The sequence below is a fragment of the Bacillus rossius genome, chromosome 1 (assembly GCF_032445375.1).
Source record: "Bacillus rossius redtenbacheri isolate Brsri chromosome 1, Brsri_v3, whole genome shotgun sequence".
Lineage (NCBI taxonomy): Eukaryota > Metazoa > Arthropoda > Insecta > Phasmatodea > Bacillidae > Bacillus > Bacillus rossius.
In genome coordinates this window covers 276,181,943-276,254,031 of record NC_086330.1, presented here as the reverse complement: position 1 = coordinate 276,254,031, position 72,089 = coordinate 276,181,943, and the positions used below count along the sequence as shown (strand labels likewise).

General features: G+C 36.1%; 3 protein-coding genes and 1 non-coding gene across 4 annotated transcripts; 2 read left to right on the top strand and 2 right to left on the bottom strand.

Annotated features, from left to right (window-relative positions):
* The first annotated feature begins 45,728 nt into the window (after nt 1–45,728).
* Trnaq-cug (transfer RNA glutamine (anticodon CUG)) lies at nt 45,729–45,800 on the top strand. The gene has a single exon. It is a non-coding gene; the product is annotated as a tRNA-Gln (tRNA).
* A 7,524-nt stretch (nt 45,801–53,324) lies between these two features.
* On the bottom strand, nt 53,325–56,647 carry LOC134527615 (uncharacterized). Its single transcript, XM_063360456.1, has 3 exons — nt 56,566–56,647; nt 55,292–56,004; nt 53,325–55,186 (listed from the first exon to the last, which is right to left on the bottom strand). The coding sequence occupies exons 2-3, from the start codon at nt 55,855–55,857 to the stop codon at nt 54,559–54,561; spliced, it is 1,194 nt and encodes a 397-aa protein (XP_063216526.1). The 5' UTR covers nt 55,858–56,004; nt 56,566–56,647; the 3' UTR covers nt 53,325–54,558.
* Nucleotides 56,264–61,644, bottom strand: LOC134527616 (uncharacterized). Its single transcript, XM_063360457.1, has 3 exons — nt 61,428–61,644; nt 57,711–58,227; nt 56,264–56,736 (listed from the first exon to the last, which is right to left on the bottom strand). The coding sequence occupies exons 1-3, from the start codon at nt 61,553–61,555 to the stop codon at nt 56,551–56,553; spliced, it is 831 nt and encodes a 276-aa protein (XP_063216527.1). The 5' UTR covers nt 61,556–61,644; the 3' UTR covers nt 56,264–56,550.
* Nucleotides 61,645–66,678: 5,034 nt separating this feature from the next.
* On the top strand, nt 66,679–68,702 carry LOC134527455 (uncharacterized). Its single transcript, XM_063360151.1, has 2 exons — nt 66,679–66,712; nt 67,840–68,702. Exons 1-2 carry the CDS (start codon nt 66,679–66,681, stop codon nt 68,700–68,702), a joined length of 897 nt encoding a protein of 298 aa, XP_063216221.1.
* Nucleotides 68,703–72,089: the final 3,387 nt, after the last annotated feature.

Below are 72,089 nucleotides of genomic sequence, written 5' to 3'. Positions count from 1 at the left end.
TTTTCAAAATCAAGTATAAATCGGCAATTTTTCTCATAATTTTAATGTAAATTGTGCAAAATTTTATCAAATAGTGCCACAATTATAATTCAAAAGTGAGAAAAGTATATATGAGTTATTTTTTTTTTTTTAAATCAGGTATGTAAACTTTAAATAGTTCCCACATGCTACATTAACTGAGGGGGAGGGGTGTAGACAGTTATTTTTTTTTAATGTCAAGTTTACAAAAAGTATATTCTAGTAGCAACAAAATTCAGATTTAAGGTTTAAGAAATTGTTATAAGGTTGCATATTTGTTAATAAAATGTAGACACATTTTTACTTCTACCTTAAATGTTAAGTACGTAAATCTTCATCAAGTGTTTTGCTTTAAGGGTTGCGAAAAGGCGATAGGCTGTTTTTACAAATTCATGTTGATAGAGCGATGCAGGTAGTTTTTCACAAAAGCATATTTGAACAGGATTTTTCCTTTAATTTTGAAAGTCATGTCTGCAAAATTTTATTAAGTATAACCAAAATTCCAATTTAAGGGAATGGGAAATCAAATGCAAATAGTCGTTTCTCTCTAATGTCAAGTGTGCGATATTTGCAAAGAAGTTACCAAATTCTACTTTAAGTAGTGTGCAAAAGGATCGAGGTGAATTTTTGAAATCTAATGGGGCAGTTGTTTATCAAAACTAGGTACAAAAATTTATTTTCCTCTTATTTTAAACGCCAAGTGTACAACATTCTAGCAAAATGTACTGAAGTTACGCTTTAACTAAAGTTATACTTTAACATGTGCGAAAGGGTAATACTGATAGCTTTCTTGAAATCACGCGTAAATAAATATTTGCATATTATTTTAAACTTAAAATGAGCAAAATTTTATCACACAATAACAATCTGCTGTAGGAGATGTAAAAAGGTGCTTAAGGTGGTTTTTTGAAATGTCATGTAGAATGTCATGTTGAAGAATGAATTAGTGGATAGTTTTAAATCAAATGTAAGTATAATTTCCCTGTTATTTTGAAAATCAAGTGGGCATAATGTCAGCAAGAAGTAGAAAAATTCTATTTTAAGGGGGCAGGAAAGGGTTTTGGAAGTTGTTTGGAAATATTGTGTAGAAATGCATGGGTGTGGTTTTTTTTTCTTCCGTAACTTTAAAGACAAGTGTACAAAATGTCAAAGATATGCCCATAGGTAAACCCGGGAAATTTCGTAGCAGTGGTAAGTAAGTTCGTGACGTTTTAACCGAACACTCCCGAAAAAAAACCAACTGCTCTTTCAGTTCGAAAGTTTGACGGTAGATAGCGCGGCATGTCTGTGTCCGGAATAACTATCGCGGGATACCCCAAAATCGTTCATTAGTGCACAGTGTTTTTTTTTTTTTTATGTTGAATTTTTGAGATGAGGCTATTGACGTGTGTTAGTGATTAGTTTTTGAAAAACAAACAAAACCGGCAGGTCGTCTTTTGGTAAATCATTGCATATATCTTAATATTTTTAAAACACCATTATATTTTTTTCACTAACCTAAAACTTTCATTTTCTTGGACCCATTCTCTAATACCACGGAAACTGAGACGGATTACGTAAACGTTAACGGATCTCTTTGAACATTTCACTATCACGCCTACTGCTTCCACAATACACAGAAACGTAATAAATGGCTACCAATGAGACTGCATTTTAAGGTTACGAAAAATTAATTTGTTTTAATATGCTTCGAAATCGTAGCATGATCGGAAATTACATAAAAATTAAAAGTAAACGACAAATTTATAATATAAAACTAGATATTCTACAATTTCAAACTATTTTTAACGTATTTAGAACATAAACAAAAATGGCTGTCACCTCAACCAAGTACTTGGTTTCTATTGATCGCACTGAGCAACGTAAACGTAAGAACTCAGCATTGCTGAGCGTACTATTGTGGACACTCCGTTCCGTGAGATCCGTCTCCATTTACGTGATCCGTCTCAGTTTCCATGACATTGTAGAACGGGCTTTAGCAAAACAAAGAATAATTTTAGCTTTCGTTGTATTTTTTAGTAATTTGGGACGATATTGTAAAAACTAATTCTGATTATTTTTATAGATGAACCAAAGGTAATAATTGTTGGTTATATTTTAAATATATGTTTTACTTAAATTTAGGGTATCGTGAAAAAACCAAGGTATCACGAATTTACCTCACGACATTTCAATATTTGTGTATGGTTTAATCACAAATGTATTAGTGACTAGCAAATTTGGTGTTTTAGTTATTTCTTTGCGATGATATTTAGTCAAAAATTTGTTCTTGTCGTATGATTCTAAACACTTACTGAATTTTAATCCAAACAATTAATCAAATAATTTTCCAAGTGACTATGAACAAAAAAATATTTTTGGTTATTTATGAGTCTACATGTTTGGATTTTTTTACACCTGCATTACTAGTTATATACTAAAGTTTAGTTAAGTTTTTGTACATCAGATGGCTACCAAATATCGACAGTACGATTAACAAGACCTCTACAAGGCTGCACAAATGGTCATAAATAGTTACTCTGTTTACAAGTCTTCGAAAGTATGCCACGTTCCTTGGTCCACTCTTAAAATTTCTATTACGAGGACCAGGATGAAGAAAACTTAGTAGACTGTTTACCAAAACTTGGGAAAGCTTGTGCTTTGTCAATTAAATTAGAACAAAGAATTTACGCTACGGGTTAGCAAAGAGCAATAAAAATTTAATAGGCTACAGCGTTACGCGATCATAAAGTTAGTGATGAGTGTAACTATAAATATGATAGAAAAGATAATTATCTTTGGCTGAGGTCGCATATAAAAAATATACACGCATGCGAGCTCTAAATTATGCCATTGCACAAGTATATTCATGTAGAAAGTATACAAGTATGCAAGTTTGCAAATATGCAAGTTTGCAAATATGCGAGTGTGCTAATATACTAGTGTGCAAGTATGCAAGTGTGCTATCATGCTGCGTCATTTCTACCTCCCCTCTGCCATCTCCTCCTCTGCCGGTTCCCCCACCATGTAACTAATTATACCCCTCAACCGATCGAAATTTTCGTAACGCTCGAAAATTGCAGCTCCATCAGCAAAGTAGTTTCACTTCAAAATTCCAAAAATATTGATTTGAAAATGGCAGCAAGAATCTTTGTTACGTCACGTGATACCGCGACAGGTTCCTGTCATTACTGAGGCAAGCTGTTTGCGAGCACAGTAGGGACTCGCGCATGGCTGCGCCCGCGTTACTGCGCAGTGAAGTTCAACCATTTTTGAAGTTACACGCAGGAAAGTATTCGGACGAGTGCGAGAGGATTTGTGAATCGTAAGTTCCCCCTCGAGGCGACGGGGGCCTGTGTTTTGTTATGTTCAGTGAAGGAGCGGAAGTGCGCACGCGCAGACCGGAAGTAGGAAGCCACAGCCAGATAGCCACGAGCGTGTCTCAGCTGGTCGCCGGCCCTGCTAAATCCCTGCCTCACTCTGCACTCTCGTCTGCAACCATGTTCGACAACATAGCTTGGCTTTCTATTTCTCCCGCAAACTAGTACAGACATCCTCAAAACCTTTTAATACTGTCAATGTTTATTATTAAACAAAGCCAGTTCAAAATTAAAACTTTTAACTAAAAATATTAAGATAATGCATTACCAGTGTGCTGTATGGAAAACTTAAAACCAATTTTTCGTTTCTACAAAATGTTTTTCAATTTTTAAAGTTTTCTACTTAAAATCACATTAACCATCTTTGCATGTTAAAATAAACGTATTTCGATTATTGTAATTTTTAGACACGAGATTTAATTTAAGAGATAAAGTAATTTTCATAATACATTTTAGTTATTTTACCTTTACAGCCACTTGAATCTCCCATGTATGTAATATTTTTTGCTATTTTAAAGATCCTTAGAGATGAAAACGCAAGAAATTTCCGTTTCCGTTGAGCACGATTCTGATTTGTGATTTCCTTCGTTTATATCGAGCATATTTTAGAACCAGTCTTATGATCCAAATATTTTATGTAAACTCCGGCGATAAAACTTGTCAAACAAACATGGCTACGATAACGACGTTTTTCAGTGAGGACATAACTCCCCAACATTTTTGACACACTTCCACTATAGGGAGGAGTTGGAAGCGAAGGTTTGACAGTGTGATGGAACTTTGAAATACTCCATGTCCAACACCTGTAGGTTTCTTGCGGGGAGCAAAGCCAGAAGACCCGGGTTCGAATACCATTACATCCATCCTGATATCAGTTTACCTTTGCTTCCCTGCGTTCTTGGAATGGTTCTTGCGATGGGAAAGTTTTATTAAAAAAATATTTTGAACTTATATTTGTTACAATATATGTCATAAGCAGGGATGGAAAAATATTCGCAGATACGACATCCAGGATAGACTCCACAGTTCTACATATACTCGGGAAAATGTCACCTACTCACTGGCGGATGTCTTGTGAGACGTCCCAACGTAGTTAGAGCGTTTGAGCGTTTCACGTTGGCCCAGAGTCATGCATATGAGTTGTGATCAAATGGAAGATGCAACACTAAGGTATAACTATTTGAATCCTAGCCTGTTGCGAAGTAAATCCGGGAAATTTTCAGGTCTCTTGTAATAAGAAACCTTAAATAACGAACAAAACAGATAAGAAATACAAAAACAAGATGAACATAAAAACAGAGAAAACAGCTTAAGTCAGCCGATTTCAAATAATAAATAACAAAACATAATCAGCACAGAAAATTCCGTGGAGGGAATTAAGAGTAAACAATTATATTATAACAGCACAGACGGCACAGTGGACTATCAACGACGAGACAGTAGCAACAAGGACAGTAAATAAAGAAAAAAAAAACAGCTTGGACAACACAGTGTCAAACAGATTTTTTCGACTTTATTTTCTTTCCTTGTTGCTACTGTATCGATGTTGTATCCCACTGCGACCACCTGGGTTGGAATTTTTTTTTATTTTTACAAATTTCTACCACTAAATATTTTTATGCTGCTTATATTTTTTTACATCAGCTGATATTAGCTTATTTATATGTTTGATGTAAATGTTTTTGGTAATGTTCATCTTTTTTGTTTAATATTTTTTGCATTGTAAGCAGCAATAGCTTACGCCCAAAATAAAATCTTGAATGACTGTCTCCCTGTCCCCCGAAATCGCTCCATACAAATGCTGAGATAGTTCTTCCACATAATGCCTGTCACGCTCCAGCCCCAGTGTCCTTGAAGACTGTTGTTGGGTACATTCTCAGTGGCGGCCGCAGAGGGTGGAGTAGAGGTAAAGTACTCCCTCCCCCAAGAAGTTGGAAATTTTTATTCCCAGTACCAATGACTGCAGTGTGTTATTGTCGGCGATGCAAAATGAGTCATTCCAACACCTGCTTTTTCAATTATGTTAAAAGCCACGTTGCCTACGGCTATTTCTGTGGGCCCATATGGCAGTGTGTTTAAGTGGCAATATCATTAGGATTTTAAATGAATACAGATGTTCGATTTTTAAACTTTTTCTCTATATTTTTAACTCCTCCCCCCTCTCCAAATAAATATTTTCCTACAACCACTACTACCAATATCGCTGTCGATTGAAAGCTAAGTCCTAGAAAACACAAGAGGCAAAGTGACGGACATATCATTGGAAATATGCCCGGCCTTCTGGTTCTGCGGTTGGAACTTCTAGTAATCTAGCGTTTCGATTCCCGGCGTTGTGAAAAATATTTTCCCCAGGTTCAGCACTGGGATCTGGGTTGTCCATTTCCCTGTTCACTGCGGAAGGCAGTTGTAAATCTGCGCCATTTCCCAGTCGTGATGGCTGGAGGTGCCAACCAACCTCCAGGCCGTTCACGCCATGTTTACGCCATGTTCACCATTGGCCAAACTAATTAGAAGCTTTAAGCGTCCCGTGGCGCTGCAGACAGCCGCGTCACGTGTGCACTCCGCGCGGCGCGTGGCGGCCTCGCTGGGCGCCGCTAGTAATTGCTCACAATATTTTGACGTCGCGATGCCACGTGCTGTAGACCCGCTGGGAGCCAAACGCGGCGTCTTTTCCAAACCGGCGCCCAACTGCGCCACGTCCCCTGGAAACACAACCCCGTTCCCCTTTCGCGCAGTCACGCGCGCGCCACTGATTATTGTTAATTCGCACGTCGCCTCTCCTGAGTCTTTTCACTGCTTTGCCCCTCCTGCCCCCTTACCCAAGGTGTTGAATGAATTAGGGCGAAAGTGGTCCGTTCATTCCATTAATTCCCAAACTAGGGGCTCTCCCCTCCACCTTAGGGGTGCGTTATTGTCTAAGAAGAATGATTTGAGAATCTGTAAATTTTTGTGACCGTTTGCTATTTTGGCATTCGAAGTTGTGCTGCGTCATGGTGGTAGTGTGTAAGGCGTTTCGCACCACATGGTAGCATGCATCTTTGGGTCTATCTCCGACTAGCCATCAACAGCCAATGGAGGATAATAGTCCAGTCAACGAAAGGATGTAATTAGAAGGAAATCGAAGGAACACAATTCTTGATTTAGGGATTTTGTTTGTAGTTGTTAGGAGGTAAACATACTAAACGTCCCCACCCCTAGATGGTGAGCGGGGGGCAGGGGGGTTACGTAGTAGGTGCCCCCTTTTTTTCGGATTTTCGCTTTTATCTCGAAAACTATTCATTCTAGCGAAAATACCATTCTATACAATATTAAAGCTGACAAAATATTTAACAACATCTATTCAATTCACTTTATCGCTATCTTACGTAGTTTCCGAGATATCTTCGCTCAAATGTCACTAATTTTGAAAAACAAAAAAATTCAAAACATTTTTTGTCTTGTTTGACTACCTAACGGTTTTATTTTTCGTCCTACGAATAAGTAGTAAGAAAAGAAATTGTAGAGCATAACCTTTCCTTTAAGAATTTATCATTTTACTATCCTATCTTTAATAGTTCAAACATATGAATTTTAAAATGTTTGTGTAAATTATAAGGGTTAGAAGAAAAACTTAACTTCAGTATTTTTTGTTACTCCGCTGCTCTAATTCTGTATAAAAGCTATTACATACGTATTTATGTGTATAAATATTATGAACTATATATAATTGTATGCATATATCAAGTATATAGTATATTTTCAGGTGTATATATTGTTTATCAAAAGTAATGTTGTTTGGGGTCACTGAATACTCTTTTTGGCACCCAGAATCTAATGAAACCACTTCGAGAGCTCCATCTATCACCCTTACCGAAATAAAATAACTATACATGATGAAAACTACCTGATAGTACTCAAAATTGGAAATTTATCGAGGATTGCTGAAACCTTTTTTTTTTTGTTTTTTAGGTGCCTTAATAATCATTTCCGTAGGTGATAATACTTGGTATTCAATGTATATAATATATAATGTACAGATAATATATGATTTACTCTAACTTACATTCACTCCACAAGACTTTGTGGTAGGATGATTCTAGATTCAACAACAATTTGTACATAACTTTATTTTTATTAACACATTAACTCATAAATGTTTTTGTAAAACTATGTTACATTTCAATTTAGAACATATTTACACATTTTATTACAATTATACAACTGTTACCAATTCCTGGCTCTCTTGGAGCGGGAGGGTCCTGGATCGTCATGGAAAATTAGTCTTGGGGTGGATTCTGCTTCGTTTTCTTCTTCATTGGTTGAGAAAGGGGATAAATTTCGAGGATGACTTGCAGAGGATCAATGTCGATTTCTTCATCCTAATTATCAAGACAGTTCCGCTGGCAGTTTTCGCGGACAGGGGAACACTTAGGAGTTACCTTTCTCCTCCGCATTTGGTGATGGCACAATCCTTTGTGCACCGACATAGAATCACTTTTAATAGTTATACCGGTGCGGCCTGCTATTCACTGTGCACTGGGGCTAGAAATTTGTCGGTGGTTAGGTACCACCCTTAAATCTGAAGAGGCAGCTCATGTCCCAACATGTCTGGATTTGGTGATATCTTCTCAGAGAATGTTGTTTCGCTGCCCCCTCAGTTGGTGGGAGCATGAGATGTCCGGTTTGATGTTGGCTGCCGATTTAACAAATGTTTGGTAACGGTAAGAATCTAAAGATTTTTCTTTAGGTATCTCCTCAAAATACACATTTTCCCAGCTTCTATACCTTCCTTGATTCTCAGACCCTTCCAGGGTCTGAGAAAACTGCAACAGCTCCCTGGACGTTTGGAGACTTCAAATAGAGTTTGATAAATCACACATCCTCTTTCGGAAGGCTGCTGAGGTGGTATCGCGCCCAGTGAAGGCATGTAGAAATTATATGTCTCGCAGTCCCTGGGTCTGAAGCTCCTGGGTGGAAAACAATGAAGATTTGTGTTTCCACGTCCTGGATTGATGAAAGTTATTTCATTGTCACCAGGTGACTTGGCCATCAACAGGACCATTAGGTCGACATTCTCACCAATAACAGCAACAACGGTGGTATGTAACAACTCCACAGCCATGACTACACTGAATATATCTGCATCGTTCTATGCTTAAAAGGTTTATGATTCCATGTGCCTGTAAAGTGACGTCCAGCATGTTAATCAGGCGAATTTTGCTGTAGACGTTTTCCTGCTTCACAGTTATGAATGTCTCCTGACTGATATATATGTCGGCTGACTTGCTAAGGCGGTACCGCATTTGCTGCTCAGTGACCATGGTACTTGATGACGAGCTCGTATACCCATCAAACATTACAGCGAAACTCCTTCCACGATAGTGACTGTTCACGAAATAAGCATACTTATCACAAATAGCCGATATTGTGGAACCTTTCTGCCAAATCACTTTGTGGAGAAGAAGTCCTTAATCCATACCAATGCCAAAGCGTGTCACACGTACATCTTTTATTGTTGTATTGAGCTCTTTGTAGAGAAAGTACCGTCCATTTCCTCATACCACCCTCATTGAAGAATGGATGAAGAACTTGACATCGATTCTCTGTAAGTCATCCAAGAATATTTATCACATATGTACCTGAATATATACTATATGCTTTACATATGCAATTAATTTCTTTGTGTGCTACTTAAATATAGTACATAATATTTATACATATAAATACGTATATATAGACTTTTATACAGAGTTAGAGTAGTGGAGTAACGAATAAAAGAAAAAAGTATTCTGTAAATTTTGGAATATACACAAAAAAGGTTAAAAATCCTGTAACGTTTGAAATGTTAAAGATAGGATAGTAAAATGATATATTAAAAGAATTTTTTTGCTACACAATTTATTTTCTTATTACTTATTCATTGGACGAAGAACAAAAAGTAAGTGGTCAAATACGACAAAAAATGTGAGGGGAAATATTTTTTTTTCAAAATTATTTTTATTTGAGCGTAGATATCTCGGAAACTATGAGAGGTAGCGATAAAGTGAATAAATCATATGTTGTGGAACATTTTGTCAGCTTTAATTATGTGTAGAGTGTTTATTTCGCTAGGACGCATATGTTCCAAGATAAAAGGGACCTTCTACGTGCCCCCCTGCTCCTCTCTTGTATTCTAGGAGTGGGGACTTTCAGTATGTTTACCTTACAACAAGTCCAAACAAAGTCCCAAAGTAAAAAAATTGTTTTCATTATATTTCCTTTTACACCACAATTTTTAGCATTCATTTACTGGACTATAAAGAATAATTTTCTTAAGCAGAAGTCAATTGCAGGAGATACCTTTGTTTGGCTGGCACTAGAGTCAATAGAAGGAAGCCCCTCATAGTTGGCTGCCTGAAGAATATCCCTAGCAATTATGTGTAGAGCCCTACAACCGTCTGGATCTCAGTGGACTCTACACTAAAGATACCTGCTGCAATGTAGAGTGAAACCTAGTTGCATACCTCCACTATGACGCGTTTTAACCTCGAATAACAAGTTAGTTTATCAGAAAAATGGCCACGATAACCTGAAATCTGCTTTCATCTACATAATGACATAGAATTGAATTTTCTTAACTTTTGTTACAAGTGTTAACATATAAATATGCACAATATCATTCAAAAACTGAAAGGGAAAATATTCAGTTGCTATACCTACCGCTCATCATCTTTCACTGACATTTGGTTAATTTTGTTATTAATGTGGTAGGAAATAATGTTAATGAAAGAAGGTAATCAGTGAATGAAAAATATCGCAGAGTCATTTCGCGATCTACTATTGGCACAGAGTCTGTACGGAAATCATTGGACCAATTAAAAATCCTTAATTAAATACGTTTTGAGTCATAGTATATCCCAATTGAGACGTTTCTCTAGAAAATATCCAATAAACTGTAGGGTGGGACGATTTTTTTTTAATTTTCAGTATCAAATTATAATGGCGCTCAATAGTTGCATATCTGCATTCTGATCAACGAGAAAATAATAATAAAAAAATCATGCATAGAATTTCCAGCGCACGAACGGACAATTTTGGGGAAAAATTACAAAAAAAAACCCAAAATTTAAACTTTAAACTTAAAATACACAGGCAACGTTTTTTGTCTTATAATATTGTCTAAGTTCTTAATTTTAAATGCCTGATGTAATAAAAATTGTATTTTAAAACCACGAGCTCTATTTTGATTACGCACATTAACGCTAAAAATTTCAAAATATTTGTAAAAATTAGGGGTTGTACAATTTTACAAATGGTGGTATTTTTAAATATAATTAACTATTTCTTGTAATAAAACGTAAATATGTATGATTTCATACACCGAACTTTGATAAGAGTCAATTTTATACACCTATTTGTCTATTTCACAATTATTTTATGAAACGTTCAAGAAAAATCAACTAGGAAGTGCCAACACTGTGTTGTAAATTATGTCGATTTAGACTGAGATGTATCGTTTATCTGACAAAATAATCTCCGAAGCCAAGCCTTCCAACATTATAGTGGACGAAAGTTTGCATTTTGTCCACTCTGTCATCTAACTGTAGTCCGAGTCATCAAAGGTTATTGAGTGAATCTTGAAAGTACTAACAGACATTTCCCCCTTCTTATTTTGAGTTATTGCCTTTCGTATCGTCCTGTAACCGCACTCTTGTAAGAGTTGACACTCGTCTACTATCATAGCCAAATACATCTTTCGGGGTGACAGAAGAACGCATTTCTCTCCATCAGAGGTTTGCACAATTGTGAAAAACAGGTCTTACGTTTGTTCTTTTCCAAAACAATTCTTATAAACGAAATCATGTTACTTGTGAACTACCTTGTAAACAAATATGTATTTCTGGTTCAACATTAAGATATTAATCTGTAAAATATGACCCTAAACATAGTTTTAAGATTACTAAAACAACGAGTCATTTCCAGATGACATTGATAAAACCATTGATCCTGTGATATAGATAAATACGTTCATCTGTCACCCAGACACATGTTTTGGCTATGATATTGTATGACATGTGTGAATTGTAGCTTGGTACTAGAAACTAGCTATACACCGTAATTTTTATTTGTAATTAGAAGAGAAATATTCAACTAAAGTTACAGATATTTGTAAATTTGCACATCTATTTGAAAATAACTGAATCACTACAAAATAGTGTTCGAAGTAATAATATATTGGGTTCGGATATTTACCCGGGCATTCATGCTTTGTGTTGTCCCAGTTTCTCCAATAGTTCAAGTTATTTGTATTATTTGCAAACCGTTCCCTGAATAGCTTTCCAGTATTAATTGTGCATGTAATAAGCATATAACCACAAATTAAAGTCAAATTGTTGAATATTCTCTTTATTTTTCCGCGGTTTGAAATAATTATGCTTGGTTGAAACATATATTAAAGTATAATATTATGCATTAATTTTCGTAGGAAATAATCAGTATTATTTCGAATATTGTATTTCAGATATGTAAAAATAACCATACCCATGTGTTTTACAAAGTTACAAATTTTTTCTTGTAGTATAAAATACTAATTCTTGACAACTGGTTTCCAAAGAAATATATGTAAAATTACAGAAAGTATATTTCTTGTACATTTGCTCAGAATTCTCTTTTTCGGAATGATTTCCATGATTTGAAAGGCAGAGAGTTTGCAAGGCTCTGTAGCCCGAGTACTTACGTCTCTGTTGCCCTGAGTAGCCAGAGGACGAATGGAGATGTGTCGCATGACCCGGAATGCTAATGAGCTGCCCCCTGGAAACAAAAACGTGACTTCACATCGCGAGCTCGCATTTCCACGGACCAAGGAGTTTCATCGTCATCATCATTTTCCGTGACTCGAGAGAAAATAAAATTCCGCCGAGTCGACTTCCTGCAATTAAACTAGCTCACGGGCAAGCGACTAAATCCCTCGGCGAATTGTTAAAGGGCCGTGCATCTGAATGTAATTTTGTGTGAATGTGGCAAAGTTTTTAGGTTCATCTTTGCCTGCACATTTTACTTTGTTCTTAGTTACGTGCTTCCGACTTTTGACAGTTGTAAGATATTAAATTAGTACAAGTAACATTTTTGTAAGTGTAACAGATATATTCAAGTAAAATAAAACATCTTTATCACTACAAAATAGTGTTCACAGTTATACTGGGTGCGGATTATTACTCAGGTATTCAATCTTTGTGTTGTCCCGGTACCTTCAACAGTGAAAGTTATTTGTAAACCGTTCTCTGAATAGCGTATTAACTGCGTAGATTAATAAGCATTATAAAAATAGAGTCCAACTTTTAAAAATTTTATTGTCGTTTCCATGGTGTAAAAAAAATTTGGTTCAATCAATAATCTATTAAAATATATAATAGACACCAATTTTAGTAATTAATACTCATTATTATCACGATTAAAAGTTTTATATATATGCAAAAGTAACCTTAGCCAAATGTTGTACAAAGTTAAAATATATTTCTTGTAGTATTAAAAACTACATATTTCTTGGCAAATGGTTTCCAAATGTAATTTTTTTTTCAAGTTGAGGAAATGTTTTTCTGTGTTGTTATAATTTTTGTACTTTATATGTTTCAAAATTATAATGTTTTATACATTCCGTTTATAAGATATTATCAGTCTTAACCATAGTCCTAGGTACTGAGTATTTTTATCACTTAGTTCAAAGCATTCGCTGTATAAGTTATGTGGGTATCTCGGGCCTATGATTCAACGACAAGAACTTTCACGAATTTTTATTTAATTTAAGAGTTTAAAGTGTTCACAATCAATTAATTACAGATTAAAATGACCGCCTACATAAAGTGTCGAATCGCGGGCGACGTCTCGCTAGTCAATAGCCAGGAAACAGTAGGATGGGACGAAAAAATATATTTTTTCATTATCGAATTTTAATATAGCTAAAAAGTTGCATATTTTCATACTGATCAACGAGAAAACAAGAAAAAAGAACTAACTATATGCTCTTCAGCGCGCAAATAGCCAAAGTTTGGGAAAAATTACCAAAATACAATATTTAAACTTTTAGCTTAAAATAGACAGGTAAAGTGTTTGACTTCAAAAATCTTCTAATGACTGATTAAAGAAAAACAAATTTAAAACCATTTATTTAATTCCAGTTCGCGCATTTGGGCTAAAAATTTCGAAATGTTGAAAATAATTCGGGGTTTTATCATTATCATAAACAGAAGCACTGTGGTATTTTAAATAATAAATATCTATTTTCGTAAGAAAACGTAAACGTGTTTGATTTCATACATACGACTTTGATACACGTCTCAGATCATCTCTCAGTTTCTGTATGCAACGACATGTCCGAACGATTAACTGCATTAACTGCGCAGTTCTGTCCGACGGAACCTCCGGTGTCTGTCCTCAGACACGGGACCTCAGCTCCCTCCGGCCAACTGACAGTCCCTCGGGTGATCGTGCAGTCCCGTCAGTTGCGTGGAACACATCGCACTGGCCGCGTCGACAGGCGAGATCCCCGTTTCATTTGCAGACACTCCCTGAGATGTGGGGTCTGGGGAGTGCCAACTACAGCGGTAAGTTCCAAACCAGCTGCTGCGTATGGTGCTCCAATGGGAAGGTTAAAAATGCAGAATGCTAGTTATCCAGTTTTCTTTTGTCACTCGTGTCACACACTTTCCACCAACAACATCCGTGAGAACTGACACAACTGAAGAAATAACTAGACAAAATGGACGAAAATATAATCCGTGGCTACAAACGCTCATTTCAGTTGATCGTTGGGTTTCATCTTCTAGATAAACTGAGCGTGTTTCAATTAAATAAATGTTTTCGCGGGAAATTATTGTGAACGAAACGTGTTCGCACAAAAATATATGAAATCTTCTGACAACGTGGAACGCATTTTTTCAAGATATTTGGTGTGTGGTGAATATTTGTTGAAGCTTTGTCTAAAATGGGTGTTTTAACACTGCTGTGTGTTAAAACCTCGTAACCGAACACCTACGAAGATGCCCAAGGCTAGTGCTTTCAACTGTTTCAGTACTTTTCAACTTAAAGCTCTTTATTTTAAGCTTTTATTAATTACTTTAATGGAACAAAATGTGTATTCCGCAATTTCACAGCCAATTATGTCACAGCCGAAAAAAGTTCTGGATTTGGCGTTTAAGAATGTTACATTGGCCAAAGGCACTATATTCATCGTTATTTGTCCAACTGATTATAGGAGGTGAGGAAGGGCAAATTTACTACTGAAGTATCTGACTTATTAGGTCATATCTTTGATTCTAATGATACGATTGTAAAAACAATATAAATGTGAGTATTTAATCACCCGCCAGAGGTGTGCAACATCTAATCTCGGTAACGAGCAAATTCATATGTTCTTATGTTGCTAATACACTTATAATGCGAAACTCGGACACGAAATTAAAAATAGAATTCTTTATTGTAATGCCAAGCGTGATAAACATTCACGCAAATTGTGTTTTTAACTAAATTTCTGGACGTGAATCACATGTACTTCCAGCACCCGCCGCTAAAGTTCGCTGCCGGAGCAGCTACGTCAACTATTAAATCATTTTATTAGCAGACAGATATTAAAAATTATGCAATAAAAAATTATCTGATAAAAGCAACAAAAAACAGCTTGAAAAATATTTAACACCGGGTTTGATCTGGTTTTCGACTATTAAATTTATTAAAATACTGCTCGTCTTGTTGAAATTCACTAAATTGTTAGTACTAAGAAGTTTCCCTTTGGATTTGTGAACTTTGGTTCGTACCATCCGCCACAGATGACAGCACCGTAGTTACACATTTTTGTTTCATATGACTTCCATTCACGAAATTACTTCTAGCAAATTCAGTCCACCGAGAGCTTATATGTTACACAATAAAAATAAGGGAGCAAGTTATATTCATAGATCCCCACACTGTTGGGCGAGATACTGGACTCTGGTTCATCGCCCCGTGCCTTTTTGACAAGCTGCTGTCAGCGCTGGAAGCAGCGCAGTCGCTCGCAGTGAGACTCGACCGTCACTGCTTTGCACATTCGGGTGACTGGGCGGTTAATCCGCATGCGAGTGTCACCCTTAGCGCTTCCTTGTTGTTAATACAAGTAGGCGGTACCCTTAAGTTTAACAATATGACCCAAAACATGGTATCATGGATTTAACAATTTTTATGTTACAAACAATTCCTAGTGAATGATTAACGAAACATTTACCTCGTTAGTTAGTTTTCGCTAACGAAAATAATTCTTTGGATTTGAATCCAGCCTCACTAGCACAAATATACTCCTGATAGGGGGCTCCTTAATTAACAAATATAACATATTACCGCTCGAAAAAATATTTTATGGTAACTCAAGTCATACGACTTGTCAAGCAAACGTGGATGCCCTAGTGGCGTTTTCGGTATCGTCACAACCAAACATAATTATTTGATGGACGCTACTTCACTGTTAGAAATTAAATAATAATTTACGGATATTTTTTCAAAGATGAATGCACTTAAAATAAATAAAAGAGTTCCTCGTAACTTCAGGTAAATTAATCTGATCACGAATTCCAATTTTTTTTTTCTTCTGTGTACATAAGGTACGTCACACACGTGAAAGAAAAATGATTGTTCTTACTGTAATGATAATTTTTTTTTAATATTTTGTTGATACACCGAAATTATTCTCGAGGATTCACGTTCGAGTAAGTGATCTCAGTACCTCTACATTTTGTTATAAATGAAATAAAAACATTTAGGTAAAATTACAGGTATTTGTAATTTTTTACATTTACATGAAAACAACTGTATCACGACAAAATAGTGTTCGCAGTAATATGAGTTCGGATTCTTACCCGAGCATTTACGCTTTGTGTTGTGTCAGTACCGCCAATAGTAAAAGTTAATGGCAAATTGTTCCCTAAATAGCTTTCAAGTAATAACTGTGCACATTAATAAGAACAAATAAACAAAAATGTCCAATTATTGAAAACTTTGTGCACCTTTTTATGATGAAAAAATTATGCTTGAATGAAACATCAATTAAAATACAAAAATATGCGCCCATTTTCGTAAGAAATACTTAGTATTATCTCGAATAATGTATTTCATATTTGCAAAAATAACTTAATCCTTTTGTTGTACAAAGTTACAATAGCTGAATTTGAATACTATCTTAATGGATCCCTTAGCTAACGGATTCACTAGAAATGCATCTAAGTGCGGCTATCTTTTCGTTGCTTTCGAATTCTCGCAAGGGATGCCGATGCATCCCTACGTGCGTCCACTAAAATCTAAGTTTCCTGGGATGCGACACTCGCATCCACTGATGCGTCCCTACAACAATTACCATCGTATCTTGTATTATTTTGTTTGTATATAAAATTACTTTAGTTTTTGGCATTAGATTTATTTCAGACGTTATTAGCATAAGGGGTAACTGAATTAGAGACAAGTAAAAACCTTAAAAATATTATTACCAAAAAGCCTTTAAGTACGCTTTTATTATTTTTATATGTTGAGATTCATGACATAATTTTATTATGATCACTGTCATTTATAACTGCCAAGTTACATTAATTTTTTTAAAATTGGCAGTTGTTATTTAAGTTTTGCTGAATACCGTAGATATTAGGGCTCAGAATGGCTTCTTGCATATTAGTACGACCAACAACTGTCAACAGGTGGCGCTAGCAGTAAAAGTATTCGGATACTATCCAACCATTATTAATGCGTTCTTAACATTGTAGCTGCATTTGGTAAGTTATGTAGGAATGTGTGTGTGCGTGCTATGGACGCAATCCTACGTATTTGGTAACAGCTGTTATTACTCTTGTAGTATCACAAACTACTTCTTGGCAACTGGAAGATCCCTGGTTAATTTGTAGCCAGTGCTGCTCGTAAATGTGAGGTGGGGCTTGTGAAGAGCGTGGGAGGTGCAGGAGGGAGTGACGGGCGCCGGCAAGGTGTCGCGCCTCCTGGGACGACGCTGGCGCCCGCGGGCAGAAGACGCGCGCACTTGGCGTCGTGGGAGACGGGCGTCCGCCTCCCGCGGGGCTGGCGCGGCTCCAGAGACGTCCTTCAGCTCGCCGTGAGTCCCTCGCGGCGGGAGGCCTCAAGGCCGCTCCACCTGGGCGCTCCCTGGCATCCACGCCGTCACAACTTACCGACTCTTCACCTCAATTGAACCAAGGTTCTTCGTAATTCATGATGACTGAATCTTCATAAAAAAAAAACTCCGTATTTCGACATTCTAGTTTTGTTTTGAAAGTAACACCACACTTGGAAGAAATTTCAGTTTTTTTTTTTTTTTGCAGAAGAATTAACATGGTTTGGAATGTTTTGATAATATGCCAAGATTATTGGTTAGATTTAGTTTTAAAGTAATGTGCCTTAGCAAATTTAGGAATATAATGGTAAATTATACGAAAATGTCTGGATAATATGTAACCAATGTTCTTAGTATTTTTAATGTGCAAATTTTTAACAGTGTTCACGCTGGAGACAAAACTGTCGTGCGGTCTAACGTTGGCAATGCGATCTCTTAAGAGACTTGAAGCGGTCGTATTTAAATATATTATCAACTAGCCGTAATAGTATATAATAGCCGTTCCTGCGCCAGGCTGTAGGCTGAGGAGCCAGGAGCCAATGTCTGCCATATTGGATTGTGACATCAATGCGGCCATCTTGGAATAGCTTGACCTTTGTTCTTGACCTTGATTTGGGGTCCATTTTGAATCTGCAATCTTGGTTTCCACCAATTTGGTTTCTATTACTTCCCAACATTTTGTTTTCTAGAACTTTCTGAAATTTTTAATTATGATGTCATCGTTTCAATCATAATAATGCTCGCCATCTTGAAAATTCGCATTTTTATTCTATAAAATCTGGAAATTTTAAAAATTCATAAACAAATTTAATTAAAATAATTTTAATAAAAAATCCGCGTGCTTAAATTAAGACATAACCATTGCACATTTCGCTACGGTCGCCATCTTGGATTCTAGAAACATAACACATTTTGTTATGACCGCCATCTTGGATATGCATGGTGTCCTCAGTGCACATTTAGTTATGGCTGTATCTTGGATTCTAGAATGTCGCAATTCTCTTAACGGCCAACGTCTTGAAAATCCGTAATTTTCTTTAGAATAATTTAATACATAAATAAATTTTATAAATATTAATTAATCACATTTTATTTAAATATTATCTATAAAACAAACTTTCGTCATGAAGCTCGGAGTCCTTTTTTCGAGACCGGCGAGGTCATTCGATTAAAATGGTAATGGATCCTTCCTCCATGGAAGCCACTGGCAGACAGGCCTCCCACTATTGACAAGTTATAGGCTAGATCACCAGCTCCTCCATCATGTTTTCTTTTGCTGGTAGCTGCCATCTTGTTTTCGTCTGCTAGATTTCACTGCAGCCAAGTTAGTTTAATTTTTACTCACTAGGGTGCAGTAATAATTTATTTTTTACCGTGGCACCCGCCAACTAAAAATTTGAGTGCCCTCTCTGATGTTAGTATTTATTTAGCTATAATTTCGGAAAGAATTTCCAAATTTTTTTTTAAAAAACATTCATTAATACACTGATTTATTCAATCAATTCCTGTCCTTGGTTCGATCCCTGGACTACGCAAAAAATATTTTAGACAAAAATACTTATTCAATAAATCCTGTTTAAAATCATAAAAGTGGCTTCTATACCAGCAACCAGTAAGCCTATGTGACCGCCATCTTGGAAATTTGTATTTATTGACCTAAAAATTTGGAAAAATTTCCAATGAATATCAAACAAATTACTTAGTATAATGATCGGTTCGATCGATATCAGTCTTTGATTTATATCTCGGTCAGTGATAAGTGTAACTAAAGGTTAAAATTAATTCTAAATCTGGTTTTCCAATATATTCATCGTGTTTATTAATAATTCATTCTAAGAAAAACAACTCTATACAAGATACCTGTCCGAAGAAATTAATATGGTGTCGCTGTTCCTACCATGAAAGTCTAATTTTACGATTCATGGAATGCCTTGCAACTAGTTCATGTACAATGATAGACGTCAAGGCCAAGTGTTTCGGACCAAAAGGCCCGGTCATGAACAATGCCAGATGTATATCCCAGACGTCTCCAAACCTCAAGACCTTCTTCGTTGATAGCTAATATAATATATTTCAAGCAGTCAAGACATAGTCTCCGAACTGTCCGACCTAAAGTATTGATAAAATCAATTACAAGCACTTATTCCAACGGCAGATATTTTATTCTTACTAAAGGACCAAGAAACTCTGAACATAGTTTTATCAAGACCAAGATGTTTTGAACCACTAAATATTGAGAGCTACTAGACAATGACGGATCCACGATGGCCACCAGGGTCAAGGCTATGTTATAGAAAAACCTGAAGAACGGACGAAAAAAGATTAATTCACAAACACACAGAATACAAGCCAACACCAGCTAATGTCACATGTAAAATGCATACACAGCACAGAGAATTTCGTGCAACGCATCGAAAAAAAGTGGCGACGTTCATGTTTGTGAATTCCTCTTCTTTGTCCGTTCTTCGTGTTTCTCTGTGGCATACAGTGTCAACCAACACTGGCGTAGATGTTTTGAATCAATTTGTAATCATACGGTTAATTGTTTTTCGTGTTAGTGATTAAAAAGTTTATTTAAGGGCGGTATTCCATGACGTTCGGGTAAGGTAGCGAATAAGCACTGCCTTTTTGGGATGCAACTGTAACCTAACTCGTGGGCCGTATTCCAGAACGTGTCCAAACCGAATCACAGTAAGGAAACAAATCGTCAACAGTTTTAATAAATATTTCCTGCGCCTGGCTAGAAAATGGTTTCAGCACATTATAATGGACGTTTCGTAAACATCGCTACAACGGTTACGCCAAAAATACTAAAGATAGCAGCACTATCGCACAAAGATAGAATCAGAACCGCCTTTTTAATTTTCTCAGGTATTTTTTAAGTTGCGAATATTTCTTGTTTTGACCATCAAAATAAGTATACAAATTGTATTCCAGGATAGTTTCCCTATTAAAAGGATTCATTTAATACACCTATACGCTTCGTACGTCCCCCCATGTTCACGAAAATGACTAATACAAATTAATGGCGTCATACTTGGGTCCGCCATCTGGACGAAATCAACGAAAAAGTGAGCTCTGCACATGAGCGGAATTTGGGTAACCGATAGGTAACGAGTGGGACACCTAAATCAGTTCCCTAAAAAGAAAGTACTGGTCGTGTACTATCGTGCACTAGGAATATAGTTATGGTACATCTGTAGCATATGCAACACCTAAACCCTCATATTTGTGTCTTGGAATACCGGCCTTAATGTATGAATTATAGGAAATACTATACATGCCCAAAATGGTGTCGGAGCGTGAGCCATATTATATTTGTGGTTTCTTTCTGCTATCATTTCTAATTTAATACTTTTATTCCAATTTAAATATTTAATTTTTTTTCAAAATATTCGTGGTCATAATTGTTTTGTTGATAACTTTAAACAGAGTGGCGGCCACTGTTCTTTTTTTTTTTTTTCAACTTGGGATTGGTGCAGTCTCAAAGGGTTTGCAAATAAATGTCGCTCATTAACTGTAAATTTGTTTTTTGTAAATGGAACAGAAATATTTATTTAAAATCACACATAATTGTAAATTGGTACATTTATATGAAAACAACTGAATCAGTATAAAAAAATGTTAGCACTAGTACGGGGTTCGGATTCTTACCCGCGCATTTAAGCTATGTGTTTTCCCAGTATCTCAAATATTTAAAGTTATTTTTAATCCGTTTCCTGAATAGCTTTTCAGTATTACACATTCATAAGCATAATAAAACCAAATGAAGACCAATTATTAATTATTCTAGTATCTTTTCCATTGTTTTAAGACAATTATGCTTGAATGAAAACATAAAATTATGCGCCATTTTGTTAATAAATACCTCGATGAACGTATTTCATATACGAGGCAATTACCATACCCATGTGTTGTACCGAATTCCAACATCTCTCTTGTGGTATTACAAAGTGGTTTCCACAGGAGATGTCTCGCTATGTTCGCAGGAGACGCCACTACTAGCTCAGCGCTGGAGAGACAGTGAGCTCGCTCCTCGGCTGGTAGCTGCACCTCCGGGGCCGAGGCGCGCCCGATATTGATCGGTGTTCGGGACGGAAGCCGACGACACTCGCTTGGGAGCCGCCCTCCGAGGCAGTAAGAACTAAACTGCCTATAATTCGTCCAGGGTTGCGGAGGGGTTAACAACGAGAACCTCGCCCCATAAACGCACCCGCCGTCGCCGAGGGTAGATTTTTGGGGTTACGCCTTGGAGGGGTTGGAAGAGGAGGGTGGCGGCGGGGGTCGGAGTTAAGTGCCCCGGTTAGACGGGACGGGAAGTTCAAAATCTGTTTTCTTTATGATTCTTGGATATTTACATCCGTTTTAAAACGGCGAGAAAGGGATGAGGCAGTTTGCAGCTGGTCTCCCACCCCTTCAAGCGGGAAAATCGAGACTGTGGAAAGCAACCCCCCCCCCCCCAAACCCCCTTTTCCTGCTAGCGAACGTAAGAATAAAGAAATGAAAGCGAACATATCCTAAAATATATGTTTCCTTCTTTTCTTCTCGGTGGGTTTTTATTAATCCCCGCAAAGCTTCTTGCATTACATACCCTCCCCTTAACCCCAAACATACAAAGTGTTTTTTTTATCTGTAAATGCGGGGTACTTTTTATACTCAACTCCCCTCCCCCTGAAATAAAACTTAACACAATACGAACCATCCACTCAGCTTCTGCGGGGAGGCCGGTGGTGATGTGTGGGGCGGTGTGTTTTAAGATAGGGGGCTCAGTTTTGTTCGAATCACCCGCGCTGTGAAACATGTTGTAACAATGAAAAATAAACCCAATGGAAATAAGTACAGCTCCGCCTGGAAAGCGGATGTGTCTGTACTCTTTGAACGTCTGCGGAAAGTTTAAAAAGTTTTATTAGCACGCATCGCAGTGATTAAGCATAGCATCATACAGCACGCGTTTGCTTTAACACAAACATTACGGCTTTTGTGTGCCCAAAGCAGGCGTGTACCTGAAAGAAACTCTACCAATCACAAAACACAGAAGATGCTATATAGTATTTTAATACACAGCTGGTACCAAAATATTTTTGTGAAAAATATATGCTCTTGGAATATAGTTGTATATATATGAATATTACGAAAATACTATAAAATTTTTGATGCAAATTTCTAAATTAAAAGTTACAATTATAATTTATTTTTCATCGAGATGGGATTTGCGCTAACGTTGTACGACACAATACTGGCTACAAGATTCACGAAATGGTTTATTCACAAATAATAACGGTGAAATTTTCCGAAAATCAACATTAATCACTGTTAAAATATTATTATTCTGTCACTGTGATAATCAGTCATAGTAAAATATTCAAGTGTTATTCAAAGTTTTCACTGTTCAGCCAAATAATTTATTTATATCGAGCTATGTTCATACATTACGGTAATTCACTAAACCAGAAAACGCAAGTATGCAAAATTTGACTACCATCTATTATTAGAGGTTAAAAGAAAACCTTTAATTTTTAGACGAATTAAAACCAAGTTTCTTCGAATCAATAAACACAACAAAAAAGTTCGAAACTGCTTATTTTATACAATATTTTTTTTCTTATTTCATTCCCATGTATCACAAATGTCAGAAACATTTCCAAATTGAAAAGCTTACCTTTATGAGTAATTTTTCTGCAACATTATAGAAATGTGTGCGAAAATTTTCGCAATATTATATATTATTACTATGCAATTTAATGCTTGTTTGTGTAATATAATGTATGTTTTTCACTAAGTGAACTAATGTTGATTTCTACAATAATACATATTTTAAGACTATGGAAACAAATGCTAATGTTCCGAATAATTACATAGTGTGCACGCTCCTCTGTTTGTCGGGGAGCCAAACATTACTGTTTCAATGATTTTTAGGTATTCATAAATTCATTTATTAAATATTATTTCAAAGATTCGGAATTATTAAGAAAATATTAATAAAAAATTTATACATATACAGTAAAATACATTGTGAGGATATGTACATCGTATATTTATTATAGGTAAAGCTATTATAATTGAGTGATGAGAGAGTAATGATAAATAAACTATGGATGAGCAAACGTAGGACAAAATTAAATTCAGACGAAGGCAATAGAACTTTTAATTTAATGATCACATGATCAGGGCAGGACACACTAATGGCAGGTCGCATTTGGTCCTGGGTTTTATCGCCGAAATAAACCATTTGTCCTAATTGTGTGACATGTGAAAAACAACATATTGTAAACATGGAATGGGAAAGGGGAAAGTGCTGCTAATAATGTACAGCTATGTTATAAAAAACCGAGCCGACCTGCATTACAATGATTCATAAATGGAAACCACGCATCTCTCAGTGATTTGCGTTGACCTTTCAAAGATCCATTTTTAAAACATTTTTACCCACAAAAATAAATTATCTAATTTTGGGTAGTGATTTGCCTTTTATTTTTTATCATTTACTGGCTGAATTACCCGGCATTGCCAGGGTTGAACATTGGGTGAAGTGGATTTTTATTTTTTTTTTTTATTTTATATAGACAGTAGAAATTGTCTTCTTCATTTTAATGTCAAGTGTGTATATTTCAAACGAGGTGCCTAAATTCTGATTAAAGGCGTAGGAAAGGGCATTGTGGGAAGGTGAGGAGCCGGAAGAAAGCAGTAAGCTAAAATCTCTTGTATTCAAATAACAATTTGTTAAAAATGAGATGTAGACAGTGGCATTATTATTTCTAACGTCAAGTGTGCCAATTTCATCTAGAAGGACCAAAATAATGCTTTAAATGGTAGTAAAGAGAAATGGGGAATGTTTTTTGTAATCCCATGTTTTCAGTGAACATGTTTTTCTTACATTGGAACTTGACGATCAATTTACTTTTTTTTACGTGAACTGTTCAAAATTTCACCAAGGAGAGTCAAAAATCTGTTTTAATGGGTAGCAAAGTGAAATAGGGGTAGTTATTTCTAAACTTCATGTAGCCAGGAAAAAGTATAGGTTTACCAGTAATTAAAATTTTATTTTTAACATAAAGTGTGAAAAATTTCTCAAGGAGTGAAATATTCTCCTTAAGGTGTGAGTGAGGTAGGCAGGGTAGTTTATGAAATATTATGTATTCAATAAACCTTTTTTTATGAAAATTAGATGTAGACAGTAATTTCCCTCCTCTTTTGAATTTTAAGTGTCCAATATGTTATCAAGTTTTACCAGTACTATACTTTAAGTTGTGGGAAAGGTAGACGAGGTGGTTTTTAGAAATCTTATGTAGATCTGATGAATGCTTTATAGGAACGCATATGGGACAAACACACACACACACATATATATACATACACATATATATGCCATGCCTCTATTATTTTTTATATATTTTTTAAAGTTTGTACATATATACAAAGCATATTTCTCTCTCTTTATTCCTCTGTAACTCTATGCATCTGTTAATATATTTTATATTATTATATCAATATCTCCATATCACTCCATATCTCTCAATATCCATATCCCTATATCTGCATATCTATATATCTTCATATCTCTATATCTCACTATATATACATATCAGTCTATATGTATCTTTATATATATAAATGTATATGTCTGTCTTTATATCAATATAGCTGTATAATTATCTATAGCATTAACACTTTATTTTTATATCTTTATACATCTCCTTTATGTATATATTTTATTTCTCTTCATCTATATATGTATATACCTCTAAATACATCCTCGAGCTCTATACCTCTCTGTGTACCTATATATCTATATCTCTTTCCATCTCTCTGTATTTCTTCATTACTCTCTCTATCTCACACGGTCCCTCTCTGCTTCTCTTTCTTCCCCTCGCATTCTCTATATCTATCGCACTTTATCTCTCTACATCTATCTCGACTCGCACGCCACCATTATTATTCAGACCATAGAAAAGAGTAACTGACAAGTACATACTGGTAACTATCCGATACTACTAGCACGCAACCTTAATTTTTGCTTCAAGGGTTGGTTTTATCGAAATCTCACCTGAATAGTGACCGTCCTCGGGTTTTAAACATGGAGTAAGAAGTAAGGGAGATTGAGTATAGAATCTTTGCCATTTTAATACTTGAAGTCAAAATGTGAACGACCCTAACCCCCCCCCCTCCTTATTTTTATATATTTTTTTTTTTTGCTTCTGCATAGCAAAACAATTTTTCGTTAGAATGAAGTTCAACCATAATTTCTTGCAGATTTGTTGGAATTATGTTTCCTTAGCAAGATTTACTACATGAAGGCATGTTTACTATTCTACATAGCGAGTTCTTTTCAAACTGTTTAACTAATTTATAGCATATTAGCCTTTATACAGCTACTATATCAGGTACGTCAGAACAGACAACCATGCCATAGACTAATACCTCCATGGTTTCAAAGGTCATGTGTGCAAAATTTCATACAGATCAGATGAAGTGTGTGTTACCAATGCAATGACGAAACTTTATCAAGATTAAATAAATTTTGCTTTTAATGATTGGTTTAATCAGAATTTCACCTAGAAAATGCGGTACTTACCATTACAACGATTTATCGTCCAATACAATCCCGTTCCCGCCAATACGTTCTTTTTATTTGTATCGTCATTTTTTTTTTTTTTTTTTTCAGTTTAAGATGTTGTCCATAAACATCTTTCACCCTATTAAACGATGTATTTTAAAGTTAAATTCCATTATTTTTTAGGATATTACCGCTTACTTATTCAATTAACAGAAATACGAAGTTGGTAATGGATAAAGTTTCTTCCAAAGACGTTTTGAATCTTATAGTAGTTATCTGCAGCGCATTCATATTCGGTTAAGTTTATTACTGTATAGAGTGCGCTCGCATAGTCCAATATCGATATCGATAGCTCGCTGATTGCAAGCCACGCGCACGCTTTGTCTCGTGCCGAGTGAACTACATTTAATAGCCCGCATTCTTTCGATGTTAGTCTGTACTACGACGATGAAATGGCAATATTTCACCAAGAATAATCAAATTATTTATGCTTTAAGTTTTTGCTTTATCGAAATCTTACCTTGTTCCCCTTGTTTCGAAGGTCAGGTGTGCAAAAGTTCCACTCAACCTGGTGAACGATGCGTGAGCGTATAGAAGACGAACACAAAAACATTCATTTTTATGTATAAAAGATATATATGACAAATATCTTTTTTCTTCTAAATAATTATTGGAAAAATTAAAATTCGTTTTATTCATGCGACCTTTTATTAGCAAATATTTTTGTATTTACTTCAGTTTTATTATCCTCGTGTGTACATACACAAATGTTTAAAACTTGATTTTGTCCATCATTATACAAAAAAATGCATTATATTTTTTGTTGATTTTGCAAAACACACAAACCATTAAATTTTAACAACAGTATTATGCACATTCTAGCAAAAATTATCTGGGAAGGTGCAGAACATGCTATATTTAGTTATTTTTTGTTTGACTTCTTGCCGACAGTGAGATCAATAAGGACATACAAGTTGAGAAAATTAGTATGGAAATGGGAGTGGGTTTATATATATAGTTTGGAAGCATTTCAGCAATTTCCTGGAGATTCCTTCAAGGATCCAGATAAACAGAGTTAGGGAAGGATCTGGCGGGATTCTAACTCGTATCTCCCCGAATTGCGAGTCCAACTCACACCATCTCTTTAAATTAATAAATATATATTTGAAATTCTTAAACCCTAAGTAATTGACTTCGTTTTATTTTAAACTGATATTCTTTAATCTTTGCATTCCTAAAGTTTATTTCAGTGACAAAACTGTATTTATTGTTAGTGAAGTTTTCTGTCTTTCAGGCGATTATAATTTCAAACATATTTATAGAGAGACCCACTAATTCAGCAGTTATAAATAGCTGTTCATTAGAAAAAATTAACGGATTCATAGCCTTTAGAATATACGGCAAGGTCTTCCACAAATTCAGGTGGGTTTTGTCTCTTCATTTGCTTCTGATTGAACGAGAACAGCAACATTTGTGTTCATTATTTGAAGACAGGTTGGAATGCATACAAATTAACACCTTAATTTCGTTTTTATTGAATTTTAAGTGGTAACGACATGCCTGCGACACAATTAGACTGCGGTAATATATGCAGCTGTCTGCAAGACCATTGCCTTATTTGGCTGCACAATTCAGAGTACGTTATCTTTCGCAAAAAAAAATTGTTATTTTATTCCAGTGCCGGCAAATGGGCGTGTACCTAAAACGAAACCCAACAAATCACGGAACACAGAAGACTCATTTGGTGAACAATTGTTTTCTGGGGGTGGTGAAGGGAATACACGGGGAATGCACGCCACTACCAAAAACAACGTTACCAAATCATCACGACCGCATCACATGCAATGCGGCCGGACGATATAAAATGGCAGTAGCCGTTAACAGACAATGGACACCGACTTATTTGTTTACGAGAATGTGGAGTTCACCCTGGTCACCGTTCCGCAGTTCTCTACCGATTTGTGAGACGGCTTGACTATGCTGCCCTTGACTCGGTGCTTCTATCGACATGTGTTGCTCATTGGCTAAGAACCGTCCAACTGAACTGTGGGCCAATCGCAGGAGCAGCACAATGGTTGAAGTGTTGGAACTATAGTAAGAGATGATGATGATGATATAAAGCGGGTAAATTTGACTATTTGCTACGCTTCAATAATTTTTTTGCACATTTGGTAAGAGTAATTTCGTGTATGGAACGGAAAAGTGCAACCACAGTGCTGCCATTTGTGACGGATGGCGCAAACCACATTCGCAAAGCCAAAAGGAAACTTTGTAGAATTATCGGTTAATGAATGTTAACAATATGGGCATTAATTTAATAAAAATTCCTTGTCGAAAATCTTGTCCATAGCATTAGTATCTTTATCACGTCTATTTCGCGTATATCGGAGCCGTTTCATTACATAGTTTAACTTTTTGATTTGCAAACCCAATGATTCAATAATTGACATAGTTGATCCGGCAGTGAATTCTAGTGGTAGATCTGAAAACTACGTGAGATTCGCGTCCAGAAATTCAGTTGAAAACATTATTTGAGTGCATTTATCACTCTCGGAATTATTTTTAAGAATTCTACGTTACATTTCGTGTCCGAGTTCCATATCATAACTGTATTTGCGACATGAGAACACATGAATTTGCTCATAACCGAGATTATATGTTACACATCTGGCGAGTACTGAGAGACTCGCTCACTTTTTGACGTGATAACGTCTTATAAATCGATGAACGCCAGCGGCACGCACGAAAAATTGACACGTTCCGCCTGAGCCGAGTGTGCAAGAAACGGCCAACCACCGTGCGAGAAAATCTTCTATAATATCAAACAGGTTAAGGCGGGCTTTTTAACTAATTGTTCATAATTATATTTAAACTAATTATTCAAATTAAATTTGCAAAAACTGTAAATAATATTTGAAAATTAAAAAGTATGCAATTATTCATCAATGTTTTCTTATGACGTTATCACGTAAAATTATCGTCCGTAAAACGACTTTACAGACAACCCCCTTTTTTTATTATTGGTTGTTACTGGTGAAGATGCACTTTCTTCACTCCAATGATGAAGCACATGCTCCAACACAGAACGACCGGGTTTTGTTTTAAAATAACTACCTACTCTATTAAAACTTTTAAATTATATTTCTTACAATTATTAAAGTAAACGCATATTAAAGTGAATTTTAGACTATCGTGGCGGAAAAAAATTTCTTGATAAACTATTATTTCTAATTATTATATCCAGAGACCGGGAAAATTCGTGAATTCATATCGCGATAGGCTTCCCTGAAATACTTGAACATATGGGACTGATTCTTCTCTTGGCTGGCAGTTTATCTGGAGCACTGTTAGCTAATGAGAGACTACCAACTACAAAAAACATCGAATCACAGGAATAACCGGTTGAGACGCCTAATAAGTCAGCAGCCAATGAACACGTGACCTTTTCCCGATTAAGCAAATTATAGTGGAATATAGCCTAGATTTCATTGAATCCTGCGAATTTTCACAGCCTCTTATTGTAGCTATAGGACCGTAAAAATTCGCGGTTTCAGAGACCTCAAGAATATACTCCATAGTCATCTTTATAGTCAGTAAAATGTCACCTTTCCATTGGCGGCTGAATTGTGAATTGCCTCACCTGGGTGATCTGTGATTGGGCAATTGATGGGTTGAGGGTGTCTGATAGGCCCAAACGTATCTAGGTTAACTACTGTGAAACAATTGAAAATTCAGCAGAAAAAAATTAATTTTTGAATTTTAGCCAGTCTTATAATGAATCCGCGAAATTTTCTAGCTCCTAACTATAACCTATTACGAAACCAATCCGCAATGATTTTTTTTTGTCTTTTGAAACAGCTTCTTATTAGAATTTAAAGTAAAATAAATAAAAATATTTAAATAACTGATGAAGTTTTAGGGAGCTCAGTAGCAGGCTCAGGTGCAGGTGAACATTTGTCTTAACTATACTTTGAAGTCGCGATCCTGATACTAACAAGGAGAAGGTTAAACTAATCATGTCTAACCCGTCTGAGGATGTGACCTCGTTATCGAGCAACGAGAACAGTATAAAAAACGGTTTATTATTGTTCGGAAATTGCTGGTTTGGGAATGCCAAAAGAACATAAAAAAGATATAAATTAATTATTGATACAACGAAGTGAATAGGTTTGAAGAGCTCGGTAGCAGGCTGAAAGGAGTTGTAATGTGGGATGAGCCGGGGGGACGAAGCGACTTCCTGCCGGCAGCCTGTTGGCTGAAGCCGCGCTCTCGCGGCGGCTGCTGGTGATGGCTGCCCTGAGCTCGCCTCCGGCCAGGCACGAGGGCAGTCACCCTCCCGCGCCGCTGTGGGGCACAATGGCAGGGAGGGGATGTCGCAGTGAGTCAACCCCTTCGCCGCGACGGCCGCCGGGGGTGAGCGTGGGGGTTCTCCGGGAAAGAGGTGTTCCCCCTCCCCGCACTCCCAGTGCCTCAGGCGACCACCGCAGTTTGCATAATTCCCGGCATCTTCAGCCGCCAAATGGCCTGTAAACTGTTCCCGGGTCTGCAGAAAATCACTTTCCACAATTTCCCTAGCCTCCCCCCCCCTCCTCCCCCCTCATTTTCCCGCGGGAGGGACCGGCTCGTTTGGGTTTTCGGAGAGAGAGATACATAGAGTGAGAGAGAGGTGGGAGAGGGAATTGGTGTGTGTGTTTTACAATGTTCCTCTCCGAGTTCTCTTCGTCGCCTCGTCCTGCGTCATTTGCTCTCGGCGTTGGCCTCGGCGAATGTGCGGCACGTGGCGGCGAGAAAGCCGCTAGGAGTCCAGAGGAGCAGAGTGGTACAACAATAAACCCCAAACACCGAATAAGAAACAATTTATGTACGTTTACAAAATAAACCTTGGGAACCCAGTTGCCAAGAAAGAGGAAAAGATAATCGAATGTTCTATAATTAGACTTTATTTTCTTAAATTATGCTTATTAATGTGCGCATTTAATGCTGGATACTGGAAAGCTATTCAGGGAACAGTTTAAAAATAACTTAACTATTAGAGGCACTAGGACAACAAAACCAGTATAACTGTGAACACTATTTTGTAGTGATAAAGATGTTTTCGTTTCAATGTACTTATTTACAAATAACTTTAATTTTACTTGAATATTTGTTTTCCATTTACAAAAGTAATGCACAGATAGCTTTTTAAAAATCCCGCCGTGCATTACAGAAGAACGCTAGTTATAAATTATTCAGGAGTCTTTCGTTAATTTGCAGATGTCTTCCTACCTTCACGGATTCCAAGCTCACTTACTTCGAACACAAATCATCAGACTTATCTTGGGATTTTACAAAAGAAAAAGTATTTTTTAATTTGCAGCTAAACATTTTTATTATTTCCATGCGTTGTTTCTACGAATTGTAAGTACATCTGGAACTACAAAGAAACCTGCTTTTATTTCATGTACATCTTTTGTTTTAAAAAGTTGTGTAAATTCAATGTTATTTCCGATAGTTAGAGGAAAAATGTTTATGATGCATAGCGGCCAGACCTAATTAAACATAGAAATGGATGTCAGTGCACTACGTGTCACCATATGCAAGGCTAAACATGAATCACAACGAGATCTACGAACTAACTGTGAGCCAAGCTAAAATACAGCACACAGATTCGAGTTCTTTAATTTCAACCTGTCATGAAACCTGCAAATTTTCTTTTTGTCCCAACTGATAAGGAAAGCTACGATTGCATAGTAGTGATGTAGTTTTGTAGCACACACACAAAGTTATGCTTTACGTTGATTATTGGCGTACAGTTTTCTTAACTATCTCTTGAAAACTCTAAGCCAGTTATAAACAGGGAGAAGGTTTGCCCAATCATGTACAAACTATCTAAGGATAAGATCTCGTTATAAATAATTGATATTTCTTAAACTGTTTTATTATACGGGTTGTTCGGAAATTGCTGGACATAAATTCTATAGGTGGTTTAGAATGTCAGAAACAAACAATGTATGGCAAGGAACATATATCTGGAAACGTTAAACCACAAAGTCACAGGGGCGAACAGTAACGTGGAAATTTGAATTGTGTCCGCAACTAGGCGCTACTCCATTGGCTGAGAAGACGCGTGATCTCAGCGCCGTGATGTTCAAAACCGCATGAAGTGGGTGACGAGAAGGGCGTAAATGTTTTAATGTTAGTCATGTGCAGTAGAAATTAGCTGTCTGCATTTTGTGCATCGCCTTCCGTGGTTTGAATCTACCAAAAAATTGATAATTTGGGCACTATCTACCATTCTCTAAATATGTGCCCAGAAATTTCAAAACGTTTTGTATTAAACAAACTTGTCTGGAGTGAAATGAATCCGCCAAGTAATCTTAGCTCTACAATGTATTTTTTTTTATGAAACAGAAATATTGATGTTAAATTAGGTAATTTATCTAAAAATGTGTAGTTTTACATGAAAACAACTGTTTCACTACAAAATTGTGTTCGCAGTAATACTGGTTTCGGATTTTCATCCAGGTATTTATGCTTTGTGTTGTCCCGGTATCTCCATTAGTTAAAGTTATTTGTAAACCATTCTCTTAATAGCTTTCCAGTAATAACTACCTACACTAATAAGCATAATTGAACCAAATAAAGTTCAATTATTGAATATTCTATTATCTTTTCCATGATTTCAAATAATTATGCTTGAATGAAATAGCAATTAAAATTTTAAAATTCGCCAATTTTCGTAAGAAATACTTTGTATTATCTCGAGAAACGTTTTATATAGATGCAAAAATAACCATAGTCACTTGTTGTACAAAGTTACAATATATATCTTGTAGTATTGGCAACTGGTTTCCAAATGAATCTTTTGTAAAAGTACAGAAAAAAAATTTTTCTTTGACCTACTGATAAGGTTTCAGTCCACCTTGACAGGTGCACATTTCTATTAACATTCATGCCACTGATTGCACTCGGTTACTACGAGGGATGACGAGGGGTTGTGTTGCCCTCCTTCTCTTACCCTGGAGCTTCCAGACACTGAGGGTTGGTTGTTTACCGAAGCATTTGTCTTCTTCCAGCATCCCCCCCCCCCCCCCCCGGGCTAACATCGACAAGAGGACAGCCTAGCTGGGACACTCACTCCTGGAAATAGACGGCGGTGACTCTGCCTGCCGCCACCAGCACCAGAGGCGCTGCTGTTGTTTATAAATAAGAGGTGACTGGTTCTGCTGGAGGGTGCCGCTACTCAGCCACCGAGTGGCGGAGAAGGGAGAGAGAGGGTTAAGTTGACAAAGGTGCCGTGTAATGCAGACACGGCGAAGAGATACGCCCGTTCGCTACCAGGAATAGAGTCGGCTCCTTCTTCCATTATAAAGAAGCCATCCTCCCGGGAGAGCATTTATACGTTTCAAGCGCCACGGCTTTCTTTTAACGCATCGCGGTGTTCCTTGTCTCTGAAGATATTTCTCATTTTATTATTAGAGATGACTTCAATGTTTCGATTTTTTTTTCTATCTCTCTAAAAGGGAGCGATGAAATAAGGGTCGTGTTTTAACTTCGCGAAGTATTTTACATTGCCCTTTTCTCTCTCTGTTCCTATCTCCGTCTTTTTCTCAACACGTCGGCACCTCGTGTGTCTGCGTTGACTTTGTAATCGTTATCCAGACGCAAGTTTTGAAAACAACAAATCTTCGCGTACGAAGAGCACCTCGTTATTTTTTCTCCATTTGTTAGGAAGTAGTTAAGTTCCCTCCCCTGAGGCAGACCGTGTTCGTCCTGGGCTGCAGCTGCCAGGCGGCTCTCGTGAGGCATTCCCGCCGACAACTCTCGCCTCTTCAAGTAGACCTGTGGCATATAACTCACGGTTATTAGATCATCAGATTCCCGGACTGCATGCTTGGTGATTTCATTTGTAAATGGAACAGAAATAATCATGTAAAATTACAGATTATTTGAACATATGAAAATTAACATGAAAACAACTATATTACTACAAAATTGTGTTCACAGTAATAATGGGTTCGGATTCTTACCTGGGCATTTATACTTTGCGTTGTACCAAACCTCCAATAGTTAACCGTTCCCTGAATAGCTTTCTAGTATTAACTGCGTACATTAATAAGAAAAATAAAACGAAATGATGTCTAATTATTGTATAGGTATCTGGTTATCTTTTCCATGGTTTAAAAAATTAGGTTTAATTGAAACAATAATTAAAATATGAATAATGCACAAAATTTCATATAATATGTGTACTTTTATCTAGAAATACGTATTTAATATAAACAAAAATTACCATAGCCATGTGTTTTACAAAATTACAATATTTTTCTTGAAGTATTTAAAGCTATTTCTTGGCTAGTGGTTTTAAAAAGGAATATTTTGTAAAAGTAGATGCATTTTTTTTTCTGTGTGGGTCACAACTCGTTCAGCTTCACACCGCGGGAAACAAGGCGAACCACCGCAGAATCATCCTGCCTAGACAGCCAATAGCGTCGCACCGTCTCGGAGTAATGGGGGCAATTAGCATCAGTGCTCACTCAACTGTATCTTCAGAAACTCATTTGTGGCAAACATTCTACATGCGATCAGCCCTGCTGTTCTTCTTTTGTTCTACTTTGTTTTCACTACGATACTGACATTTCAGTAAATTATATTTATAACTATTCTGCTAGTCGCACCTTAAGAAATAAAAACGAACTTTTCGACAACGAATTTTCCATAAATTACTTATAATCTATTTGTTATAGCCATATTTTTTTTTGTTTTCCGTTAGAATACTCTAAAAAATTATTTTTCATTTATTTTAAACCTTTTGAGACTATTTATGTGTTTGATTATATGCATATAAACAAACTTTTCCATGTAAAGTAATTTCTGGGGTTTAATCATCAACTATAATGTGAGATCACGGTAAATACCTTTGAAGATGGCTATCAACTAACCAGTGAATTAAACCATTTAATAGGCATGGGTGAAATACTCTAAACCTTTTTAGGTCATCAATTACTCTCGGGTGCAAATTAAATCCCAGTTAATTTTTTTTACGCCTAAGGGAAATTCTTTTCAAATATTTATTTTAGCTGTGAATTCGTATTTAATTTAAAGGTGGTTGTTTGTAGTTCCTAAATGTAGGCTGCATGTGCACTATTAAACTTTTTCACCGTAAATTTGCGAAGAACGCTGATAACAAATTATTCAGGGGTCTTTGGTCAGGGTCATTTAATGGTACATATTCTACTTACTGTGACCGTGTCTGGTCACGAGACGTTAAATTAAATTTCCACCACCAAAACATTTAAGGACATGAAGACGCTTACCTTCTATGTTGACATGTGGGAATAAACTGACCTCTTGTGACGTCACGACTCATAGATAAGATACGGCTGTGTGCGGCAGAAGACAGTGCGCTTTCAACAAAATACCATAGACAAAGTGGAGACTTCATTCCTACACAACATCGAATTCAGTGTTACCAACTCCGAATTTAGCAAGAAGAAGAATAAATCCCGGAAATTGGTTGTTTATCGATTATGTGAACTGGTATGAAGATCTTTCTAGAACATTCGAAAATTATCTCTATTAATCCCGAGAAATAAGAGGGGCAATAGGAGGGAAGGGGGGGGGGGGGTGAGAAATGGGTATATAAGCCCGGGATTTTGATCAGTTAGGCATGGAGCAGCAGGACCATCACCAACATCATCATGAGGCATTAGAGAGAGAGAGATTGACAGAAGGCAAGGTGTTTTGGAGAGCTAAGTATGGGTGTTGTAATTATTTTGTTATGATATGGCCAGTAGAGTTTAAAGTTTTGATAATGATAAAAACAACTGTGAGTAGTAACCATTGGACTTGTGTTTTGTGCGAATATGATGCACCTGTTTAAGCTTAGTGTTGCTTTAGGTGTTCATAATGTGGATTGGCACTTGGTAAATTTTGTTGCACCTCCTGTGCATTTTGCTGTTTTTGGCGGCCATATTGCTTTCAATAATTAAATGATTTTAGCTCTCCAAAGACCTTTTCCTTGCGAGTTGGGTAATAGTTTGTTTAATTTTGGGTTAAAGCAATTAAAGGTAACTTGCAATAAATGTACTCTTCTAGCCTAGAGTTTTTGAAACCAAAGAAAGTATTAAAGTCAGGAATATTTATTGTGTATAAATTATAAAATATTTGTTATTTATGAGATATAACTATTCTTGTATTATTTATGAGATATCTCTAGTCAATTATAAAACATTTGTGATATATTTATGAGATCTAACTATTTTTGTACTATTTGTGAGATATTAAGATTAACAATAAACCTTGAAAATATATTTGATGTGTTCGGTCAATGTTTTGCCACCTTACATTTTTCAGCATAGGTTTTGATGTTCACTTTGATTTTGAATTTTAATATGCAGGTTAGGCCCCATCTGGGCAAGTATTTACCTTGTGGGAAGTAACAGGGATTTTGTGCTTGCAGTGGGAGTTGGGACTCTGATGGGGCCCGGCCTCATTTCCTGCGCTACTCTGCTTACCTTTGCTCATTCTCTTTTGTAAGTGTGGCATAACATTGGGGAAGTTGGTGATATTGTTTACTCTTGTGTTTGGAAAAGTTGCTGGGTGTTTGCCACAATGTCTACAGGACCTCGTACTGCATGGATCCAGTCCCTTAGCAAGGCTTCTCTGATCGCGTTACTCACAGATGCAGGGATATCCTGCCAAGAGAGCGACTCCATAGACAGTCTCCGAAGCGCGGCCCGCTCGTTAGTCAGAAAGGACGATAGGCAGTTAGTGAACCGGGTGAGTCGATTCTGAAAAAGTTAAAATCTCTCCCCAGTAATGTGGTAGAAAGGGTTCCTCTGCTTAAAAGTCTTGGGTTGTCTTTAGTAGTAACATTTCTGGTAGAGATTCTGAAAGTAAGCAAACTTGGAATATGTAGTGATAAAGTAGTGTTTGCTGTGGCATTGCTAAAAGTTCCTGAGTTACTTCAGCCTTTTTTCAGTGAAGCTATTCACAAGAACTGGGATTTTGCAGGATTAAGTCAGGAAGTTTTGAGGAATGTGGGATCTAGTGTGGCTATTCAGAAAATCCGAATGCAGATTCTGGATAGGAGTCAAAGTCCCCATGAATCTATGCGTTCATTTTTTTATGAAACAATGTGTCTGGTGGAAGTGTTAGGTTTTCCCTGTGAAGAAAGTTATTTTGTTGAATTGGTATTTCATAATCTGGCCCCAGCTTACAGTCGTTTCTTCGTTTTCTCTAAGAAACCAGCCACATTGTCTGAGTTGCTTATATTGGTCACCCAAGTAGAATTAACCATTGCTGACAGTAGTTTGAGTATTGCTCCTAAACCTAAGGTCTCAACACTTCAGAAGTGTGAATTTTGCCATAGAACTAACCATATCACTGAGAACTGTTTTCGGCTTCAAAATTCTAAGCAGGTTAAAACCGAAGGAGGGAAAGTTTTTAATGTTAAGCAGACTAACATTTCTAAAGAGTCGAGCTCCCAGGCAGAAGTTCAGGCAGTGGATAATGTGAGACCCGAAAATGGGAATGGTTCGAATAGGATTGAGGAAAAGAAGCAAATTAAATGTTTTTTGTGTGGTAAAGAAGGGCACATTCAGTATTATTGTCCAAATAAGAAAAAGCCGCAAGGTTTGAATTATGTATGTAGAATATAATGTGATCTCTCTCTCTCTCGAGATCAAGTCTTTTTATCTAAGAGTATCCTGTTGTTATATGTGAGAATGTAACCTAGTTAAGCAAAATATTGTTGTTGATCTTTGTTAATATTACGATTCTTGAATATGATGTGTTCAAAATCACCATGCTCCTTTTAAGAATTTATACGCTTACTAATGATGTGTGTTTTTGTATGAAATATTTGAAATATGTTGTCTAGTCAAGTTTTGATCTGTGATATAGTTTGTAGGTTATACGATGAGTTTTTTTTTAACATGAGAATAAGTGTCTTGGAGGTCTCTCTCTCTCTCTCTGTTTTTTTGGGAAAGGGTTGAATTACGTAGGTCTCTCCTTTTACTCCTCTTGCTCCCTCTGTTTCTGGGATTACCTCGACACCGAGTACACCTACTGCTGCATGAGAACTTCGAGAACTTCATTTTCTTCAAGACCATCTACAGTTCAGCATCCAACAGAAGAAGCATGCCGCTCCCCCGCTACAACATCACCCACCAGTTCGTCTCAGTTACAACATCAGCTCTGATGGCAGCTCGCCCACCAGCAGGTACTTCGTCCGCTTCCTTGAATACTTCGGCTTCTAGATCTGTGGAAACTGACAGGTGAAGATCTGACTTGTGACTGGCCATCCCAAGACTTTTCATCACCTGGAAGAAGATGCCCTCCTGCAGTGAAGTTTCAGGGGAGGAGGATGTGACCGTGTCTGGTCACGAGACGTTAAATTAAATTTCCACCACCAAAACATTTAAGGACATGAAGACGCTTACCTTCTATGTTGACATGTGGGAATAAACTGACCTCTTGTGACGTCACGACTCATAGATAAGCTACGGCTGTGTGCAGCAGAAGACAGTGCGCTTTCAACAAAATACCATAGACAAAGTGGAGACTTCATTCCTACACAACATCGAATTCAGTGTTACCAACTCCGAATTTAGCAAGAAGAAGAATAAATCCCGGAAATTGGTTGTTTATCGATTATGTGAACTGGTATGAAGATCTTTCTAGAACATTCGAAAATTATCTCTATTAATCCCGAGAAATAAGAGGGGCAATAGGAGGGAGGGGGGGGGGTGAGAAATGGGTATATAAACCCGGGATTTTGATCAGTTAGGCATGGAGCAGCAGGACCATCACCAACATCATCATGAGACATTAGAGAGAGAGAGATTGACAGAAGGCAAGGTGTTTTGGAGAGCTAAGTATGGGTGTTGTAATTATTTTGTTATGATATGGCCAGTAGAGTTTAAAGTTTTGATAATGATAAAAACAACTGTGAGTAGTAACCATTGGACTTGTGTTTTGTGCGAATATGATGCACCTGTTTAAGCTTAGTGTTGCTTTAGGTGTTCATAATGTGGATTGGCACTTGGTAAATTTTGTTGCACCTCCTGTGCATTTTGCTGTTTTTGGCGGCCATATTGCTTTCAATAATTAAATGATTTTAGCTCTCCAAAGACCTTTTCCTTGCGAGTTGGGTAATAGTTTGTTTAATTTTGGGTTAAAGCAATTAAAGGTAACTTGCAATAAATGTACTCTTCTAGCCTAGAGTTTTTGAAACCAAAGAAAGTATTAAAGTCAGGAATATTTATTGTGTATAAATTATAAAATATTTGTTATTTATGAGATCTAACTATTCTTGTATTATTTATGAGATATCTCTAGTCAATTATAAAACATTTGTGATATATTTATGAGATCTAACTATTTTTGTACTATTTGTGAGATATTAAGATTAACAATAAACCTTGAAAATATATTTGATGTGTTCGGTCAATGTTTTGCCACCTTACATTTTTCAGCATAGGTTTTGATGTTCACTTTGATTTTGAATTTTAATATGCAGGTTAGGCCCCATCTGGGCAAGTATTTACCTTGTGGGAAGTAACAGGGATTTTGTGCTTGCAGTGGGAGTTGGGACTCTGATGGGGCCCGGCCTCATTACTTTGAATATGAGTTCCCAAGTATCACTCTTTTTAAAGTCTACAGCAGAACACTTTTATTTGAAGTACGTACAACTGTACCCAATTTTGACAGAAAAAAAAGTATTTTTTTAATATTAAGTAAATAAATTACCTGTTTTTTTTTTAACAGCGTGTGCATAAATGTGTTGATGCGATGTATTTATTTTACTTATAATCGTATATAATATTTCGATTGTTTTATAAAACCAATATAATTTGTCTTAGAGTTTTGTTACAAGTGTGAATTTACCCTACTGAAATTAGCCAAGATAACGTAATGCATTACTTAATTTTCACATTTTTTTAGCATTATCATCCTCGTTTACATTATGAACGATAATAACTTATGGTTGCTTGACATTCCATGGATCTATAATTTTTGTCTTGTTCGAATATTATTCATTGTATACATATTTTGTCTTGGGTTGGTATTTATACCAATTTCCCCTTTAGGTTTGTAATAATTTTTGTATTTGTATTTATTTTTATGTATTGGTGTAGTACCATTATGTTTTGGGTAATGTCTAGTTGGCCTGCACTAATAAATTAATGAATAATAAATAAATAAATAAATGAACCTGACGTCTTCGTGTGAGCTCTCTTATCGGACGCAACTATTTGAGGGGCGACTTATGTTTGTTGGCCCAATCAGAGTAATTCATGGTTACTGGCGGATATAGGCGCTATCTCACCAAGCGATATCTTCCCTCGCAGGTAAATTCGTATTTGATTGCACGCAGCGAACGCTGGTTCCCACGCCTCGTATCTATCGCGAGTTCCATCTTACAGACGACGTACCTGTAATCAATGTTTATTACCGAAGGTTGTTCCTGTTGCCTCCAATACACTGTTAAAAACTTTCTCCTTAAATCGACGAACAACAACGGTTACAAAACATCCACGGATGTTCGGTGACGTGTGTATATATTTGTAAATCTACAAGCACTACGCTTACTAAACGTAATCATGAACTCACGATATTCATTTTTGATTATTAAAAAAATCGTTTCTTCCGTAAACCCGTATACATACCCTATTTACAGCGGAACAGAGTACTTAGAAGAGTGAGTGCGTTGTTAATACGAAAATGAAGTTATTTCGGACAGTGGTGGAGTTGGAGGAGTGCACGGAAGGGTAAAATATGCAGTCAGAATATGACTTTTGAAGTATTAAACATGTTATTATACTAGGTCCAGACTACCGGTGGCCCCAGATATCAGTCCTGGGTCCGCCCTTGATTTCAGGGGCAACCTTCGTTGAATGGTCTGTAAATCTACTTTATTTGTAACATTGTAGCCTTCCCTTTCCCTTAACATGATTCCATTCTTTTTACAAAGTTAGAAAATACATTACTTTAAAGAAATTATTTTTTTTTTATGAAAAACATTCCTCAAATAAGGTAATTATATTCTTTATAGTAACAGATAGTTGGATCTTCGTAGAAACATCTTCCAAGTTTTGTGTTAATATGGTCGTGGGAAGAAACCAGTTTTTTTTTTCGAGATGAATTACGGGAATTACGGGAATACGCTATGTTTATATCAACAATTTTAATGCCATGACCTTTTTTTAAAATTTCTATCGAAAATTTACTTTCCTTAAGTTATAGACAACCTTTTTAAAATTTAAACCTTAAAAATTAAAATTAAACATGACATGGTTATTGTTAATAGTATTATTAAAATGTCATTAATGCCCAATAATGAATTCAATATTAAAAGCCTGTGACTTCAGTCAGTAAAATAAACTTGAGGCCTTTCACTAAGTTATTTAAGACTGTCGTTTAAAAAAACCAAACATTCTTATCGCTCTTACTTAACAATTTTTGATGGTTTTGTTATTAGACAACATAATTGTTGTAAGAATTTTCCAAGAAAGTAAATTTAGTACCGTCAATTTACGAAGATATCCGGATAATCACGGAAGTTTTCTGGATTATTTGTGATTAGTGATCTTAAAAATTTTAAGTGAACGTTTGCACTGATGATATCTGAAGTTTCTTGAACATTTTTAAAAACATCTGTGTAGGCTCTGGTATATTTTATTACAAATATATTTATTTGGTATAAAATAGTGACTGTAAGAGTCTTATCTATCTTCGTTTTCCAGCAAAAAAAAAAAAATGCTTGAAAAATTTATGTGACATTTAGCTATACAATACACAATGTTTCAGATATATTTATTAAATGTTACATTACATAACTGTAACACTGAAACATTTATGAACTTACCTAATATAAATGCTTCTGAAATATATGTGCTGTAATGCAATATATTTAATCTCATTTCATGAAAAAAGAATTCATAATTTTAGGTTTAAAATAGCATAAATACTGAGCACGTGACATGTACTTTAATACAAGTCAACAAAAAACATGGGACTTGTCATAGAAAGATATTTCATAGAAAAAGAAAGTTGTACGTGTTTTGAAACTATATTTTAAACCTAGTTTGCACGTTCTTAATTTTTTTTAATACCGACTTACTAAAAAAGGAAGATTCTCATACAAGGGATTTTACTTGCTCGTTGGATGACTGTTCTTTGGCTATACAGACCCACCACTGGACCACCTAAATCTAATAAAATCTTTTTTATGACATCCTGTAGGGTAATTAAGTTTATTCTGGAGCACCACCACATAGTGACTTACATTGCGCCTAGTGTTGGCACGTATGTTATTTAATATTTTTTTAATTTTTATTTCCTGCATTTTATTGTTAATGATTTTAGAAACACTATTTTGCTTTGAAATTTAATCCATATCTACGAAACCGAGAATTTTATGACAATTGTTTTTCGAATGTCAACGCAATGCACAGGCCCCTCTAAGGACTATTGGTCATGATATTTGTAAACAGAAATAGTTATATACTATGAAATGTAACACTTTAATTGTGCTTTTATTTTATTTTGTGTTATTTAACACTTATATCATCTTTTTGACAGTTTATATTATTATGTTTATTTGAGAAAACTTTTAATCTTACAGATTTCAAGCCTATAAAGAAGTAGCATTTTTTTGATTCAAGAACATTTTAAATTATTAAAAAAGAATGTTTCAGCGTCCAATAAAGGTAGTGCTACGGTATAATGTGGTGTTGAATCCACTATTAACAGTGTGTTGATATTTTTGAAGGCTTATAAACTCATCTAAATTGAATGAACGATTGCTATTTTTAATATAAAGCATTTTATATACAAAAGTAGTCGTTCGGCCATATAATAATTATTGTTTTAGGTATTGTGAATAAATGTTATATTGTAAATTTATATATATGAAAGTAAATTACATAACTTACGTACGTGTTTAAAAGAGACCTTCAATGATACACTTTTACAGTAAATGATGTGTATGTTCATTATTACTAAAAGTATGTACTTTATTTTGTTTTAACAAGGACCTATGTATAAATAATTTCATGATATCGGTTTTGTTTTGTTTTTTATATTTGAACATATATGTTGCTTATTCCCTCAAAAAACTACAGTAGTTTGACCTATTACAACACACATAGTTTTGCTGATCAGTGTGATACTGTTAATATTCTTGTTTAATCATTGCACTCAAGTATAAGATAGTCAAGTTATATAAGAGTAATATTAGTAGTCTCATATAAAATATATTTTGTTATGGTTCAACATGGACCCGTACTGACTAGCTCAGCAATGCTCAGCTCTTCCGTTTGCGTTTCTCCGTGCGACCAATAAGGCGGTCCGTGTCCTTATCCTGATGTGAGCGACGTGACATTGTCGCACGGAAAACTGCCCAGTCTACAATTGCGATAGTTGGTGTTCAAAACTAAATCTATCGCAAACGGACATCACTAAAGGGGCAAAAAGCTCAAATCAACCAATTTATTAGGACAAGCGAGATTTGGACCATCGGCCACGCCACCCATGACGTCAGAGGATCACGGCAACCAATAAGCGATCAGTGTCCATCGGACAAAATTTAGGACAACGCAATTGTAGACGGGCCTGTAGCAGCCGAGTACTTGGCAGTGGCGGTAGCCATGTTTATTTATGCTCTAAATACGTTAAAACTTTCAAGTATAATAGTATCTAGTCTTCTGTTGTTACTTTATGGTTTATTTTTAGTATAGCTAACCATGTCATGACCTGGAAGCTCTTTTTTTTTTTTTAATTGTAGTAATAATTCGTAACAGTGAAATTTAATCTCATTGTTTGCTATTTGTTACGTTGCAGTGCATTGTGGGAGCAGCAGACGCCGTAGTAAAATGTCCCGGGAGATCCGTCTACGTTTGCGTGATCCGTCTCCGCTTATGTGTGTTTGTAGAACGTGTCTTAGGCGGGGTTTGTAAACTATACGTAAGAAAAACAAAGTCGCAAATCGTTCAACAACAACGTTTTGAAATACCCGCTTATAAACTACTCACGCGGTGCAAAACCAACTTTCATCTTATTGCGTTTTGGCTTGAGTTTCCTTTTACTATAGTATTTGAAGTGGAACATTTCAAAAACTTTTAAAGGCACGGACGTTATGTTCTAGTAGGCTGTTATTGTTAGATCCATCACGTTTACACTTGTAAATATTTGGCACAGTGAAAGAAATACATATTTTAAGATCAAATTATTTACAATTTCATATGAATTCGTGATATATATGAATTATCAAATAATAATGGGAATAAAATTGTTTTCCATTATTTTACCATTTTTATTTGCAGGGTTGGTGATGTCGGGCGACTTTCGAGTTTCATAAATAACCGTTATTTACTGGCGTTGGTTGCGACGTTGCGTCCCTTGCTTGGATTATAAACCCGGCCTTAATATGTTTTAAGAAACACTGTAAAAGTGCATCGTAGGATAAAATCGTCGAGGGTACAAATATCTGATCACTGCATGAAATTATAAAAAAACCATATAAATTAATATTAACATTATTAAAAACATACCCTAAACCAATATCGTTCACAATTTTTTTGATGTGTAACATCTTAGCTCTCAAAATACGGTATTGGGTTGGAGTAATATGGTGAATGGAACGGAAGTCGCATGAAACGGAAATGTGTAAGCATGGTGCTGCCATCTGTGATTAATAGCGTGAAAAAAGTTCACAAAGCCAAAAGGAAACGTTAAAGTATTAACTGTTTAATTCTTTGCCAGTAAATTAATAAAATTCCTTGTCGAAAATCGGTCAAAAGCCGGTGTTTACTATTATTTCAAGTCTTTTTCGCTTTTATCGGACGCGTTTCATATTTATTTTGGAATTTCTGTCTACTAATCGAATGATTTAATAGTCGACGTAGCTGCTCCGGCAGAAAATTATAGTGGCGGGTGTGGAAACTACATGTGGTTCAAGTCAATAAATTTATTTTAAAACACGATTTGCTTATATTTATCACGCTGGGCATTATTTTAAAGAATCCTGGTTAAATTTCGTGTCCGATTTTCGTATTATAAGCGTATTTGCAACATGAGAAACCAATGCTCGTTACCTAGGTTTGTTGTTACAAATCTCTGGCAAGTATTGAATGACTCGCTTACGTGCTTTCTTTCTTTCTTTTTTTCCATTTTGTCTGTTTGTCAGTTTCTACATTACGCAATAACAAATGGAAGGCTTTCGATAAATTGATGTTTGTTTGTAATTTATTCCTAATTTAAACGCTAACATTACGATATTCTAATACTAAGCTAATAAAGCATAAGATTTTTTGGGTCTGAAATATAATCATTAAATTTTACAAACCTATACTTTCCATTTTCCAAATTTCCATGGGTTAAAAAGTGTGTGTACATTATAAGAATATCATTTATCAAACCTTAATAAAGTTGAAGATAAGTCACCTAAAACAAAAACAAAATTAATGTTAAATTTGGGTTTTGCGTATGAGATCATACCATTTAAATAAACCACTTTAAGCTAAGAAGTATTTTTTTTATGTATGGCTATAGAATCAGTCAGCAAATAATTACTATATAATTAACTGCAAATAAATTAAATCTTGCATTAAAATATTTAAATATATACACTATAGAATAGTAAAGATAGACTTTCATAAATAAAACCTTGTATTAAACCCCAATATAAAATATTACTTTAATGGCGCAGCTCAAGCAAGGTCCCATGGTGTAATGGTTAGCACTCTGGACTCTGAATCCAGCGATCCGAGTTCAAATCTCGGTGGGACCTAAATTTTGTTCAAACTCTGTGTTATTTTGTAGCCGTCAGGAGATGATACCGGTTGTAATTTTCAAATTAAGTTTAAGAAAATTTTATAGAAAAAGCTGCTACTAACAATTTGGACTAATATATTCAGAGACGTTACAAATGTTAAAAAATACTTTTTATTAGTTAGTTTGACTGATGGTGTTTCCTTTTCAGTTTGTATTTATTTTACGTTTTTTTTTGTTGAAAAAAATATCAACCAAAACTCTCTATCATGGATACTACATTTTTCTAACTAGAAAGCTTTTAAAAAGGCTATGTGTTTGTAATCGAGTTGTTTATAAAGTAGAATATCTCATAGCTAGTTATTTTGCAAAGCATGTAACAATGTTTACTTTTTATGCAGCCAATTTTATAATTATAATAGTTTCCACTTTGCAAAATAAAGGTGGTGTGGCAATACTATTAGAATAACAATTTTTATTTTACGAAATCAATTTTTCGGTCTAGAGGAATCTACTAATAGCTCCGGATTATATCAAACCTATTATTACTCTGGTCCGACAGAGTGCGTATGTAAGGGTAAGACACCCGATCATTATAGAAATTTAAGTGCTCTATGTCATACGGTTATGCATAAAGTTTAGAGAGTTAAGTCCTAGTTACCATCATATTAGCCTTTTTACAAACACAACACATCACCGGTGAGCCAAAAATAAAACAAGTAATAATATAGTAATGCTCTTAATACCTGATGCATCACGCTTGTGTGATGAGGGTCATGGTTCAATTCGAAAACCCTAGCATGTTACGTATTATCCAAGTGAATACATACATAACAATATGGAACTTCACGTAATACAAACTGTCTGCAAAAGTACAGCATTTAAACTCGTGAGGCATTAGTATTAAGTAGAGTTTGCTATAGGTTTAACTCGTATTTAAACTTTCTGACTCATATAAATTGGGAAAATTCCCCGATTATTTTTGTAATATGTTAGAAGCCGAAAACATTCAACTTTGTTTGCCTCTGTGATTGGCTCATGTTAATATGAAGTACATTGAGCGAATGAATAAATAACCTTGAACAAAAATATTAACGAATCAGTAAACAACGAACAGGTTTAATCTGCTCTAGTACATAGAGAATTATTGAGTCCATCCTGAAGGTCACTGAAACCGCGATTTTTTTCAATACTTACTTATTTCTAGGGACATGACATGGATATTTAGCGAAAAGATTCCGAGTCTATCTGAAAGTTAAAACACTGTAGCATCGTCTGTGTTTCGTGAATGGGTGAGTTTCTTTGATGTAAAGGTCTGTTGTTAGAACACCAATCAGATATTCAGTGCGGAAGCAAACGCGTTCTGAATGGCCCGACCAATCAATGCAGCAGCTTCTCTTACAGACAGCCGCCAATCACAAGAATAAAACCGCTGGCGTGTGCATACCATGTTGGAGTCAAATGGGTGCTCAGATCTTTTCGCACAAAATACCTTCTTCCACTTATTACTAAAACCGTGTTACTTTTTCGGTCATTCAGAATTTATAAATATATCAAACTATGTTTCTGTTTTAGAACCTTATCTTATATATTAGAAAATGCGAGTTCTGACTAGCTTGGGCTATTTTTTCTGTTTTTTAATAGCGTAATGAACACCGCGTCGGACTTTCGTGAGAGGAATGGATAGGGGAAGAAAGAATTATTTTTGTGGAATTTGTGGAATTTATTGTGTAAACACTATTTTTTTTTTTGATTTTACACTACCCAGTACAAAAGTTTTGAATTCTCGCAAGCAAACAAAATAAACAAAGGAATATGTTTAAGTTAAACAAATTACTGGATTTAGGTTAAGGTCCAATGTATAGCCAAGTCACTAGGCTTGTTTTGTGACGTGTAGTTGCTTATCTCTTTAACTATCCGTGTGTAAATGATTGTGTTGATGGATTCCGCGACATTAGTGGGAGTCCCGTGCGACCTTTCACCGGGAGAGAGTGACTGTAAGGTCGACATACACACTTTCACTAGGTGCGTCTTCACCTTTGCGGCAGGCCAGCGTGTACACTCGGCTCTCTATCGGTAACTTATGTGAGTGATCTAACACGATGGCACTCAAAACATTTTAATACAGCATAGAAAAGAATGCTTGTGTCGTTAAATATGAATACAAAAAAAATATGAAGAAGCAATGTAGAGTAAACAATAAAACTTACAGCAATAAAAAAACACCTAAATTTTACATAATTAGACGGCACACTACCTCCTCGTAGAGCATTAACAATTTATCAATTACGATTAATAATGTTAATGATCGGATAGTAGCTGCAGGTCAAATATGGCAAATAAAAAACGGTAATGAAATAATATATTATAAAGTTTTACAATTAGAAAAATATTAGAAGAGACAAAGATATTTCTATTTGACTTAAAATTATAGCTCCAAATTTAATCTAATAATGATGTTATTATGGTGCAAATAAATAATGTTTTTTAATTTTAATTTTTAGATTTTAAAATACTATCGAAATACTGATATTTATAGTTACACCAGGGTCACTTTTATTGTATTTATTTAAAGAAAGGCCTCATGTTTTGTTATAAGATTTCTATATGTTTGTTTGTAAAAGTTTATTATTAATGGGTAAAATAACTAGTGATCTAAGTAATTTAAAAGTAAGAAAAATTAAAAAAAATATAATTAATCATAAAATAAATGTATGAGTTTTAATTCGACTATGCCGACCCTGCAAAAATTTATTTGAACATTTATTATTTATTTACCATTCTTTTTGTTTGATGATGATGGTGATAATAACAATAATAATATTTGGGGACCACATAGTCAGTTAAGTCGCTTGTAAAATATATACTTTATAAGAAATAATGGTTTGTGAAAAACTATGTGTTCTTATTTTGCAATTCCACTTTCACCATTTCTTGAGAACTTTACTAGAATTTTCTTCATATAATAAGTTTCATTTTTTTTATCTCTACACACAATTTACTCTGTAAAAAAATTGTAAGGTTAGCTGTTGAGCAGTCTTTATTTTTTTAATTTAATTTTTAAGCAGTATTACTGGTTCTCCAAATTCACATTGGAAAATTGTTTATAACTGGATAATAATTAAAACATTGATGGAAGCAAGGTATTTTTACTACGACTTTACTGTTTTTACATATATTATTGTTATTCTAATAATCATTTCTAGTTTGGCTCAGCCTAATTCCTAGCAGGTACAAGATTTAAACTGAAACATTCGACTGAGGTGAGTTGAAGGTTTTAACAAGTAGTTTATAAAGTGTTCAGGATTTATTAGTATGTCTGTTTATGAATAGCACTAATGAGTTGTTGCACTGTCCTTCGGTAATTTAGTTTCATAATTTCATTATTCATGCTTTTATTTTTGTGATAGCGAAAAACACTAAAAAATAGGGTGTCTTCGCAGGTGTTTATAGCTAAGAATAATTTGGTGCGCAGAAGAGACGTGTTAGAAATTAGATGGTTTATAAATCAGTATACATAAGAATAAATGTTATAAGTTTGTCAGTTCAAAAATATTGTGGTTTTAAATTGTGATATTTCTACATTGACAAGGGCGGCTCCAGGAAGACTTTTAGGAAGGGACTACCGTTAAGGCTGTTCAAGAGGTCCAAAAAACGTCCCTACTTCCGAATGACTTCAGACTGATACATCACTCACAATAGCATAAAAACTGAGCACTGAACGCCCCAAGAGCACTGTATAAGTCTCAGGGTCGCGCCGCTGCGCGCTCAGTTGCGAGATAGTGTTCGAGGGGGAAGGTCATGTCGCTGGGCTCCCGAACAATGACAGGGGGACGCGCGGAAGAAAATCGACCGTGCTTCTCCTAGCGGAGGGCTGGCTAACTGCCTGCAGGCTGGCAGCAGGTAGTCGCGATGGCTTGGTGTTTGCTCAGGGGGAGGGGGAAACGGTGACACAGAGAGGCAGCTGAGAGTTGCAGAACCCACTCGTAGTCGGTCGCCTGGTACTTGCTGCCCGTTCCGAAGCTTGACGTCAGCAAGGAACAAAATTTTGCGTTTACATGTGTTCCATGGCACGCCTATAATGCCATATTTTCACAGATAGTTATTCGACTGTGTTTAATTTTCTTCCTCAATTCTCTGATGCTTCATCCACACATATACTTCCTGCGCACTGTGTGCTATACAATTATATATATATATATATATAAATAAATATATATATAACGTTTAACTTTCGTATCTAAGATAAGTCGATTAATTATTATTATTGATGTTAATAAATACGTTGAAATTTATCAACGTATCATGCGCTGCATATTTCCTAGTTTGAAATACATGGAAACTAACTGGTAAGCGAATTAATTGCTTATAATTTTAAGAAACTCAACACTGCAAAAATAAGAGACACGCTTTCACCGAAAGTAAAAATAATAATAATAATAATCAAATCTCAATGAATAATAACAAATAGGTTTTTTAAATACAGAAACATTTGTCAAATTTTTCAGACTTGAGTATTTCCACCTATAATCCGGCCATTTTTAAAGAAAAGTTGTGTACTAGGTTTTTTACATTATTATATTTCTTAGACATTTTACATATAATTTGCAATAAAAACATTTCGTTTTCCAGGGTAATTTTTTTATTTTCTTTTGCAAGATTATTTCGTTTATTGGCCATTTAGTAGGGGAGCTAGTAGGCTTGCCTCTTTACTGTATACAGGCCTTCAAACAAAAATACTCATGTATCTATACTTATGTATGTATAACATTTCTTTTGCGTCTTATTATATTATTATATGCATATGTAACAAGTTGAATAATAATTGCTCAGCTCACCTATAATAGTAAATTTTTACTTAACACAATTGTATAAAAACTTGCACTTAAATAGTATAAACTTTTTTTATTACAAAATTATGGGTGGGCCCGAACCCAAAAGAACAACTGTGCCACTCACATTGACTAATTGATCTCTTCCTATTATATTCTTTTTAATTATAAAAACGTAGCCATGTTTTGTCTGTTATTGAAATACTATAAATAAAGCCTGGCACAAATCAGATTTCTTATAAACAGTAAGAAAATGTTAACATATTTGTTGGGGTTGCTAGAAATGTTTACCGTTATTGTAGTCGTTACCATGTTGCGACTGCCGGGAATATATTATTTAGTTTTTCGTTTTATTACACAGAGATTATAAAATAGTCGTCCACGAAAAAAAGCGTGTCGATATCGGATCACATAACTGTCGTATTTTGTTCTAATTACTTCCCGACTAGTGATGAAGATTCTCGACAAAATCGTTTGTAGGAAAACATCCGTCCAAAGGATAATAAATAGGTTAGTTTAGTTTAATACAGAAAATCCTCATTACTATCTTAATATGAAAAAAAAAAGATTCCTATAATGTATTGCACTTCATAAGAGTAGCACTTTCGTTTGCTAAAACCCACAATTTTAGCTTTACAGGTTGAAAAAAAATATGAGTTGAAGGTTACTGCAAGGCATGCTAAGAATTATTGGAATTGTTTTTGTCTTTTTTAAACATAAATAAATATAAAATTATTATTTTTCCTTGTGTATGTTATAATCACACGTGATTATAGAGTTATTTTCTCTATGCGCGCGCCGCTAGCCACGATGCCGTCGTTGCCATAGCAACCAGTCTGTTTGTTTACATTTTTCTGACGGTATTTAAAAGTGACATTTTCGGCTATGAACTTAACTAAATTATTATTTTGGTGGATTTTAATGAATTTTCGGACCATTATATTTTATTTCTGAACCGTTTTTGTGACTTTGATAAGTTTCGTTTTGAACTGCTTTTCCGTGATCTAATCATGCTATGCGGACGTTGATTGGCTCCGGGAAACAATGCTTTGTTGCCCGGGCTTTCAAACGAAGTTAGCGTGGGTTTTAGGGCCGAAGGAACAAGTTTTTAAAAAAGTTCGCCATCTTGCTGATAAGGGTGTAGGCTTGGAGCAGGCCACTGCTGCTCCAGGCGATGTAAAATTTTTAATATAGAACGTTTGAGTGGTTATAAAATCTACCCATTATAGCCGTAGTGTGGTTGTACAACAGGACTTCCGAGTGCACGCTTCTGGGACGAGATATCTGCGGCATACCACCAGAGACAGCATCAGCCTAGAGGTAGGCCATTATCGTTCCTGTGCGTGGCTCGGGGATACTGACGCCGTACCTCCTGCGACTTACATGAGCCCCCTAAAGCCCTATAAGCTTCTACAAACTGTTTTCCCTTTATTCCATTAACTGTTTTGAACATTGTGGCCTGAAATTTAAATTATTAAATGAGTTTAAACTGTCGACGGCACACTCAGAGGTCTGTAACCAAGAGAACTTGATTCCACCGTTGAGCTAGACCGAGTGCAATTATCCCTGAGAAAACTAAAACTTTTGTTCTAGTGTGCCGTCCTAAATGCAATTTTACAATTTTAGTCTAGTTTGGACTGGATTGGTTTGACCCGATATATAAATATATATATTATTATCACTTTGGTCATAATTTCTATTAACTGTGTAAAATAAATTGAACAATCTATTTTATTGAAATTTATTTCTATAACTAAAGTATTTGTCCAATTTTAATGATTGTTATTTTACTGCATCAAACTAAATTTTATTTTATTGACATTAATTTCTATAACTAAAGTATTTGTCCAATTTTAATAATTGTTATTTTACTGCTTCAAATGAAATTTTGTTTAAACAGAATACATTTTTTTTCGATAATTACAATTAAATGTTTTATTGGTTGCCCCTAATGTTAAATTGTTGTTATTTTTTTTGCATACTAGGGTTTGTGGTCACTTTTTATGTTAATCTTTATCTGTAACCTTCTATGTAGCTAACTGATTCAACAGAGAGCTCACTGAATAAAGTGGCGTTTGCTATACAGTAGGTGTACAAAGGTTACAATGTGTAAAATGTGAAGATTATATACCTACTTAGAATATCAAGGTTTGTTTAAAAAATACCGTTTGAGTATGAATATATATATATATATATATATAGGCTATATATATATTAAAGATTTATGTGTTGCAGCTCCTAGGACTCGGTATCCTAACAGACTGCAAACATCAAACAAACACTTGCCGATGGCTGCAGCTCGTGTACTCTCTGTGCCTAAGTTGTGACATAAGTTCTTTACAGAACGAGGAATGCTCAGAGAACAGATAAAATTGCATTAAGGACTGTAAAACTGTTTTTGATATATACCAAATGACCAAATTAATTAAATATTACACAATATAAATTAAAATTATGATATCTGATACAATTTCAAACAAATATAGTAAATACTAAAATAGTTTTGATCGTGAAGATTAAATTAGAAAACATATACCAAAGTATAAATATATAGTAGCTACACACAATAAATTACAACACTTAAATACCCTGGAAGTATTTCAATACTTCCGCCATGCGCCTAGGCCAAACCGGAATAAACGTTATATTTATAAAATATTATTTTAAAGCACTAGAGCCCACACACACACACACACACACACACACACACATACGGTACTTTGATTTGGAATGACTTACGCTTGCTGAGACAGAGAGGCGTATATAGTATGCGTCGTGGCTGATGGTGTTCCGTCGGTGTAGTCGGTAGCAGGACGAGGACAATGAGAACTGCAGCAATTCAAGTACACTACGTCGAGTGCAGAAACCCATCCGTCTTCTCATAATCGACGCCGGAATGGTCTCTGCTTCGAGTCGCTTTAGTTCTCTTACATAGTTGGTAGCATCTTAAATAAGTTTATTTAATCTATCACAGAATTGGGTATTTATTTTTTTTTAACTTGCAAGTCACTGGACGTCGAACTATGTCTAGAACATTGCGATATTTAAATTGTTTTAAGCTTAAATAGTTCAACACTTTCGTTACCAAACACATTCTTAAATATTCTCCTGAGTTCGTAATGCTGTAGGCCTACTATAACGAATCCAAATAATGTTATTGCATATTATTTCAAGATGTGTTGTAAAAATGTAACAATAATATTTTTAAGAGTAGTGCAGCTCAAAAACTAACATAACATAACTCTTTTTGTGAAGAGTATTTACAAATATGAACACAAAATAATTAACACTGCACCGTTATGAAGATTTAAAATAACGAAGTCTTGCGGTGCCAATTTTTGTCAGTTGTTAAGATTTAGGAAATAAGTTATTGGAAAATTTACTCAAACAATACGCCATTTACTTAATATTATATTATACATATGCACAAATTTGATGTGAAAACACTTCGGCGCCTTATTTCTTAGATTTCGCTTTCTTTTTCATTTCTTCCTGTGCTTGAATAATATAGAGTGGGTCTCGAATACTCATTTTTCTCTTGATTCTGCTATCTACAATTTCTGGCAATACACAGTTCATATAAAATTTCTGGAGTTTTGGCATCATCACATTCATCCATAGGTTCTCATCTTTTTCTATTCTTTCAACGAAGAAATCGTTTTCGGTTAATACTACGAAGTCACAATATCTTCTCCCTGAAATGTTCAGCTGCCCTTGAACTTGATAGTAGTATTTGTGATTTCTTTTTAATCGTAGCTGATGATTTTTTAATTCCAAACAAACTGACGATTTTTTGTCTTGTACTGCATCCACTAACTTTCTGTCTTTTACAGAGGGTAGACACTTAACTTCTACTATCACATCTTCATCCACCAGACCATCAGGAGTTGCAGCGAGGAAAGGTTGATCACCACAAATAAAGAGACCACATGGGTTTACAGTCACTCATTTTGCAACACTGTATTTTAACAATGCTTCGGGTTCGTGTACCCTCCCATACATTACTGATAAAGAATTAAATTCCCTAGGAAATAACAAATTTCGGACGAAATTGTGACAGGATGTGTTATCGCGTCTGTTGATAACTGTTCCAAAATTTGATGCAGTAAGACGATTGAGGCGATACTCGTGCCATTTTTCACTATCATGCTGACCACGTGTTGCGATCTCTATGGAATCTATTTTTTCTTTGGTGTCAGCTTCTTCTTTAAGCTTACGTAAAACTTGGTCGCAGCGGTATGCCAAATCTTGTTCTGGAATGTCAGGTTCTGGTATTAAATCTTCATCTCCATAGTGTTCATCGGGGCCTCCTCCTCGTTTCCTTTTTTTTTTGGGCGCACCTTTCTCCTGATAGTAAAGTTTTCGTTTCGAAGACTTCTCTTCACGTTTGTGGCATAGTTGTTTACACACTGAACCGGGACTGCGGCCGTGCATTTTCTTCCAGGGACTAGAATGCCAGCCCGGGCCATTTGTGTGTGCGATAGCTGCTCCATAACAACGTCTGTAGTAGCTTCCTCGTTTACCAAAATCAATGCGTTTACCTCCAGTAAACTTAGCATTTAGAGACATATACCTGTAACAAACATTGCCCACATATAGGATAATATTTAACATTGTAAATATAAGCTTATAAACTATTTAACATACATAAGCTATGAAAATATTAAATGGTACTCACCGTTCTGCGGAGTTCGTGGTGCTGTTACTAACGAGTTTGTCAGCTTTCTTTTCCAAATTAGCTATTAAAATTCGGAGAGGTTGGAGGAGTCCAGCTTTTTCCAGGTCAGGAAGAAGATTTGTTTCTCCAGTTGATTTTCTTTTGCAGAATGTTGACCTACAATTTTCATGGCACCCAAACACGTGTTCTGGAGCATTTCGCAAATCTGCTCTAAGTGTTTCAACTGCACAAATGCCATCAAGTTTAGCAGATTCTTTTATTGCCGTTCTAACTCCTTTGACTAGTCGTTCTAGTCTTGATATTTTACTATCAACAGTAGTCTCCAAAAGAAGTTTTCTACCTTCTAATGGGTATGATGTGTTTGTTGCTAACTTATGCATTTTCTCACAAAATGCCCTAGTAGCATGGTTAGCACACTCTACTTTTGTAACTAGTCGTCCGTAGCTACATGTTTGTTGAATTGCTGCAATAACTGCAGAATCCCCATCTCCAGTATAATGCTTATACATGAGTCCATGCATTTCAATGCTGCGATTGAATCCTTCGCAGATAATATCTCTCTCCATTTTAGTTGAAGAACCTGTATGGTTTTTGTAGCACACGTGTTTTGATACATCTTTGTGTTTTGATTTTGCCAAGGAACAAATGCTACAGTATTTGTTTTTGACTCCAAGAAAAATAATTTTTTGGGTTTCTTGTCCAATTATAACAGCCTGTATATCAGAAAAGTAACTTGTAACAACTTATAGGCGATTGAGTGAATACATGTACACAACCAATTAACATGAATTACAAATATGCAAGTATATGTAGCTTTAAAATTATGTATAAAATATTAACAGAGCTTAATGTTTAGTTTGCTGCATTAACTATCTACACATGCAGGCAAGATGAGATATTTTCTTAGCGATAGGCTAGACTGTAAAGAGTGATTTTTTTCTACAATATAGGTATAAGTGACCGTTTAAGAAATTCAACCAGCATCGGATATTTTAAAATAACAGAGTTGATTTATGATTTATCTGTCATATGAGATAAACAAAATTAACAGCTTTTCACAAAATCAGCAGCCAAAGAAAAAAATTAAAAGGAGACAGTAGATGATATTGTGAAGTTTTCTAGCATTATGTCATTGGACGCAGGTTTTTCTCCAGTTGATTATTAGTATAGGTATTCACTATTATGAAAAGTAATAAACATTCCTAAAGAAAAAAATATTCACAGTATGTGAATTACTGTATGTATATTACTTTCAGTAGTCACTGCATACTCACTACTCCTGTAGATGAATTATATCCATGTCCGTAAGTGCGTTTTCCCCAACCACCATCACCTACAACTGTTATGTATGGAATTCCATTACAAAAATGTTCATTGCCTTCTGCTATTTTCTTCTCTTCTTCGCCAGATTTTTGAATCTTTTCTGTCAAATATGTTTCCCAGGCCTGAAAATAACGATTTGTATAATTTTTGGAGTCTTTTAACTTAACTGTTATGACATAAGTTTTCACTGTACGACTTACATAGCCTTCAGTTATTTAGTTCAGTGTTTATAAACCAATGTAAAGTATGTAAGCTGCTTAAAAATTTGTGTTACAATGCAGTAGAGCTGGTAGTACACAGGCAGTGGAACAACAGTTGTTAGAAAACATGGGTTTGTAAACGAGTCGTTACTTTGCTACATGATGTCAAAGTTTGTTGGTATGTTGGAATACTACCAACAATCAACGTGATATGCGTTGACCTTGCAATTTATGCCATCCAGAAGTTACTCACTAAATTAAAAATCAATGTATAAAATAGCAGCCACCTTCACGGATGCACGATTAACAAAGACAGAGCATGTGTCTTCAGCCATTGTTATGACGTCTTGGGCAGCCTAAACGTCAGCATCTGCAGAATCAATGCGAGTGATGAGGTTCATCACAGAATCCACGGGAGTCTCGTACACTAGTGAGTTCATGTAGCCCCAGAGAAAAGTCTATCTTGATGAGGTCAGGGGAATGTGGCGCCATGGTGATATCCCGCCCCGTCTAACGACGGCTGGAAACAACATGCTCCGTCGTTATCGACCGTGCATCCGTATAGCTGGATACCATTTCTAACAGTTTCTTTAACCTTTAACTTTATGACCAACTATTAGATGGCATTGATTGCAAGGTCAGCGCATATCACTTATCACTTTTATTGCCCAACCAACATACTTTGACGTCCTGTATAAAAGTAACTACTCGTTTCTGATTCCATGTTTACTAGTAACTGTTATTAGATTGGCCGTATCATACCAAACTTCTTGCATTGTAACACGTATTTTGAATAATCGTATATAGTGATGTAAATAAGAAACTCGGCTAATAACTATAACTTTACTATCTAGTAGAATAATATATTATAAAATGTACGAAGATTTTGGTTTTACCTGTTCAATTGAAGATTCGTGTTTTCTAAATTTTTCTCCTGAAAGTGAAGGAATATCCATTATAGAGAGCAATTCTTCTACTTGGCTGTGTCCGATTCCTATTGACAGAGCACCCCATACTACACTATCGTTGATGTCATCAAAATATTTTGGTTCATGTGAGGTAATCTTTTTTATTTCATTACAAGTTTCGCATTGGAATTTCCATGTAGAAAAGAGTCCACAGCGAATTTCAGACTTCAAAATGAATTTTCCCAAAGTACAGGTTTTTTTATGCTCCTCTATTACTGCCATTTCTTTCATCAAGTGGCAAATATTTACACATCTATTTCCCAGCAGTCTTTCTTCTAGAGGCATGTGATTATTGTCATGTTCGACCACAATTTCGGGGAAGTCACTTTCACTTTCCTCGTAATTATTGTCCAAATAATTGAAGTCATCACAGGAATCCTTGGGTTTCTCGTGATCAGCTATTGAAAGTGATCTTTTTTCTGAGCTGGATATTTCTTCACCTGATCTGAAAATTTTGTAAACATAATAACTAAGCACTCATCAAAAGGTAAATGTAATATAAATATTTTACTTTTTATAACCACCGTTTCTGTCGAGGTGTAGTAATTACATTGCAGGAAATTTAGGTTCATTGAGATCTAAGTCCTACAATGATAATAAATTCTCCGAATGAAAGGTTTTTGTGAAAACACATCCTTGTTCGAATTCATATTTAGACCACAATCAGGAGCTAAGTAATACTAAGTACTCCTGAACCTAAGACATCGCGGCTGGTCACAAATTTATACACATTCACCGTAAACGTTTCTTATGATTATTCACATTATTTGTCCAGCCTAGTTTTCACGAGTTTCTTTCTGTATCCTTTTTTCTTGGCATGCTATCAATTAATATATCAATAATTTTAGTAATAAATACCAATTGAAAACTCGAAAAAAAAGGATTATCGCAGTTAAAAGAATATTGTGAATTTTAAACTGAAAATTTTATTTTGAAAATACGTAATCATAAGTAAATGTAAATATTAATAAGGTGATGTTTTCTACTTTTGAATTCACCGCACCGAAACTATAGCCGACAAAATTGATCGGTCGTTTGCGTTTGCATTCCCCTGAACTATGTATATGAGTAAGAACGTAGTGGTGTGGTCGGTTAGTCTGGAGCAGCTGGCAACTATGTCCTCCGCTGCAACATTGTTTGAACCTGGTGGACATATCATTCGGTCTAACGACAGGAAACCAACCATCACACAGCTCTTGGCACGCGCAAAAAATATATTTTCGCAGGTAAACAACCACGTGTCGTGCTATGAATTTTTTATGTATGCAGAATTTACACATCCATTACTCTTTTTAAATTGGTTACTATGGCAATTTCAAAGTCCATGCAAGAGATATAACCTGATAATCACTTATAAACTTGAATTTGTTCTGCAAATAATAGATATAAATTTAACGTTTTAATAATACTTTCAGACGTCTGTGTTGTAACCTGACATTGTTACCAAAACATCACTTCTGTATTAAAATTACAATTAATATAAAAATACTTTAATTTAAAAGTTATGAATTTGTAATCTAAAGTCGTAGAAGTGACAGTTCAGCATATTTCCTGATTATATTTTTCTAAGTAGTGGTTAACTGTAGCATATTTTTTTTTAAATTTCGCTTCAGTGATAACTTTTGTAAACTTTTATCTCAATTTATAATTCTTAACATTTACCAGTATAAATATTTTGTATCGTTTGTAAATACCTACACGTGTAAGTTAAATCCAGATTTCGTCTAAACTTTCTAGCAACTCGGTTAAGTATTTTAATTTAGTAGGTACTGGTAGCGAAAACCATTCACACCCTTTAAACATTAGATTATTATTACAAATATTATGCGTATTAATTTTTTTTATAAATAAAATTTATCTAGATTATCTTATGGAATTAAATGTTAAATAATGAGTATTTATTTAATTTATTTTTATTTACCAATGCAGAATTTCGCCTCTCGGGTCGCTACAATATACCTACCTACTGTAGTACTGATGGTTGGGTGAAAGTAATGTGCTTGAAATTTAATGTAATTCCCAATTAACCAGCTTTCGTGATATAAATGTCGTTGTTTTTCAATGTTTCAACCGGACACAAGTAGCAGCTATGTACAAAAAACATTTTTTTTGGAGTTATACTTCTTTAGCCGCGTTACGGAAAAATGTAGGAATGAATTTTTACAATATGTGCGCACCAGCAACAAATATTGATGGGATGAAAAAAGGCTACATACAAATACTGGTTCATGTTATTAAAACTATTTATTTATTGTGAATATTAGTGTTAGAAATTGTATTTATAAACTTTTTCAACTGTTTTTATAAAAGGTGAGGTGGTGATTCTGTATTAACGATTTATTTGTATAAGTTATATCTTTTCATTAATAATTACAATTAATCTCGATTATTTTACTAAATTAAAATATTTAATTTATACACGAGTTTGTATCAATATTGATTTCTGAATTATAAATACTAAATACCAATACCGACTTTACCATAAGGGCACACGGGGCCCGTGCCCAGGGCCACCCATCCTTATGGGGCCCCGAAGGACCAACAATTGCTCTCACATTTATTCTCAAAACATTTTTGTAGAGCACAGTACCTAACAGCGCCGCCGTAAAAATGCTTGTTTGCGGGTTGCACTAATTAATAATATTTCAGAACGGATCCTAATTTACTAAATATGCCATCTAGCGATCAAAAATGTAAACCACTCCAATTCCAAAGTCAAGCTACACAGTCTAAACGAGGCCTAAAATAGATGTTATATTGTTAATTTGATTGCCCGTAATAAATAGAAGATCATAATAAAAAAAAAGTTGGTATAATTCGCTATCTTTACTTTCCAAAAGGGCCTCAAATTCTGGTGTGCCCAAGGGCCCCAGCATAGTTTAAGACGGCCTTGCTAAATACTTAATATTGAATACATATTTATTTGATTGAACTTAAGCCGGAGTTACAATAGTCCGTCGCCTCCGTCCGCCATCCGTCCGTCACTTTTAAATCCGTCAAAACCACGCAGCTCGCAAACGATTTACAACGCGATTTTATCCGTCCGTCAAAGTATTTTCCCAAGTAAGTACTACCATCAGTGTATATCTCTCAGAATATTATATCGATGTTATTTAATATTTACATCGTGTTTTTGCACATGTTGTATTAGTATATCCCTGGAAAACTTTAGAGTCATAATTAAATTGATTGGAAATGAGTTTTAAGAAACGCAAATTTCATAATAAAAACATCCGAAAGAGACAATACAAATACCATAGGCCTTTAATCTAGTGACAATTGACTATCACAGTTGAAACCACAGACATAATCTATCCGTCCGTCCGTCGAAAGTATGAGTTTGATAAACTTTCGACGGACGGACGGACGGATGAAATTTTTCGGACTCTCTGATTGGCCGAAGATCACGTGACGGACGGAGGCGACGGGCTATTGTAACTCCGGCTTTACACTTCACCAATCGTATGTATTATTTTATTTCTATTAATCATTTTCATGCGTAATTAAAGTTTTTACTATGCCAAGAATGTACAACTTCTAACGCGCGTACATAAGTATACCTAAGTTTCTATTTAATGCCACTACCAAAATTATTGCGAGGAATATTGTAGCTGAAATGTACACTTAAATCCACAGCTTACTTACCTTGCCTGTGTCGAATATTTCTCCGTTTCGTAAAGTTGTGCTTTTTTTTCCCTCCAAAACCTTCGCTTGATCTTAGATTTAATACTTCTTTTGTATCTCCGGCTCGGTGGTATTCGGCTCTTCGGCATGCTTCACAGACAAACAATCTCTGCTCTGCCAGAAAACACGCTTCTCTCACAACTCACAAACGCTTACAAAATAACTGCATTGAACAGGCTCAAAGCGCGCGAAACTTTGCTTCGTCTTTCACGGAGGGAGCCAGCTGTCCGCTGCAGGCCGGCTGCAAGTAGTTGCCGCGGGCCACGCGGGGAGCTCCTGCGTACGGCCGCTCGGGAGAAGACGACGGGCAGGGAATGGTGACACGGCACAAACCTCGCGCTGCGGTTACACACGGCGTACGTTATGTAAACATTATTATTATACTGTTGACCACACAGATACGGCTGATGCATCATTGCAAAGTCAATAGTTGTGGCTATGTCATTATGTAAAAATATAAGTATAGAAATATGTAATTTATTCATGATATAAAATGTTGTCTACGATGTTTTTACCGATTAAAAATAGTGTAAAACTAAATATTTCATTTCTTTTAACTGGTATTGCATAAAATTATAAAACTTTCTCATAACATTCACAAATATATTTGGCAATGATATTAATTTTTTCACTACTCATAGTTAAGTAGTTTCTCTCAATTGTTAGAATTTAGTTACAGTATCAAAATATAAATTAATCAATAAAAAATAATATTTTATTTTATTGTAATTGGAATTAAAAAGTTCTTTGGTAAGTGTTAACAACTTATAACATAGACATAATGTTACAACTGCAGTATTTACGAAACGTTTTTAACCTCTTGAACAGCCTTAATAGAATGAATCAGTTGCAAAATATTTCATTAAATGGTTCAGAGTTTGGACTTGAGATATTTACAAATTTATGGTCTATAAAACAAGACTTAAGAACTTTTCAAAAAAATTATGAAAGAAAAGTTTAACACATACATTTTATCATACAAGCAAACATAAATTTCCCTTGAAAAAATTCTTGGGCTAAGGTAAACCTATTTGCCCCTCCCCCTTTTTTTTTTTGTACCCATGCTTGCGTTGTGAGTTCTATGTGTGTATTTCTAAGTTATAAACGTTTTCACTGTTTCGATTTCAATGTTACAAATTCATATATTGTGATGTTTGGTGTTGTATGTTTATAGCTAATGACAGTTACTGTTTCGTGTTTATAAGTAACTAGCGACCCGCCCCGGCTTCGCACGGGTGCAATGCTGATACTAAATATACTAAAGAATGTCTTTATAACCGCCGCAACCGTTATTTCCCTGCATTTTAAATCTGTAATATCTTCGAAAATATTCATTTAAATTACATGCTGTAAAGGGCCATATTGATCTATATTAAATGCACAATGTATTTAAGGTACTTAATTGGATAAGGATTAATGCTGTATTGCTTAAAATCACTTCGTAAAAAAGCCATTATTTCTCGTAAAAAGTAAAGGATAAAAAATTATTATTGTGGGTTATCCCTAAGAGATAGACATAGACCATTGCGGACTTTTTTGTAGACATTTTTAAGTTGTACAATACTGTAGTACATTATTTTGTTCTATCTCGTAGGGTTCGGACAGCATTTGCAATGTAAGTGCAAAAAAAATGTGTTTATTTACGATATCAAATTATAAACATTTAAAATTATTAGTGTTTCTCTTCTATATTATGCATGTATTATATATATAAACATTCGTCTTGAATCACTCTATCTATTAAAAAAACCGCATCAAAATCCGTTGCGTAGTTTTAAAGATGTAGGCATACATAGGGACAGACAGACAGCGGGAGGTGACTTTGTTTTGTACTATTTAGTGATGTCGTTTAAGCGATTTTCTAAATTATAGTGTTTTTTTAAAGCCATGTGTGTTTTTACATTTCGAAGTTTTAAGTGTTGTGGTTATTAATTATGACAGTCCGGAACAAATGTTGTGTTTCAAAGTCAGGTTTGTTCTACGTTATGATTCTCTAACTTAAAATTATTTTTAATTATTTATATTTATGTTACAATAGTTAAAACATATTTATATTTGCGAGAATTCTAAATGTAATAAGTTGCGAAGTTATAAGTTATGTGTCAATTCTCGTGAAGGGAACCTTCATATTGAATATCAAACAATATAATTGGATTATCACCGTTTGAAGCAACGCAGAGGCGCATTACCGACGAGAAGACTATGTGTCAGTTTGGAACCAGTAAGTATGTACAGGCGAAGAAGCATGTAACGCTCAAGCAAGTGTCGTCCTTAGCGCCCCCGCAATTCTATTGCCTGTGCGGCCAGCCTCCACTCCTCGGTCGCAGCGTCCAACGTGATAAAAGAACGACCCGAATAGTTCCAACAACGCAGGACAGATGGCTCTGCTGGGCCCTGATGCTCGAAATCGTTCGACTTCATAGACCATTCGAGTCGAGTAGAGTGATGAACTCGCATACGACTTGGTGTGTTCGACATTTGCTATGCTCGAGGTGCTACTTGTGGCATGCGACTTACACAAAAGTCTTCGAGACGGAGAAGTCGAGTGGATTGTGGGAATTCGGAGAGAACTGTGAATTTGTCAGGATGGCTACTCTGCTCGTGTTCCAACTGGCCAATCAACGATCGCCGTTTCGTTTGTTGTCGTGTTCGGTAGGAAGAAGACAAACTCTTTATCAAAACATTTTTTTTATTTTGCCGTGTGTTCGTGAATGCCTAATTAATTAAAATTGTCGATTAGGTCAGGTCAGTTACATTATAAATACTTTCAAACTAAACTGACATTAAAAATAATATGAATTAATTTTAATGGTTGTTCAGTTTTAAAGTATTTATAATGTAGCTGACCTGACCTAACAAACCAGGACAAAGGATGAACAGTAGGAACTCACGTAAATTTTTTTTTACTTATTACTTGCGCAACAATATTAAAATAACAAATAAAACATTAAAATTTGAAACGTTAAAATCTCGCCTAAGTTAGAGGTGGGTACAATTCCTTTGCCATTAGTAGAAAATGATGTAGTCGTTCACGTACGTCGCGAAAAAAAAAAATTTCATACTCGTAAACAAGAAACAATCGTGAACGGAGCATGAAAGCACAGGTATTGTGATGAAAATTAAAAATTCGATATCTCCTAAAGTATTTAGAATTTCTTATTTCCGCCGTGTTTAATGAAAAGAGGAAGTTAAAGAGCACAGAATAAAAGTATTTTCGGAATTTAATTTTTTTTAAACAAATATCGCCCAAATATGAATATTAAAAAATTCGATATCTCCTAAAGTATTTTGAATTTCTTATTTCCGCCGTGTTTAATGAAAAGAGGAAGTTAAAGAGCACAGAATAAAAGTATTTTCGGAATTTAATTTTTTTTAAACAAATATCGCCCAAATATGAATATTAAAAAATTCGATATCTCCTAAAGTATTTGGAATTTCTTATTTCCGCCGTGTTTAATGAAAAGAGGAAGTTAAAGAGCACAGAATAAAAGTATTTTCGGAATTTAATTTTTTTTAAACAAATATCGCCCAAATATGAATATTAAAAAATTCGATATCTCCTAAAGTATTTGGAATTTCTTATTTCCGCCGTGTTTAATGAAAAGAGGAAGTTAAAGAGCACAGAATAAAAGTATTTTCGGAATTTAATTTTTTTTAAACAAATATCGCCCAAATATGAATATTAAAAAATTCGATATCTCCTAAAGTATTTGGAATTTCTTATCTCCGCAGGGTTTAATGAAAAGAGGAAGTTAAAGAGCACAGAATAAAAGTATTTTCGGAATTAAATTTTTTTTAACAAATATCGCCCAAATATGAATATTAAAAAATTCGATATCTCCTAAAGTATTTGGAATTTCTTATCTCCGCCGGGTTTATTGAAAAGAAGAAGTTAAAGAGCATATAATAAAAGTATTTTCGGATTTTTAGCATTTTTATTTTGCAAATACCGCTACTCTACATATTTACCAAAATTAAGACTAAGTAGCATTAACTAGTGTTGTGTTTACAGTATTGTAATGAACATGTAGGCCTAACCATTAATGTTCAGTTTGGCGTTAGGGAGCAGGCTACATAGGCTAATTTTAATGTGGATACACAGAAGACATAGACGTTCACTTGGAACTAAATATGCCAGGCTATTACCACTGTCACAGGAACAAACCAAGCATTTTAACATAACTGAAGTAGGCCTACCTATTTAAACCTGTATAATGCTTAAACAGGGGGTTTACTTATGTTTATCTTTGATTAGCTATTTATTGTAACTGGTAACTTAATTCAGGTATGATCCAAGGAGGGATAAACTGCCATTCTGTGTTAATGGTGCTGTAGTGTTTGACTTCAGTCAATAATTATATTAAAAATGTACTACAGGCATAACTGCCTTCTGCATAACATTGCACTCTGACAGCTAACGAACCATTTGTTTTGTCACCGAAACTACACATAAGCAAGCACATAAAGATAACAATAGGGCTTCTTTGGTTTTTATAAGGTGCTAACAATTACTTTAGTTTCAACAGAAAGTGCAGTTGTACGAGAAGGTGCCGGCATAACCTCTTCCAGACTGCTAATCAGGTCTCCGGCACACCGCTTGTTAAGACGAAACAACTTAAATTTGTTGTCGTCCAGTTCAAACGCATCCTTCCGTTCTAGGAATCGACGAGGGTTTCTAGCTGCTTCTATTTCAGCTAATTCAAGCTCTTCAATGTCCAAAACATCCAACCACTCCGCCATTTTCACTGTTTTCGTGACTTTTCGCATTCGTAATGGTTATCTCATTCGAGTTGGACCCCTCGGTTTCCATTCCGAACACTCGAGTCGCACACGAGTAAACTGGAACAGTTCGTGCATACCAAAGCATCAAACCGATCGGAAAAGACCACTCGGCTGGCAACTCGCATACGACTTAAAACTCCAGCATAGGGCCCCTGTCGCGCCGCGCGATATCGGGAGGGAAACCGAAAATGCATTTAATTGGAGTCAGACACACGAATATGTCCGAGCATATCAGACACTAGCCGCTCGCACGAAATACTGACTATACATACACATACACACACGCGAAAATTCATAAATTTTCACCGATTTTTAGAAAATTTTAAATGTCGCTGATATAAGGCGGAATTACAATATCCTCCCCCACGTCCGTCATCCGTGTCTGTTTTCCATCCGTAAAAGCCACGCAGTTAGTAAAGCGATCTACAACATGACTTCATCCGTCCGTCAAAATATGTTCCCAAGTAAGTGCTACCAAGAAACAGTGTTTTTCTCTCAGATAATTATTTCGATGTTCTTTACTATTTACGTCGTTTTTACTAGTGTATTAGTGTATCCTCGGAAAAATTCAGAGTCGTGATTGAATTGTTTCGAAATGAGTTTTAAAGGCCGCAATGTTATTATACAAAACATCTAAACGACCAAATACAAACTCCACAGACCAGTATTCTAGTGACAATTGACTGTCGCAGATAAAACCATCGATATAATCCGTCCATCGGTCAAAAGTATGAGTTTGCCAAACTTGTGACGGGCCGATGGATGAAACTTTTCGAGCCCTCCGATTAGCTGCAGGTCACGTGACCACGAACGGATGACGGACGGACGGAGGCGACGGGCTATTATAATTCTGGCCATAATCGAACCATATGTTAATTTTAGTCGATCACCTAGACGTGTGATCCCATTCCAAAAAGATAAAAATATAACTAAATAAATTTTGCGAGAATGTTATTATTTATCACACCTAAAATATCATTAATGTACTTCAATTACAGGGGTAAATAAACTGTTATTAACGAACAATGGAATATTTGTGTTTCTTACTGAGGGTTAATGAATCTTATGTGTCTAGTATCCGGGAATCACCAAAAACGCAATGACGTCACATGTTCGAAGCATTTCGCTAGCGCAGTTAACTGGTTTGAAAGAGCACTCTTCAATAAATAAGCATTGAAATTAACGTAGTAATAGTGAGGAGGAGGCGAGCTCTAAATATTCAATTAAGTGAAATAAACTGCTATATATTTTTTGATTGAAAAGAAGTGCGAAACATTTATGACCACAAAAAATTATAGCAATATATTTACATTATCAGCCGAAGTATTAATAAATAATATATTACGTAATTCTTAAGATCAGCTTTGCATGGTATTTTAATTATTTTAACATTTAATTTATTTTTTCTTGTATACCATTAACTTTTTAACATAAAAATTAATGTTAAATAAAAATAAAGTATACCAAAAACATAAAAATAAATTCCTAATTTTTAAAATACAAACTGAGTGACAAAATGTTATAATCATATAAAAGTTTGAAAGATCTCAAGCGTCGGCCAGGGTTGGTGGTAGGTTCGGGGGGTGTGAAGGGGTGGAAAGGGTACCTACGGTCACCAAAAAAAACGCTACCAGAAAGGAAGGGTTCCCCGCAATCTCTTCGGACACCGCGGGCGCCCTACCTGCTAGCGACTATTCGGACACCGCGGGCGCCCTACCTGCTAGCGACTATTCGGACACCGCGGGCGCCCTACCTGCTAGCGACTATTCGGACACCGCGGGCGCCCTCCCTGCTAACGACTATTCGGACACCGCGGGCGCCCTACCTGCTAGCGACTATTCGGACACCGCGGGCGCCCTACCTGTTTGGGACTATTCGGACACCGCGGGCGCCCTACCTGCTAGCGACTATTCGGACACCGCGGGCGCCCTACCTGCTAGCGACTATTCGGACACCGCGGGCGCCCTCCCTGCTAACGACTATTCGGACACCGCGGGCGCCCTCCCTGCTAACGACTATTCGGACACCGCGGGCGCCCTACCTGCTAGCGACTATTCGGACACCGCGGGCGCCCTACCTGCTAGCGACTATTCGGACACCGCGGGCGCCCTCCCTGCTAACGACTATTCGGACACCGCGGGCGCCCTACCTGCTAGCGACTATTCGGACACCGCGGGCGCCCTACCTGTTTGGGACTATTCGGACACCGCGGGCGCCCTACCTGCTAGCGACTATTCGGACACCGCGGGCGCCCTACCTGCTAGCGACTATTCGGACACCGCGGGCGCCCTACCTGTTTGGGACTATTCGGACACCGCGGGCGCCCTACCTGCTAGCGACTATTCGGACACCGCGGGCGCCCTACCTGCTAGCGACTATTCGGACACCGCGGGCTCAACCCTCTCCCTGCTAGCTACTCCTCGAAAACAGTTGGCACATCTTCCTCTGTGCTAGTGACTCCTCAGATACCTTGAGTACGCTTCTCTTCCTTCACCACCCATCCAATCGCACCATCATCCCTGGCCGATGTTTGGTACACGTCAATTTTTTATTTCCTGGACCGGTAATATTTCCTACTTATTTAAAATATAAGATATAAATCACTATAGAAGAATTTTCAACGGCAATATTTAATTGAAAAAATGTTTTAAACGTAGCAGAACTGCAATTAATTGAAAATTAAAAAAAAATTCAAATTAATTAATTAAAATCGTTAAATTTTCAGATGTTAAAACTAAACTACTTTATTAAGATTCATTAAATAACGAGCTCAAGTTATAAATATTTATATTCAAAATAATTTTTCACATTAAAAAAAAACCAAGGGGACAATTACTATTTTGACAATACTGATATCATTAACATTACAAATATTGACTTAAAAAATATTTTAATCATGAATATTTATACACATCAGACAACGACACAAAAATTCTTTAATATGCAATGATTGACTTCGTTAATATTGATTCCTCAAAACTTGCTTGTAGAAATGCATTTTGATATTAGCTCTTTTAAAAATATCGAGAATACTCAGCATGATGTAACAAAATTTGATAGAAAATTTGATTAGCAAATTTGATAACTAGTTCCAGCGAGAAATTATGGACAACCAAACTTCGCAAACATAGACACCGGGTTTCAATTAACAGATTTTATAAACAAAATGGTAGCGTGACAAAATCTTGTAAACAATTAATCAAGCCATCCGTAACTTAGTTTTTCGTCGTTTTATCCTTTCCAATAGAAAAAAAACGCGTGTTATTAACTTATTTCAAACGTGTGATGATTAAAATTTATATTATTAACAAAAGTACAACAATAATTAGCTTAGTTTTTGAAAAAAATTTTTAGTCAAGATGTCTTTGAGGCTTTTGAGAGACTTACTAACAAAATTGGAAGATTTTTTTTTAAATTTTTTAAAACTCTAAGCATTTATATATTTTTTGTACAAGATTTTTGTTTAAGAGAGGCTCCAAAGTCACATCTCGAATGAGAATCATACTATGGTCTTTTTCATACACTCACTTGGATACTAAAGTAAGTATTTATCGTGACTAAAAAGTTTCCGCACCAATAATAAACAAGTATAGTTTGAAATTTTCATAAATGTTTTATTACAGTGATGCTAAATATTAGTTTATTAAAATTAACGAAAACCTCCAATTTTGCGCAGGATTTTGGTGTAATAACAAATTATGCCGTGGATTTAAAAAAAACAGTAACGGTTATAAGGTTATAACATTTCATAGCACTAAAGTTTGTTCATTAGACAGGAAAAAAAAACAATTTTAAGGGTATAATGCGAGACTCCGCTCAAACCACTTTAACCTTGAACGGTATATAACACTCCAAACAGCATCTTAGTATTTTAATGAATGGGAAATAGGTGAATGCATCCGAATTCATCACTACAAAATACCAAATGACAGAATTGCGAATTGATCGATTCTAACACGTGCCGTCGCTTTCGTCTCCGGAACCTGATGACCTTCAGCGACGTCACGCGAGCGAATTGAGAGAAGAGTGGGAAATGTCGTTGCGCGTCGATGTATAGTCTGTGTTCATGTAACTTGTCTGAAATATGGCAGTTATCCAAAGAAGTTTCACACTCTTAGAAATTACAGTCAATTAACGGGTTTTTCAACGAAGAATTTAACTCACACAAACGAAGAGGTCTTCGTTATTTCATATAACTGAGTCTTCGTAGAAACTACGCCGTATTTCGGCTTCCGAATTGTATATTTCGTTCTTAATCAAGGTAGACCCACACGTGGACAAAAGAAGAGTGTTCTCACTGTAGACTTTATCAGGTATAGAATGTTTTTTGAATAAAACAAGAATATTAATGTCCAAAGATTTTTTTTGATAGCCTGATTTAATCTAAGTGTGTACGAGGAGGGTCCAGTTCAGGGGAGGACCTAGGTGTGTTTCAAGCTGAAGCCTTTACACTTTACACCATGCAGTGTATTAACCATACAGAAAAGGACGCTTGAATCTATGTGCTATATTGGGGTTTATTGGCCAGTCATGGCTGCGATTGACGCAATGGCTGGCTCCCATTAGGTTGCTTAGCATAAAGCTAAATAAAGTGACCCAGGTAAAACCTGCATAGATACATAGAAAACCCTGGGCTTGGTCAAGTGGTGATCAATTAATCATGCATTGATGCAAGCAAGAAAGCTATTGGACCAGAGGGAAAAAGGTCCAGGTAAGAAGAGTTGGGCGAGGCAGAAAAATTCAACCATGCAGAAGTTGTGTGCTTGGGTCTTGCGGCTCGCATTAGTATTGTTGGGCACACCGGGGTTGTATTTACCAGGGGCGCATGCACCCTCAGGAGGGGTGGGCAACTTTCACTCAGTAGACCGGCCCAGCTGCCCAGGCAGCCACATGGGCTGCTGTAAATATTCCCTTCCCCTAGCGCCGGAGCCACGGCTAGGCCAGCGGGACAGCCTCAGTTATAGCAATATTCACAGCGGCAGAAGGTGGCAGGGCAAGCCCTGCAAGCGGGTAAACTCACTGATTCGCCGGCAGCTAAGGTCTGGCTCGATGGCCGAGAGCACAAGTGCTCTCGGCGGTGGGCAGACGAGCCAGTACACCCGCTCGAACTGCGGGCGCACGGGGTTCCAGGCAGCCCGGCGATGTTCCATCTTAATCTTCCTTCTTACAGTCAACAGAGATACCTTTCGTGCCAGGGTGGGGGTAAGTTTTCTTGACCGATGAGGTGATGTCGTTTCAGACACCCTTGTCCTCCAAATTCCCAGGGTCGGTTAACCACGCCGCCCAGGGCTACCACTAGCCCCACAGTGGCCCAGGCAGATGACCCCCGCTGTCTTCCTTCAGAGTTCCGATGCTGTTCAGTTCCATTGCGCGTGCAGCATTCTGTAGCTCCGCCAGTTCCAGCCCGCAGTTCGTCTACACTTCGGATTTTTTTCAGCACATCGGGATCCCCTGCGGTGCTTTCGCCGACGAAACTGCTTCCAGCTGCGCGCCGATCTACATTCAGGCTGCCTTTCACCACCGATAGCCGTGATAACGACTCCACCGTGCCGGCCAGTGGTCCGCGGACTGCTATTGGTTATTCACAGTCACTCCAGCGAGATTGCAACTCTCAGGCTGGGATGGTGTATCCGCCACCCGCGGGACGCGGTCGGTAGCAGATGGCGCTGCCAAGTCGCCTCCAGGCGGCCCGCAAACACCCCGCGCACTGCCAGCCTCGGTAACCCGGCAGGTCGCAGGGCACTCCCGGCCCGTAGGAGAGATGCGCGCGCGCCGAGAGACGACAGCCGGCCAAGTCTGAAGTAAGTGAACTTGGTGTCCGTCAATTTACGAAGATATCCG

Excerpts from the sequence above, each read along its gene's own strand:
- LOC134527615 (XM_063360456.1), bottom strand. The coding sequence starts at position 55,857 with ATGGAGAGAGATATTATCTGCGAAGGATTCAATCGCAGCATTGAAATG. Across the intron at positions 55,187-55,291 it reads ACCACGAACTCCGCAGAACG|GTATATGTCTCTAAATGCTA; the intron begins GTGAGTACCATT and ends TGTTTGTTACAG.
- LOC134527455 (XM_063360151.1), top strand. The coding sequence starts at position 66,679 with ATGACTTCATCCGTCCGTCAAAATATGTTCCCAA. Across the intron at positions 66,713-67,839 it reads CCGTCAAAATATGTTCCCAA|GGGTGGAAAGGGTACCTACG; the intron begins GTAAGTGCTACC and ends GGGGGTGTGAAG.
- LOC134527616 (XM_063360457.1), bottom strand. The coding sequence starts at position 61,555 with ATGCCGAAGAGCCGAATACCACCGAGCCGGAGATACAAAAGAAGTATT. Across the intron at positions 58,228-61,427 it reads AAATATTCGACACAGGCAAG|ATCAGGTGAAGAAATATCCA; the intron begins GTAAGTAAGCTG and ends CAAAATTTTCAG. Across the intron at positions 56,737-57,710 it reads ACGAATCTTCAATTGAACAG|GCCTGGGAAACATATTTGAC; the intron begins GTAAAACCAAAA and ends CGTTATTTTCAG.